This window comes from Chiloscyllium punctatum, chromosome 44 (assembly GCF_047496795.1).
Source record: "Chiloscyllium punctatum isolate Juve2018m chromosome 44, sChiPun1.3, whole genome shotgun sequence".
NCBI lineage: Eukaryota > Metazoa > Chordata > Chondrichthyes > Orectolobiformes > Hemiscylliidae > Chiloscyllium > Chiloscyllium punctatum.
Window position 1 is genome coordinate 43591811 of NC_092782.1, and position 68385 is coordinate 43660195.

Here is a 68385-nt window from a genome sequence, read left to right on the forward strand (position 1 = left end):
TAGCGATGGTGGGGGAGCAGTGAGAGTGTGTTCCTGATAGCGATGATGGGGAGCAGTGAGAGTGTGTTCCTGATAGCCATGATGGGGAGCAGTGAGAGTGTGTTCCTGATAGCGATGATGGGGAGCAGTGAGAGTGTGTTCCTGATAGCGATGATGGGGAGCAGTGAGAGTGTGTTCCTGGCGATGGTGGGGAGCAGTGAGAGTGTGTTCCTGGCGATGGTGGGGAGCAGAGAGAGTGTGTTCCTGGCGATGGTGGGGAGCAGTGAGAGTGTGTTCCTGATAGCGATGGTGGGGGAGCGGTGAGAGTGTGTTCCTGGCGATGATGGGGAGCAGTGAGAGTGTGTTCCTGATAGCGATGGTGGGGGAGCAGTGAGAGTGTGTTCCTGGCGATGATGGGGAGCAGTGAGAGTGTGTTCCTGATAGCGATGATGGGGGAGCAGTGAGAGTGTGTTCCTGATAGCGATGATGGGGAGCAGTGAGAGTGTGTTCCTGATAGCGATGGTGGGGGAGCAGTGAGAGTGTGTTCCTGATAGCGATGGTGGGGAGCAGTGAGAGTGTGTTCCTGATAGCGATGATGGGGAGCAGTGAGAGTGTGTTCCTGATAGCGATGGTGGGGGAGCAGTGAGAGTGTGTTCCTGATAGCGATGGTGGGGAGCAGTGAGAGTGTGTTCCTGATAGCGATGGTGGGGGAGCAGTGAGAGTGTGTTCCTGATAGCGATGATGGGGAGCAGTGAGAGTGTGTTCCTGATAGCGATGATGGGGAGCAGTGAGAGTGTGTTCCTGATAGCGATGATGGGGAGCAGTGAGAGTGTGTTCCTGATAGCGATGATGGGGAGCAGTGAGAGTGTGTTCCTCGTAGCGATGATGGGGAGCAGTGAGAGTGTGTTCCTGATAGCGATGATGGGGAGCAGTGAGAGTGTGTTCCTCGTAGCGATGATGGGGAGCAGTGAGAGTGTGTTCCTGATAGCGATGATGGGGAGCAGTGAGAGTGTGTTCCTGATAGCGATGATGGGGAGCAGTGAGAGTGTGTTCCTGATAGCGATGGTGGGGGAGCAGTGAGTGTGTGTTCCTGATAGCGATGGTGGGGAGCAGTGAGTGTGTGTTCCTGATAGCGATGATGGGGAGCAGTGAGAGTGTGTTCCTGGCGGTGGTGGGGGAGCAGTGAGTGTGTGTTCCTGGCGATGATGGGGAGCAGTGAGAGTGTGTTCCTGGCGATGGTGGGGAGCAGTGAGAGTGTGTTCCTGGCGATGGTGGGGAGCAGTGAGACTGTGTTCCTGATAGCGATGATGGGGAGCAGTGAGAGTGTGTTCCTGGCGATGGTGGGGAGCAGTGAGAGTGTGTTCCTGGTAGCGATGGTGGGGAGCAGTGAGAGTGTGTTCCTGATAGCGATGATGGGGAGCAGTGAGAGTGTGTTCCTGGCGATGGTGGGGGAGCGGTGAGTGTGTGTTCCTGGCGATGATGGGGAGCAGTGAGAGTGTGTTCCTGGCGATGGTGGGGGAGCGGTGAGTGTGTGTTCCTGGCGATGGTGGGGGAGCGGTGAGAGTGTGTTCCTGGCGATGGTGGGGGTGCAGTGAGAGTGTGTTCCTGGCGATGGTGGGGAGCAGTGAGAGTGTGTTCCTGATAGCGATGATGGGGAGCATTGAGAGTGTGTTCCTGGCGATGGTGGGGAGCGGTGAGAGTGTGTTCCTGGTAGCGATGGTGGGGGAGTGGTGAGAGTGTGTTCCTGATAGCGATGATGGGGAGCAGTGAGAGTGTGTTCCTGATAGCGATGATGGGGAGCAGTGAGAGTGTGTTCCTGATAGCGATGATGGGGAGCAGTGAGAGTGTGTTCCTGGCGATGGTGGGGAGCAGTGAGAGTGTGTTCCTGGTAGCGATGGTGGGGGAGCAGTGAGAGTGTGTTCCTGGTAGCGATGATGGGGAGCAGTGAGAGTGTGTTCCTGATAGCGATGATGGGGAGCAGTGAGAGTGTGTTCCTGGCGATGGTGGGGAGCAGTGAGAGTGTGTTCCTGGTAGCGATGGTGGGGGAGCAGTGAGAGTGTGTTCCTGGTAGCGATGGTGGGGAGCAGTGAGAGTGTGTTCCTGATAGCGATGATGGGGAGCAGTGAGAGTGTGTTCCTGATAGCGATGATGGGGAGCAGTGAGAGTGTGTTCCTGGCGATGGTGGGGAGCAGTGAGAGTGTGTTCCTGGTAGCGATGGTGGGGGAGTGGTGAGAGTGTGTTCCTGATAGCGATGATGGGGAGCAGTGAGAGTGTGTTCCTGGCGATGGTGGGGGAGCAGTGAGAGTGTGTTCCTGATAGCGATGATGGGGAGCAGTGAGAGTGTGTTCCTGATAGCGATGATGGGGAGCAGTGAGAGTGTGTTCCTGATAGCGATGATGGGGAGCAGTGAGAGTGTGTTCCTGGCGATGGTGGGGAGCAGTGAGAGTGTGTTCCTGATAGCGATGGTGGGGAGCAGTGAGAGTGTGTTCCTGGTAGCGATGATGGGGAGTGGTGAGAGTGTGTTCCTGGCGATGGTGGGGGAGCGGTGAGTGTGTGTTCCTGGCGGTGGTGGGGGAGCAGTGAGAGTGTGTTCCTGGCGGTGGTGGGGGAGCAGTGAGAGTGTGTTCCTGGCGATGATGGGGAGCAGTGAGAGTGTGTTCCTGGCGATGATGGGGAGCAGTGAGAGTGTGTTCCTGGCGATCGTGGGGAGCAGTGAGAGTGTGTTCCTGATAGCGATGATGGGGAGCGGTGAGAGTGTGTTCCTGGCGATGATGGGGAGCAGTGAGAGTGTGTTCCTGATAGCGATGATGGGGAGCAGTGAGAGTGTGTTCCTGGCGGTGGTGGGGGAGCAGTGAGAGTGTGTTCCTGGCGATGATGGGGAGCAGTGAGAGTGTGTTCCTGGCGATCGTGGGGAGCAGTGAGAGTGTGTTCCTGATAGCGATGATGGGGAGCGGTGAGAGTGTGTTCCTGGCGATGATGGGGAGCAGTGAGAGTGTGTTCCTGATAGCGATGATGGGGAGCGGAGAGAGTGTGTTCCTGGTAGCGATGATGGGGAGCAGTGAGAGTGTGTTCCTGGCGATGGCGGGGGAGCAGTGAGAGTGTGTTCCTGATAGCGATGATGGGGAGCGGTGAGAGTGTGTTCCTGGCGATGGCGGGGGAGCAGTGAGAGTGTGTTCCTGATAGCGATGATGGGGAGCAGTGAGAGTGTGTTCCTGATAGCGATGATGGGGAGCAGTGAGAGTGTGTTCCTGATAGCGATGATGGGGAGCAGTGAGAGTGTGTTCCTGATAGCGATGATGGGGAGCGGAGAGAGTGTGTTCCTGGTAGCGATGATGGGGAGCAGTGAGAGTGTGTTCCTGGCGATGGTGGGGGAGCGGTGAGTGTGTGTTCCTGGTGGTGGTGGGGGAGCAGTGAGAGTGTGTTCGTGGCGATGATGGGGAGCAGTGAGAGTGTGTTCCTGATAGCGATGGTGGGGGAGCAGTGAGAGTGTGTTCCTGATAGCGATGGTGGGGAGCAGTGAGAGTGTGTTCCTGATAGCGATGGTGGGGGAGCAGTGAGAGTGTGTTCCTGGCGATAGTGGGGGAGCAGTGAGAGTGTGTTCCTGATAGCGATGATGGGGAGCAGTGAGAGTGTGTTCCTGGCGATGGTGGGGAGCAGTGAGAGTGTGTTCCTGATAGCGATGGTGGGGGAGCAGTGAGAGTGTGTTCCTGGCGATGGTGGGGGAGCGGTGAGAGTGTGTTCCTGGCGATGGCGGGGGAGCGGTGAGAGTGTGTTCCTGATAGCGATGGTGGGGGAGCAGTGAGTGTGTGTTCCTGATAGCGATGGTGGGGGAGCAGTGAGAGTGTGTTCCTGATAGCGATGGTGGGGAGCAGTGAGAGTGTGTTCCTGGCGATGGTGGGGGAGCGGTGAGAGTGTGTTCCTGATAGCGATGGTGGGGGAGCAGTGAGAGTGTGTTCCTGATAGCGATGGTGGGGGAGCAGTGAGAGTGTGTTCCTGATAGCGATGGTGGGGGAGCAGTGAGAGTGTGTTCCTGATAGCGATGATGGGGAGCAGTGAGAGTGTGTTCCTGATAGCGATGATGGGGAGCAGTGAGAGTGTGTTCCTGGTAGCGATGATGGGGAGCAGTGAGAGTGTGTTCCTGATAGCGATGATGGGGAGCAGTGAGAGTGTGTTCCTGATAGCGATGGTGGGGGAGCAGTGAGAGTGTGTTCCTGATAGCGATGGTGGGGGAGCAGTGAGAGTGTGTTCCTGATAGCGATGATGGGGAGCAGTGAGAGTGTGTTCCTGATAGCGATGGTGGGGGAGTGGTGAGACTGTGTTCCTGATAGCGATGGTGGGGGAGCAGTGAGAGTGTGTTCCTGATAGCGATGATGGGGAGCAGTGAGAGTGTGTTCCTGGCGATGATGGGGAGCAGTGAGAGTGTGTTGCTGATAGCGATGATGGGGAGCAGTGAGAGTGTGTTCCTGATAGCGATGATGGGGAGCAGTGAGAGTGTGTTCCTGATAGCGATGGTGGGGAGCAGTGAGAGTGTGTTCCTGATAGCGATGGTGGGGAGCAGTGAGAGTGTGTTCCTGATAGCCATGATGGGGAGCAGTGAGAGTGTGTTCCTGATAGCGATGATGGGGAGCAGTGAGAGTGTGTTCCTGATAGCGATGATGGGGAGCAGTGAGAGTGTGTTCCTGATAGCGATGGTGGGGGAGCAGTGAGAGTGTGTTCCTGATAGCGATGGTGGGGGAGCGGTGAGTGTGTGTTCCTGGTAGCGATGGTGGGGAGCAGTGAGAGTGTGTTCCTGATAGCGATGATGGGGAGCAGTGAGAGTGTGTTCCTGATAGCGATGGTGGGGGAGTGGTGAGAGTGTGTTCCTGGCGGTGGTGGGGGAGCAGTGAGAGTGTGTTCCTGGCGATGGTGGGGGAGCAGTGAGAGTGTGTTCCTGATAGCGATGGTGGGGGAGCGGTGAGAGTGTGTTCCTGGCTATGATGGGGAGCAGTGAGAGTGTGTTCCTGGCGATGATGGGGAGCAGTGAGAGTGTGTTCCTGATAGCGATGATGGGGAGCAGTGAGAGTGTGTTCCTGATAGCGATGAAGGGGAGCAGTGAGAGTGTGTTCCTGATAGCGATGGTGGGGGAGCAGTGAGAGTGTGTTCCTGATAGCGATGGTGGGGGAGCAGTGAGAGTGTGTTCCTGATAGCGATGATGGGGAGCAGTGAGAGTGTGTTCCTGATAGCGATGATGGGGAGCAGTGAGAGTGTGTTCCTGATAGCGATGGTGGGGGAGCAGTGAGAGTGTGTTCCTGGCGATGGTGGGGAGCAGTGAGAGTGTGTTCCTGATAGCGATGATGGGGAGCAGTGAGAGTGTGTTCCTGGCGATGTTGGGGGAGCAGTGAGAGTGTGTTCCTGATAGCGATGATGGGGAGCAGTGAGAGTGTGTTCCTGATAGCGATGATGGGGAGCAGTGAGAGTGTTTTCCTGATAGCGATGGTGGGGGAGCAGTGAGAGTGTGTTCCTGATAGCGATGGTGGGGGAGCAGTGAGAGTGTGTTCCTGATAGCGATGGTGGGGGAGCAGTGAGAGTGTGTTCCTGATAGCGATGGTGGGGGAGCAGTGAGAGTGTGTTCCTGATAGCGATGATGGGGAGCAGTGAGAGTGTGTTCCTGATAGCGATGATGGGGAGCAGTGAGAATGTGTTCCTGGCGATAGTGGGGGAGCAGTGAGAGTGTGTTCCTGATAGCGATGATGGGGAGCAGTGAGAGTGTGTTCCTGGCGATGGTGGGGAGCAGTGAGAGTGTGTTCCTGATAGCGATGGTGGGGGAGCAGTGAGAGTGTGTTCCTGGCGATGGTGGGGGAGCGGTGAGAGTGTGTTCCTGGCGATGGCGGGGGAGCGGTGAGAGTGTGTTCCTGATAGCGATGGTGGGGGAGCAGTGAGTGTGTGTTCCTGATAGCGATGGTGGGGGAGCAGTGAGAGTGTGTTCCTGATAGCGATGGTGGGGAGCAGTGAGAGTGTGTTCCTGGCGATGGTGGGGGAGCGGTGAGAGTGTGTTCCTGATAGCGATGGTGGGGGAGCAGTGAGAGTGTGTTCCTGATAGCGATGGTGGGGGAGCAGTGAGAGTGTGTTCCTGATAGCGATGATGGGGAGCAGTGAGAGTGTGTTCCTGATAGCGATGATGGGGAGCAGTGAGAGTGTGTTCCTGGTAGCGATGATGGGGAGCAGTGAGAGTGTGTTCCTGATAGCGATGATGGGGAGCAGTGAGAGTGTGTTCCTGATAGCGATGGTGGGGGAGCAGTGAGAGTGTGTTCCTGATTGCGATGGTGGGGGAGCAGTGAGAGTGTCTTCCTGATAGCGATGATGGGGAGCAGTGAGAGTGTGTTCCTGATAGCGATGATGGGGAGCAGTGAGAGTGTGTTCCTGATAGCGATGATGGGGAGCAGTGAGAGTGTGTTCCTGATAGCGATGGTGGGGAGCAGTGAGAGTGTGTTCCTGATAGCGATGGTGGGGAGCAGTGAGAGTGTGTTCCTGATAGCGATGATGGGGAGCAGTGAGAGTGTGTTCCTGATAGCGATGATGGGGAGCAGTGAGAGTGTGTTCCTGATAGCGATGGTGGGGGAGTGGTGAGACTGTGTTCCTGATAGCGATGGTGGGGGAGCAGTGAGAGTGTGTTCCTGATAGCGATGATGGGGAGCAGTGAGAGTGTGTTCCTGGCGATGATGGGGAGCAGTGAGAGTGTGTTCCTGATAGCGATGATGGGGAGCAGTGAGAGTGTGTTCCTGATAGCGATGATGGGGAGCAGTGAGAGTGTGTTCCTGATAGCGATGGTGGGGAGCAGTGAGAGTGTGTTCCTGATAGCGATGGTGGGGAGCAGTGAGAGTGTGTTCCTGATAGCGATGATGGGGAGCAGTGAGAGTGTGTTCCTGATAGCGATGATGGGGAGCAGTGAGAGTGTGTTCCTGATAGCGATGATGGGGAGCAGTGAGAGTGTGTTCCTGATAGCGATGGTGGGGGAGCAGTGAGAGTGTGTTCCTGATAGCGATGGTGGGGGAGCGGTGAGTGTGTGTTCCTGGTAGCGATGGTGGGGAGCAGTGAGAGTGTGTTCCTGATAGCGATGATGGGGAGCAGTGAGAGTGTGTTCCTGATAGCGATGGTGGGGGAGTGGTGAGAGTGTGTTCCTGGCGGTGGTGGGGGAGCAGTGAGAGTGTGTTCCTGGCGATGGTGGGGGAGCAGTGAGAGTGTGTTCCTGATAGCGATGGTGGGGGAGCGGTGAGAGTGTGTTCCTGGCGATGATGGGGAGCAGTGAGAGTGTGTTCCTGATAGCGATGAAGGGGAGCAGTGAGAGTGTGTTCCTGATAGCGATGGTGGGGGAGCAGTGAGAGTGTGTTCCTGATAGCGATGGTGGGGGAGCAGTGAGAGTGTGTTCCTGATAGCGATGATGGGGAGCAGTGAGAGTGTGTTCCTGATAGCGATGATGGGGAGCAGTGAGAGTGTGTTCCTGATAGCGATGATGGGGAGCAGTGAGAGTGTGTTCCTGGCGATGGTGGGGAGCAGTGAGAGTGTGTTCCTGATAGCGATGGTGGGGAGCAGTGAGAGTGTGTTCCTGGTAGCGATGATGGGGAGTGGTGAGAGTGTGTTCCTGGCGATGGTGGGGGAGCGGTGAGTGTGTGTTCCTGGCGGTGGTGGGGGAGCAGTGAGAGTGTGTTCCTGGCGATGATGGGGAGCAGTGAGAGTGTGTTCCTGGCGATCGTGGGGAGCAGTGAGAGTGTGTTCCTGATAGCGATGATGGGGAGCGGTGAGAGTGTGTTCCTGGCGATGGTGGGGGAGCAGTGAGAGTGTGTTCCTGATAGCGATGATGGGGAGCGGTGAGAGTGTGTTCCTGGCGATGGCGGGGGAGCAGTGAGAGTGTGTTCCTGATAGCGATGATGGGGAGCAGTGAGAGTGTGTTCCTGATAGCGATGATGGGGAGCAGTGAGAGTGTGTTCCTGATAGCGATGATGGGGAGCAGTGAGAGTGTGTTCCTGATAGCGATGATGGGGAGCGGAGAGAGTGTGTTCCTGGTAGCGATGATGGGGAGCAGTGAGAGTGTGTTCCTGGCGATGGTGGGGGAGCGGTGAGTGTGTGTTCCTGGTGGTGGTGGGGGAGCAGTGAGAGTGTGTTCGTGGCGATGATGGGGAGCAGTGAGAGTGTGTTCCTGATAGCGATGGTGGGGGAGCAGTGAGAGTGTGTTCCTGATAGCGATGGTGGGGAGCAGTGAGAGTGTGTTCCTGATAGCGATGGTGGGGGAGCAGTGAGAGTGTGTTCCTGGCGATAGTGGGGGAGCAGTGAGAGTGTGTTCCTGATAGCGATGATGGGGAGCAGTGAGAGTGTGTTCCTGGCGATGGTGGGGAGCAGTGAGAGTGTGTTCCTGATAGCGATGGTGGGGGAGCAGTGAGAGTGTGTTCCTGGCGATGGTGGGGGAGCGGTGAGAGTGTGTTCCTGGCGATGGCGGGGGAGCGGTGAGAGTGTGTTCCTGATAGCGATGGTGGGGGAGCAGTGAGTGTGTGTTCCTGATAGCGATGGTGGGGGAGCAGTGAGAGTGTGTTCCTGATAGCGATGGTGGGGAGCAGTGAGAGTGTGTTCCTGGCGATGGTGGGGGAGCGGTGAGAGTGTGTTCCTGATAGCGATGGTGGGGGAGCAGTGAGAGTGTGTTCCTGATAGCGATGGTGGGGGAGCAGTGAGAGTGTGTTCCTGATAGCGATGGTGGGGGAGCAGTGAGAGTGTGTTCCTGATAGCGATGATGGGGAGCAGTGAGAGTGTGTTCCTGATAGCGATGATGGGGAGCAGTGAGAGTGTGTTCCTGGTAGCGATGATGGGGAGCAGTGAGAGTGTGTTCCTGATAGCGATGATGGGGAGCAGTGAGAGTGTGTTCCTGATAGCGATGGTGGGGGAGCAGTGAGAGTGTGTTCCTGATAGCGATGGTGGGGGAGCAGTGAGAGTGTGTTCCTGATAGCGATGATGGGGAGCAGTGAGAGTGTGTTCCTGATAGCGATGGTGGGGGAGTGGTGAGACTGTGTTCCTGATAGCGATGGTGGGGGAGCAGTGAGAGTGTGTTCCTGATAGCGATGATGGGGAGCAGTGAGAGTGTGTTCCTGGCGATGATGGGGAGCAGTGAGAGTGTGTTGCTGATAGCGATGATGGGGAGCAGTGAGAGTGTGTTCCTGATAGCGATGATGGGGAGCAGTGAGAGTGTGTTCCTGATAGCGATGGTGGGGAGCAGTGAGAGTGTGTTCCTGATAGCGATGGTGGGGAGCAGTGAGAGTGTGTTCCTGATAGCCATGATGGGGAGCAGTGAGAGTGTGTTCCTGATAGCGATGATGGGGAGCAGTGAGAGTGTGTTCCTGATAGCGATGATGGGGAGCAGTGAGAGTGTGTTCCTGATAGCGATGGTGGGGGAGCAGTGAGAGTGTGTTCCTGATAGCGATGGTGGGGGAGCGGTGAGTGTGTGTTCCTGGTAGCGATGGTGGGGAGCAGTGAGAGTGTGTTCCTGATAGCGATGATGGGGAGCAGTGAGAGTGTGTTCCTGATAGCGATGGTGGGGGAGTGGTGAGAGTGTGTTCCTGGCGGTGGTGGGGGAGCAGTGAGAGTGTGTTCCTGGCGATGGTGGGGGAGCAGTGAGAGTGTGTTCCTGATAGCGATGGTGGGGGAGCGGTGAGAGTGTGTTCCTGGCTATGATGGGGAGCAGTGAGAGTGTGTTCCTGATAGCGATGGTGGGGGAGCAGTGAGAGTGTGTTCCTGGCGATGGTGGGGAGCAGTGAGAGTGTGTTCCTGGCGATGATGGGGAGCAGTGAGAGTGTGTTCCTGATAGCGATGATGGGGAGCAGTGAGAGTGTGTTCCTGATAGCGATGAAGGGGAGCAGTGAGAGTGTGTTCCTGATAGCGATGGTGGGGGAGCAGTGAGAGTGTGTTCCTGATAGCGATGGTGGGGGAGCAGTGAGAGTGTGTTCCTGATAGCGATGATGGGGAGCAGTGAGAGTGTGTTCCTGATAGCGATGATGGGGAGCAGTGAGAGTGTGTTCCTGATAGCGATGGTGGGGGAGCAGTGAGAGTGTGTTCCTGGCGATGGTGGGGAGCAGTGAGAGTGTGTTCCTGATAGCGATGATGGGGAGCAGTGAGAGTGTGTTCCTGGCGATGTTGGGGGAGCAGTGAGAGTGTGTTCCTGATAGCGATGATGGGGAGCAGTGAGAGTGTGTTCCTGATAGCGATGATGGGGAGCAGTGAGAGTGTTTTCCTGATAGCGATGGTGGGGGAGCAGTGAGAGTGTGTTCCTGATAGCGATGGTGGGGGAGCAGTGAGAGTGTGTTCCTGATAGCGATGGTGGGGGAGCAGTGAGAGTGTGTTCCTGATAGCGATGGTGGGGGAGCAGTGAGAGTGTGTTCCTGATAGCGATGATGGGGAGCAGTGAGAGTGTGTTCCTGATAGCGATGATGGGGAGCAGTGAGAATGTGTTCCTGGCGATAGTGGGGGAGCAGTGAGAGTGTGTTCCTGATAGCGATGATGGGGAGCAGTGAGAGTGTGTTCCTGGCGATGGTGGGGAGCAGTGAGAGTGTGTTCCTGATAGCGATGGTGGGGGAGCAGTGAGAGTGTGTTCCTGGCGATGGTGGGGGAGCGGTGAGAGTGTGTTCCTGGCGATGGCGGGGGAGCGGTGAGAGTGTGTTCCTGATAGCGATGGTGGGGGAGCAGTGAGTGTGTGTTCCTGATAGCGATGGTGGGGGAGCAGTGAGAGTGTGTTCCTGATAGCGATGGTGGGGAGCAGTGAGAGTGTGTTCCTGGCGATGGTGGGGGAGCGGTGAGAGTGTGTTCCTGATAGCGATGGTGGGGGAGCAGTGAGAGTGTGTTCCTGATAGCGATGGTGGGGGAGCAGTGAGAGTGTGTTCCTGATAGCGATGATGGGGAGCAGTGAGAGTGTGTTCCTGATAGCGATGATGGGGAGCAGTGAGAGTGTGTTCCTGGTAGCGATGATGGGGAGCAGTGAGAGTGTGTTCCTGATAGCGATGATGGGGAGCAGTGAGAGTGTGTTCCTGATAGCGATGGTGGGGGAGCAGTGAGAGTGTGTTCCTGATTGCGATGGTGGGGGAGCAGTGAGAGTGTCTTCCTGATAGCGATGATGGGGAGCAGTGAGAGTGTGTTCCTGATAGCGATGATGGGGAGCAGTGAGAGTGTGTTCCTGATAGCGATGATGGGGAGCAGTGAGAGTGTGTTCCTGATAGCGATGGTGGGGAGCAGTGAGAGTGTGTTCCTGATAGCGATGGTGGGGAGCAGTGAGAGTGTGTTCCTGATAGCGATGATGGGGAGCAGTGAGAGTGTGTTCCTGATAGCGATGATGGGGAGCAGTGAGAGTGTGTTCCTGATAGCGATGGTGGGGGAGTGGTGAGACTGTGTTCCTGATAGCGATGGTGGGGGAGCAGTGAGAGTGTGTTCCTGATAGCGATGATGGGGAGCAGTGAGAGTGTGTTCCTGGCGATGATGGGGAGCAGTGAGAGTGTGTTCCTGATAGCGATGATGGGGAGCAGTGAGAGTGTGTTCCTGATAGCGATGATGGGGAGCAGTGAGAGTGTGTTCCTGATAGCGATGGTGGGGAGCAGTGAGAGTGTGTTCCTGATAGCGATGGTGGGGAGCAGTGAGAGTGTGTTCCTGATAGCGATGATGGGGAGCAGTGAGAGTGTGTTCCTGATAGCGATGATGGGGAGCAGTGAGAGTGTGTTCCTGATAGCGATGATGGGGAGCAGTGAGAGTGTGTTCCTGATAGCGATGGTGGGGGAGCAGTGAGAGTGTGTTCCTGATAGCGATGGTGGGGGAGCGGTGAGTGTGTGTTCCTGGTAGCGATGGTGGGGAGCAGTGAGAGTGTGTTCCTGATAGCGATGATGGGGAGCAGTGAGAGTGTGTTCCTGATAGCGATGGTGGGGGAGTGGTGAGAGTGTGTTCCTGGCGGTGGTGGGGGAGCAGTGAGAGTGTGTTCCTGGCGATGGTGGGGGAGCAGTGAGAGTGTGTTCCTGATAGCGATGGTGGGGGAGCGGTGAGAGTGTGTTCCTGGCGATGATGGGGAGCAGTGAGAGTGTGTTCCTGATAGCGATGAAGGGGAGCAGTGAGAGTGTGTTCCTGATAGCGATGGTGGGGGAGCAGTGAGAGTGTGTTCCTGATAGCGATGGTGGGGGAGCAGTGAGAGTGTGTTCCTGATAGCGATGATGGGGAGCAGTGAGAGTGTGTTCCTGATAGCGATGATGGGGAGCAGTGAGAGTGTGTTCCTGATAGCGATGGTGGGGGAGCAGTGAGTGTGTGTTCCTGATAGCGATGATGGGGAGCAGTGAGAGTGTGTTCCTGGCGATGGTGGGGAGCAGTGAGAGTGTGTTCCTGATAGCGATGATGGGGAGCAGTGAGAGTGTGTTCCTGGCGATGTTGGGGGAGCAGTGAGAGTGTGTTCCTGATAGCGATGATGGGGAGCAGTGAGAGTGTGTTCCTGATAGCGATGATGGGGAGCAGTGAGAGTGTTTTCCTGATAGCGATGGTGGGGGAGCAGTGAGAGTGTGTTCCTGATAGCGATGGTGGGGGAGCAGTGAGAGTGTGTTCCTGATAGCGATGGTGGGGGAGCAGTGAGAGTGTGTTCCTGATAGCGATGATGGGGAGCAGTGAGAGTGTGTTCCTGATAGCGATGATGGGGAGCAGTGAGAATGTGTTCCTGGCGATGATGGGGAGCAGTGAGAGTGTGTTCCTGATAGCGATGATGGGGAGCAGTGAGAGTGTGTTCCTGATAGCGATGGTGGGGGAGCAGTGAGAGTGTGTTCCTGATAGCGATGATGGGGAGCAGTGAGAGTGTGTTCCTGATAGCCATGATGGGGAGCAGTGAGAGTGTGTTCCTGATAGCGATGATGGGGAGCAGTGAGAGTGTGTTCCTGATAGCGATGATGGGGAGCAGTGAGAGTGTGTTCCTGGCGATGGTGGGGAGCAGTGAGAGTGTGTTCCTGGCGATGGTGGGGAGCAGTGAGAGTGTGTTCCTGGCGATGGTGGGGAGCAGTGAGAGTGTGTTCCTGATAGCGATGGTGGGGGAGCGGTGAGAGTGTGTTCCTGGCGATGATGGGGAGCAGTGAGAGTGTGTTCCTGATAGCGATGGTGGGGAGCAGTGAGAGTGTGTTCCTGATAGCGATGGTGGGGGAGCAGTGAGAGTGTGTTCCTGATAGCGATGGTGGGGAGCAGTGAGACTGTGTTCCTGATAGCGATGGTGGGGGAGCAGTGAGTGTGTGTTCCTGATAGCGATGATGGGGAGCAGTGAGAGTGTGTTCCTGATAGCGATGATGGGGAGCAGTGAGAGTGTGTTCCTGATAGCGATGATGGGGAGCAGTGAGAGTGTGTTCCTGATAGCGATGATGGGGAGCAGTGAGAGTGTGTTCCTCGTAGCGATGATGGGGAGCAGTGAGAGTGTGTTCCTGATAGCGATGATGGGGAGCAGTGAGAGTGTGTTCCTCGTAGCGATGATGGGGAGCAGTGAGAGTGTGTTCCTGATAGCGATGATGGGGAGCAGTGAGAGTGTGTTCCTGATAGCGATGATGGGGAGCAGTGAGAGTGTGTTCCTGATAGCGATGGTGGGGGAGCAGTGAGTGTGTGTTCCTGATAGCGATGGTGGGGAGCAGTGAGTGTGTGTTCCTGATAGCGATGATGGGGAGCAGTGAGAGTGTGTTCCTGGCGGTGGTGGGGGAGCAGTGAGTGTGTGTTCCTGGCGATGATGGGGAGCAGTGAGAGTGTGTTCCTGGCGATGGTGGGGAGCAGTGAGAGTGTGTTCCTGGCGATGGTGGGGAGCAGTGAGAGTGTGTTCCTGATAGCGATGATGGGGAGCAGTGAGAGTATGTTCCTGGCGATGGTGGGGAGCAGTGAGAGTGTGTTCCTGGTAGCGATGGTGGGGAGCAGTGAGAGTGTGTTCCTGATAGCGATGATGGGGAGCAGTGAGAGTGTGTTCCTGGCGATGGTGGGGGAGCGGTGAGTGTGTGTTCCTGGCGATGATGGGGAGCAGTGAGAGTGTGTTCCTGGCGATGGTGGGGGAGCGGTGAGTGTGTGTTCCTGGCGATGGTGGGGGAGCGGTGAGAGTGTGTTCCTGGCGATGGTGGGGGTGCAGTGAGAGTGTGTTCCTGGCGATGGTGGGGAGCAGTGAGAGTGTGTTCCTGATAGCGATGATGGGGAGCAGTGAGAGTGTGTTCCTGATAGCGATGGTGGGGAGCAGTGAGAGTGTGTTCCTGATAGCGATGATGGGGAGCAGTGAGAGTGTGTTCCTGGCGATGGTGGGGGAGTGGTGAGAGTGTGTTCCTGATAGCGATGATGGGGAGCAGTGAGAGTGTGTTCCTGATAGCGATGATGGGGAGCAGTGAGAGTGTGTTCCTGATAGCGATGATGGGGAGCAGTGAGAGTGTGTTCCTGGCGATGGTGGGGAGCAGTGAGAGTGTGTTCCTGGTAGCGATGGTGGGGGAGCAGTGAGAGTGTGTTCCTGGTAGCGATGATGGGGAGCAGTGAGAGTGTGTTCCTGATAGCGATGATGGGGAGCAGTGAGAGTGTGTTCCTGGCGATGGTGGGGAGCAGTGAGAGTGTGTTCCTGGTAGCGATGGTGGGGGAGCAGTGAGAGTGTGTTCCTGGTAGCGATGGTGGGGAGCAGTGAGAGTGTGTTCCTGATAGCGATGATGGGGAGCAGTGAGAGTGTGTTCCTGATAGCGATGATGGGGAGCAGTGAGAGTGTGTTCCTGATAGCGATGGTGGGGGAGTGGTGAGAGTGTGTTCCTGATAGCGATGATGGGGAGCAGTGAGAGTGTGTTCCTGGCGATGGTGGGGGAGCAGTGAGAGTGTGTTCCTGATAGCGATGATGGGGAGCAGTGAGAGTGTGTTCCTGATAGCGATGATGGGGAGCAGTGAGAGTGTGTTCCTGATAGCGATGATGGGGAGCAGTGAGAGTGTGTTCCTGGCGATGGTGGGGAGCAGTGAGAGTGTGTTCCTGATAGCGATGGTGGGGAGCAGTGAGAGTGTGTTCCTGGTAGCGATGATGGGGAGTGGTGAGAGTGTGTTCCTGGCGATGGTGGGGGAGCGGTGAGTGTGTGTTCCTGGCGGTGGTGGGGGAGCAGTGAGAGTGTGTTCCTGGCGATGATGGGGAGCAGTGAGAGTGTGTTCCTGGCGATCGTGGGGAGCAGTGAGAGTGTGTTCCTGATAGCGATGATGGGGAGCGGTGAGAGTGTGTTCCTGGCGATGGTGGGGGAGCAGTGAGAGTGTGTTCCTGATAGCGATGATGGGGAGCGGTGAGAGTGTGTTCCTGGCGATGGCGGGGGAGCAGTGAGAGTGTGTTCCTGATAGCGATGATGGGGAGCAGTGAGAGTGTGTTCCTGATAGCGATGATGGGGAGCAGTGAGAGTGTGTTCCTGATAGCGATGATGGGGAGCAGTGAGAGTGTGTTCCTGATAGCGATGATGGGGAGCGGAGAGAGTGTGTTCCTGGTAGCGATGATGGGGAGCAGTGAGAGTGTGTTCCTGGCGATGGTGGGGGAGCGGTGAGTGTGTGTTCCTGGTGGTGGTGGGGGAGCAGTGAGAGTGTGTTCGTGGCGATGATGGGGAGCAGTGAGAGTGTGTTCCTGGCGATGGTGGGGAGCAGTGAGAGTGTGTTCCTGGTAGCGATGGTGGGGGAGTGGTGAGAGTGTGTTCCTGATAGCGATGATGGGGAGCAGTGAGAGTGTGTTCCTGGTAGCGATGATGGGGAGCAGTGAGAGTGTGTTCCTGATAGCGATGATGGGGAGCAGTGAGAGTGTGTTCCTGATAGCGATGGTGGGGGAGCAGTGAGAGTGTGTTCCTGATAGCGATGGTGGGGAGCAGTGAGAGTGTGTTCCTGGCGATGGTGGGGGAGCAGTGAGAGTGTGTTCCTGATAGCGATGATGGGGAGCAGTGAGAGTGTGTTCCTGATAGCGATGGTGGGGGAGTGGTGAGACTGTGTTCCTGATAGCGATGGTGGGGGAGCAGTGAGAGTGTGTTCCTGGTAGCGATGATGGGGAGCAGTGAGAGTGTGTTCCTGGCGATGATGGGGAGCAGTGAGAGTGTGTTGCTGATAGCGATGATGGGGAGCAGTGAGAGTGTGTTCCTGATAGCGATGATGGGGAGCAGTGAGAGTGTGTTCCTGATAGCGATGGTGGGGAGCAGTGAGAGTGTGTTCCTGATAGCGATGGTGGGGAGCAGTGAGAGTGTGTTCCTGATAGCGATGGTGGGGAGCAGTGAGAGTGTGTTCCTGATAGCCATGATGGGGAGCAGTGAGAGTGTGTTCCTGATAGCGATGATGGGGAGCAGTGAGAGTGTGTTCCTGATAGCGATGATGGGGAGCAGTGAGAGTGTGTTCCTGATAGCGATGGTGGGGGAGCAGTGAGAGTGTGTTCCTGATAGCGATGGTGGGGGAGCGGTGAGTGTGTGTTCCTGGTAGCGATGGTGGGGAGCAGTGAGAGTGTGTTCCTGATAGCGATGATGGGGAGCAGTGAGAGTGTGTTCCTGATAGCGATGGTGGGGGAGTGGTGAGAGTGTGTTCCTGGCTATGATGGGGAGCAGTGAGAGTGTGTTCCTGATAGCGATGAAGGGGAGCAGTGAGAGTGTGTTCCTGATAGCGATGGTGGGGGAGCAGTGAGAGTGTGTTCCTGATAGCGATGGTGGGGGAGCAGTGAGAGTGTGTTCCTGATAGCGATGATGGGGAGCAGTGAGAGTGTGTTCCTGATAGCGATGATGGGGAGCAGTGAGAGTGTGTTCCTGATAGCGATGGTGGGGGAGCAGTGAGAGTGTGTTCCTGGCGATGGTGGGGAGCAGTGAGAGTGTGTTCCTGATAGCGATGATGGGGAGCAGTGAGAGTGTGTTCCTGGCGATGTTGGGGGAGCAGTGAGAGTGTGTTCCTGATAGCGATGATGGGGAGCAGTGAGAGTGTGTTCCTGATAGCGATGATGGGGAGCAGTGAGAGTGTTTTCCTGATAGCGATGGTGGGGGAGCAGTGAGAGTGTGTTCCTGATAGCGATGGTGGGGGAGCAGTGAGAGTGTGTTCCTGATAGCGATGGTGGGGGAGCAGTGAGAGTGTGTTCCTGATAGCGATGGTGGGGGAGCAGTGAGAGTGTGTTCCTGATAGCGATGATGGGGAGCAGTGAGAGTGTGTTCCTGATAGCGATGATGGGGAGCAGTGAGAATGTGTTCCTGGCGATAGTGGGGGAGCAGTGAGAGTGTGTTCCTGATAGCGATGATGGGGAGCAGTGAGAGTGTGTTCCTGGCGATGGTGGGGAGCAGTGAGAGTGTGTTCCTGATAGCGATGGTGGGGGAGCAGTGAGAGTGTGTTCCTGGCGATGGTGGGGGAGCGGTGAGAGTGTGTTCCTGGCGATGGCGGGGGAGCGGTGAGAGTGTGTTCCTGATAGCGATGGTGGGGGAGCAGTGAGTGTGTGTTCCTGATAGCGATGGTGGGGGAGCAGTGAGAGTGTGTTCCTGATAGCGATGGTGGGGAGCAGTGAGAGTGTGTTCCTGGCGATGGTGGGGGAGCGGTGAGAGTGTGTTCCTGATAGCGATGGTGGGGGAGCAGTGAGAGTGTGTTCCTGATAGCGATGGTGGGGGAGCAGTGAGAGTGTGTTCCTGATAGCGATGGTGGGGGAGCAGTGAGAGTGTGTTCCTGATAGCGATGATGGGGAGCAGTGAGAGTGTGTTCCTGATAGCGATGATGGGGAGCAGTGAGAGTGTGTTCCTGGTAGCGATGATGGGGAGCAGTGAGAGTGTGTTCCTGATAGCGATGATGGGGAGCAGTGAGAGTGTGTTCCTGATAGCGATGGTGGGGGAGCAGTGAGAGTGTGTTCCTGATAGCGATGGTGGGGGAGCAGTGAGAGTGTCTTCCTGATAGCGATGATGGGGAGCAGTGAGAGTGTGTTCCTGATTGCGATGGTGGGGGAGTGGTGAGACTGTGTTCCTGATAGCGATGGTGGGGGAGCAGTGAGAGTGTGTTCCTGATAGCGATGATGGGGAGCAGTGAGAGTGTGTTCCTGGCGATGATGGGGAGCAGTGAGAGTGTGTTCCTGATAGCGATGATGGGGAGCAGTGAGAGTGTGTTCCTGATAGCGATGATGGGGAGCAGTGAGAGTGTGTTCCTGATAGCGATGGTGGGGAGCAGTGAGAGTGTGTTCCTGATAGCGATGGTGGGGAGCAGTGAGAGTGTGTTCCTGATAGCGATGATGGGGAGCAGTGAGAGTGTGTTCCTGATAGCGATGATGGGGAGCAGTGAGAGTGTGTTCCTGATAGCGATGGTGGGGGAGTGGTGAGACTGTGTTCCTGATAGCGATGGTGGGGGAGCAGTGAGAGTGTGTTCCTGATAGCGATGATGGGGAGCAGTGAGAGTGTGTTCCTGGCGATGATGGGGAGCAGTGAGAGTGTGTTCCTGATAGCGATGATGGGGAGCAGTGAGAGTGTGTTCCTGATAGCGATGATGGGGAGCAGTGAGAGTGTGTTCCTGATAGCGATGGTGGGGAGCAGTGAGAGTGTGTTCCTGATAGCGATGGTGGGGAGCAGTGAGAGTGTGTTCCTGATAGCGATGATGGGGAGCAGTGAGAGTGTGTTCCTGATAGCGATGATGTGGAGCAGTGAGAGTGTGTTCCTGATAGCGATGATGGGGAGCAGTGAGAGTGTGTTCCTGATAGCGATGGTGGGGGAGCAGTGAGAGTGTGTTCCTGATAGCGATGGTGGGGGAGCGGTGAGTGTGTGTTCCTGGTAGCGATGGTGGGGAGCAGTGAGAGTGTGTTCCTGATAGCGATGATGGGGAGCAGTGAGAGTGTGTTCCTGATAGCGATGGTGGGGGAGTGGTGAGAGTGTGTTCCTGGCGGTGGTGGGGGAGCAGTGAGAGTGTGTTCCTGGCGATGGTGGGGGAGCAGTGAGAGTGTGTTCCTGATAGCGATGGTGGGGGAGCGGTGAGAGTGTGTTCCTGGCGATGATGGGGAGCAGTGAGAGTGTGTTCCTGATAGCGATGAAGGGGAGCAGTGAGAGTGTGTTCCTGATAGCGATGGTGGGGGAGCAGTGAGAGTGTGTTCCTGATAGCGATGGTGGGGGAGCAGTGAGAGTGTGTTCCTGATAGCGATGATGGGGAGCAGTGAGAGTGTGTTCCTGATAGCGATGATGGGGAGCAGTGAGAGTGTGTTCCTGATAGCGATGGTGGGGGAGCAGTGAGTGTGTGTTCCTGATAGCGATGATGGGGAGCAGTGAGAGTGTGTTCCTGGCGATGGTGGGGAGCAGTGAGAGTGTGTTCCTGATAGCGATGATGGGGAGCAGTGAGAGTGTGTTCCTGGCGATGTTGGGGGAGCAGTGAGAGTGTGTTCCTGATAGCGATGATGGGGAGCAGTGAGAGTGTGTTCCTGATAGCGATGAGGGGGAGCAGTGAGAGTGTTTTCCTGATAGCGATGGTGGGGGAGCAGTGAGAGTGTGTTCCTGATAGCGATGGTGGGGGAGCAGTGAGAGTGTGTTCCTGATAGCGATGGTGGGGGAGCAGTGAGAGTGTGTTCCTGATAGCGATGATGGGGAGCAGTGAGAGTGTGTTCCTGATAGCGATGATGGGGAGCAGTGAGAATGTGTTCCTGGCGATGATGGGGAGCAGTGAGAGTGTGTTCCTGATAGCGATGATGGGGAGCAGTGAGAGTGTGTTCCTGATAGCGATGGTGGGGGAGCAGTGAGAGTGTGTTCCTGATAGCGATGATGGGGAGCAGTGAGAGTGTGTTCCTGATAGCCATGATGGGGAGCAGTGAGAGTGTGTTCCTGATAGCGATGATGGGGAGCAGTGAGAGTGTGTTCCTGATAGCGATGATGGGGAGCAGTGAGAGTGTGTTCCTGGCGATGGTGGGGAGCAGTGAGAGTGTGTTCCTGGCGATGGTGGGGAGCAGTGAGAGTGTGTTCCTGGCGATGGTGGGGAGCAGTGAGAGTGTGTTCCTGATAGCGATGATGGGGAGCAGTGAGAGTGTGTTCCTGATAGCGATGATGGGGAGCAGTGAGAGTGTGTTCCTGATAGCGATGGTGGGGGAGCGGTGAGAGTGTGTTCCTGGCGATGATGGGGAGCAGTGAGAGTGTGTTCCTGATAGCGATGGTGGGGGAGCAGTGAGAGTGTGTTCCTGGCGATGATGGGGAGCAGTGAGAGTGTGTTCCTGATAGCGATGGTGGGGAGCAGTGAGAGTGTGTTCCTGATAGCGATGGTGGGGGAGCAGTGAGAGTGTGTTCCTGATAGCGATGGTGGGGAGCAGTGAGACTGTGTTCCTGATAGCGATGGTGGGGGAGCAGTGAGAGTGTGTTCCTGATAGCGATGATGGGGAGCAGTGAGAGTGTGTTCCTGATAGCGATGATGGGGAGCAGTGAGAGTGTGTTCCTGATAGCGATGATGGGGAGCAGTGAGAGTGTGTTCCTGATAGCGATGATGGGGAGCAGTGAGAGTGTGTTCCTCGTAGCGATGATGGGGAGCAGTGAGAGTGTGTTCCTGATAGCGATGATGGGGAGCAGTGAGAGTGTGTTCCTCGTAGCGATAATGGGGAGCAGTGAGAGTGTGTTCCTGATAGCGATGATGGGGAGCAGTGAGAGTGTGTTCCTGATAGCGATGATGGGGAGCAGTGAGAGTGTGTTCCTGATAGCGATGGTGGGGGAGCAGTGAGTGTGTGTTCCTGATAGCGATGGTGGGGAGCAGTGAGTGTGTGTTCCTGATAGCGATGATGGGGAGCAGTGAGAGTGTGTTCCTGGCGGTGGTGGGGGAGCAGTGAGTGTGTGTTCCTGGCGATGATGGGGAGCAGTGAGAGTGTGTTCCTGGCGATGGTGGGGAGCAGTGAGAGTGTGTTCCTGGCGATGGTGGGGAGCAGTGAGAGTGTGTTCCTGATAGCGATGATGGGGAGCAGTGAGAGTGTGTTCCTGGCGATGGTGGGGAGCAGTGAGAGTGTGTTCCTGGTAGCGATGGTGGGGAGCAGTGAGAGTGTGTTCCTGATAGCGATGATGGGGAGCAGTGAGAGTGTGTTCCTGGCGATGGTGGGGGAGCGGTGAGTGTGTGTTCCTGGCGATGATGGGGAGCAGTGAGAGTGTGTTCCTGGCGATGGTGGGGGAGCGGTGAGTGTGTGTTCCTGGCGATGGTGGGGGAGCGGTGAGTGTGTGTTCCTGGCGATGGTGGGGGAGCGGTGAGAGTGTGTTCCTGGCGATGGTGGGGGTGCAGTGAGAGTGTGTTCCTGATAGCGATGATGGGGAGCAGTGAGAGTGTGTTCCTGATAGCGATGGTGGGGAGCAGTGAGAGTGTGTTCCTGATAGCGATGATGGGGAGCAGTGAGAGTGTGTTCCTGGCGATGGTGGGGGAGTGGTGAGAGTGTGTTCCTGATAGCGATGATGGGGAGCAGTGAGAGTGTGTTCCTGATAGCGATGATGGGGAGCGGAGAGAGTGTGTTCCTGGTAGCGATGATGGGGAGCAGTGAGAGTGTGTTCCTGGCGATGGTGGGGGAGCGGTGAGTGTGTGTTCCTGGTGGTGGTGGGGGAGCAGTGAGAGTGTGTTCGTGGCGATGATGGGGAGCAGTGAGAGTGTGTTCCTGGCGATGGTGGGGAGCAGTGAGAGTGTGTTCCTGGTAGCGATGGTGGGGGAGTGGTGAGAGTGTGTTCCTGATAGCGATGGTGGGGGAGCAGTGAGAGTGTGTTCCTGATAGCGATGGTGGGGAGCAGTGAGAGTGTGTTCCTGGCGATGGTGGGGGAGCAGTGAGAGTGTGTTCCTGGCGATGGTGGGGAGCAGTGAGAGTGTGTTCCTGATAGCGATGGTGGGGAGCAGTGAGAGTGTGTTCCTGATAGCGATGGTGGGGGAGCAGTGAGAGTGTGTTCCTGGCGATAGTGGGGGAGCAGTGAGAGTGTGTTCCTGATAGCGATGATGGGGAGCAGTGAGAGTGTGTTCCTGGCGATGGTGGGGAGCAGTGAGAGTGTGTTCCTGATAGCGATGGTGGGGGAGCAGTGAGAGTGTGTTCCTGGCGATGGTGGGGGAGCGGTGAGAGTGTGTTCCTGGCGATGGCGGGGGAGCGGTGAGAGTGTGTTCCTGATAGCGATGGTGGGGGAGCAGTGAGTGTGTGTTCCTGATAGCGATGGTGGGGGAGCAGTGAGAGTGTGTTCCTGATAGCGATGGTGGGGAGCAGTGAGAGTGTGTTCCTGGCGATGGTGGGGGAGCGGTGAGAGTGTGTTCCTGATAGCGATGGTGGGGGAGCAGTGAGAGTGTGTTCCTGATAGCGATGGTGGGGGAGCAGTGAGTGTGTTCCTGATAGCGATGGTGGGGGAGCAGTGAGAGTGTGTTCCTGATAGCGATGATGGGGAGCAGTGAGAGTGTGTTCCTGATAGCGATGATGGGGAGCAGTGAGAGTGTGTTCCTGGTAGCGATGATGGGGAGCAGTGAGAGTGTGTTCCTGATAGCGATGATGGGGAGCAGTGAGAGTGTATTCCTGATAGCGATGGTGGGGGAGCAGTGAGAGTGTGTTCCTGATAGCGATGGTGGGGGAGCAGTGAGAGTGTGTTCCTGATAGCGATGATGGGGAGCAGTGAGAGTGTGTTCCTGATAGCGATGGTGGGGGAGCGGTGAGACTGTGTTCCTGATAGCGATGGTGGGGGAGCAGTGAGAGTGTGTTCCTGATAGCGATGATGGGGAGCAGTGAGAGTGTGTTCCTGGCGATGATGGGGAGCAGTGAGAGTGTGTTGCTGATAGCGATGATGGGGAGCAGTGAGAGTGTGTTCCTGATAGCGATGATGGGGAGCAGTGAGAGTGTGTTCCTGATAGCGATGGTGGGGAGCAGTGAGAGTGTGTTCCTGATAGCGATGGTGGGGAGCAGTGAGAGTGTGTTCCTGATAGCCATGATGGGGAGCAGTGAGAGTGTGTTCCTGATAGCGATGATGGGGAGCAGTGAGAGTGTGTTCCTGATAGCGATGATGGGGAGCAGTGAGAGTGTGTTCCTGATAGCGATGGTGGGGGAGCAGTGAGAGTGTGTTCCTGATAGCGATGGTGGGGGAGCGGTGAGTGTGTGTTCCTGGTAGCGATGGTGGGGAGCAGTGAGAGTGTGTTCCTGATAGCGATGATGGGGAGCAGTGAGAGTGTGTTCCTGATAGCGATGGTGGGGGAGTGGTGAGAGTGTGTTCCTGGCGGTGGTGGGGGAGCAGTGAGAGTGTGTTCCTGGCGATGGTGGGGGAGCAGTGAGAGTGTGTTCCTGATAGCGATGGTGGGGGAGCGGTGAGAGTGTGTTCCTGGCGATGATGGGGAGCAGTGAGAGTGTGTTCCTGATAGCGATGAAGGGGAGCAGTGAGAGTGTGTTCCTGATAGCGATGGTGGGGGAGCAGTGAGAGTGTGTTCCTGATAGCGATGGTGGGGGAGCAGTGAGAGTGTGTTCCTGATAGCGATGATGGGGAGCAGTGAGAGTGTGTTCCTGATAGCGATGATGGGGAGCAGTGAGAGTGTGTTCCTGATAGGGATGGTGGGGGAGCAGTGAGAGTGTGTTCCTGGCGATGGTGGGGAGCAGTGAGAGTGTGTTCCTGATAGCGATGATGGGGAGCAGTGAGAGTGTGTTCCTGGCGATGTTGGGGGAGCAGTGAGAGTGTGTTCCTGATAGCGATGATGGGGAGCAGTGAGAGTGTGTTCCTGATAGCGATGATGGGGAGCAGTGAGAGTGTTTTCCTGATAGCGATGGTGGGGGAGCAGTGAGAGTGTGTTCCTGATAGCGATGGTGGGGGAGCAGTGAGAGTGTGTTCCTGATAGCGATGGTGGGGGAGCAGTGAGAGTGTGTTCCTGATAGCGATGATGGGGAGCAGTGAGAGTGTGTTCCTGATAGCGATGATGGGGAGCAGTGAGAATGTGTTCCTGGCGATGATGGGGAGCAGTGAGAGTGTGTTCCTGATAGCGATGATGGGGAGCAGTGAGAGTGTGTTCCTGATAGCGATGGTGGGGGAGCAGTGAGAGTGTGTTCCTGATAGCGATGATGGGGAGCAGTGAGAGTGTGTTCCTGATAGCCATGATGGGGAGCAGTGAGAGTGTGTTCCTGATAGCGATGATGGGGAGCAGTGAGAGTGTGTTCCTGATAGCGATGATGGGGAGCAGTGAGAGTGTGTTCCTGGCGATGGTGGGGAGCAGTGAGAGTGTGTTCCTGGCGATGGTGGGGAGCAGTGAGAGTGTGTTCCTGGCGATGGTGGGGAGCAGTGAGAGTGTGTTCCTGATAGCGATGGTGGGGGAGCGGTGAGAGTGTGTTCCTGGCGATGATGGGGAGCAGTGAGAGTGTGTTCCTGATAGCGATGATGGGGAGCAGTGAGAGTGTGTTCCTGATAGCGATGATGGGGAGCAGTGAGAGTGTGTTCCTGATAGCGATGATGGGGAGCAGTGAGAGTGTGTTCCTCGTAGCGATGATGGGGAGCAGTGAGAGTGTGTTCCTGATAGCGATGATGGGGAGCAGTGAGAGTGTGTTCCTGATAGCGATGATGGGGAGCAGTGAGAGTGTGTTCCTGGCGGTGGTGGGGGAGCAGTGAGTGTGTGTTCCTGATAGCGATGGTGGGGAGCAGTGAGTGTGTGTTCCTGATAGCGATGATGGGGAGCAGTGAGAGTGTGTTCCTGGCGGTGGTGGGGGAGCAGTGAGTGTGTGTTCCTGGCGATGATGGGGAGCAGTGAGAGTGTGTTCCTGGCGATGGTGGGGAGCAGTGAGAGTGTGTTCCTGGCGATGGTGGGGAGCAGTGAGAGTGTGTTCCTGATAGCGATGATGGGGAGCAGTGAGAGTGTGTTCCTGGCGATGGTGGGGAGCAGTGAGAGTGTGTTCCTGGCGATGGTGGGGAGCAGTGAGAGTGTGTTCCTGATAGCGATGATGGGGAGCAGTGAGAGTGTGTTCCTGGCGATGGTGGGGAGCAGTGAGAGTGTGTTCCTGGTAGCGATGGTGGGGAGCAGTGAGAGTGTGTTCCTGATAGCGATGATGGGGAGCAGTGAGAGTGTGTTCCTGGCGATGGTGGGGGAGCGGTGAGTGTGTGTTCCTGGCGATGATGGGGAGCAGTGAGAGTGTGTTCCTGGCGATGGTGGGGGAGCGGTGAGTGTGTGTTCCTGGCGATGGTGGGGGAGCGGTGAGAGTGTGTTCCTGGCGATGGTGGGGGTGCAGTGAGAGTGTGTTCCTGGCGATGGTGGGGAGCAGTGAGAGTGTGTTCCTGATAGCGATGATGGGGAGCAGTGAGAGTGTGTTCCTGGCGATGGTGGGGAGCGGTGAGAGTGTGTTCCTGGTAGCGATGGTGGGGGAGTGGTGAGAGTGTGTTCCTGATAGCGATGATGGGGAGCAGTGAGAGTGTGTTCCTGATAGCGATGATGGGGAGCAGTGAGAGTGTGTTCCTGATAGCGATGATGGGGAGCAGTGAGAGTGTGTTCCTGGCGATGGTGGGGAGCAGTGAGAGTGTGTTCCTGGTAGCGATGGTGGGGGAGCAGTGAGAGTGTGTTCCTGATAGCGATGATGGGGAGCAGTGAGAGTGTGTTCCTGATAGCGATGATGGGGAGCAGTGAGAGTGTGTGCCTGGCGATGGTGGGGAGCAGTGAGAGTGTGTTCCTGGTAGCGATGGTGGGGGAGCAGTGAGAGTGTGTTCCTGGTAGCGATGGTGGGGAGCAGTGAGAGTGTGTTCCTGATAGCGATGATGGGGAGCAGTGAGAGTGTGTTCCTGATAGCGATGATTGGGAGCAGTGAGAGTGTGTTCCTGGCGATGGTGGGGAGCAGTGAGAGTGTGTTCCTGGTAGCGATGGTGGGGGAGTGGTGAGAGTGTGTTCCTGATAGCGATAATGGGGAGCAGTGAGAGTGTGTTCCTGGCGATGGTGGGGGAGCAGTGAGAGTGTGTTCCTGATAGCGATGATGGGGAGCAGTGAGAGTGTGTTCCTGATAGCGATGATGGGGAGCAGTGAGAGTGTGTTCCTGATAGCGATGATGGGGAGCAGTGAGAGTGTGTTCCTGGCGATGGTGGGGAGCAGTGAGAGTGTGTTCCTGATAGCGATGGTGGGGAGCAGTGAGAGTGTGTTCCTGGTAGCGATGATGGGGAGTGGTGAGTGTGTGTTCCTGGCGGTGGTGGGGGAGCAGTGAGAGTGTGTTCCTGGCGATGATGGGGAGCAGTGAGAGTGTGTTCCTGGCGATGGTGGGGAGCAGTGAGAGTGTGTTCCTGATAGCGATGATGGGGAGCGGTGAGAGTGTGTTCCTGGCGATGGTGGGGGAGCAGTGAGAGTGTGTTCCTGATAGCGATGATGGGGAGCGGTGAGAGTGTGTTCCTGGCGATGGTGGGGGAGCAGTGAGAGTGTGTTCCTGATAGCGATGATGGGGAGCGGAGAGAGTGTGTTCCTGGTAGCGATGATGGGGAGCAGTGAGAGTGTGTTCCTGGCGATGGTGGGGGAGCGGTGAGTGTGTGTTCCTGGTGGTGGTGGGGGAGCAGTGAGAGTGTGTTCGTGGCGATGATGGGGAGCAGTGAGAGTGTGTTCCTGGTAGCGATGGTGGGGAGCAGTGAGAGTGTGTTCCTGATAGCGATGATGGGGAGCAGTGAGAGTGTGTTCCTGGTAGCGATGGTGGGGAGCAGTGAGAGTGTGTTCCTGATAGCGATGGTGGGGGAGTGGTGAGAGTGTGTTCCTGGCGATGGTGGGGAGCAGTGAGAGTGTGTTCCTGATAGCAATGGTGGGGAGCAGTGAGAGTGTGTTCCTGGCGATGGTGGGGAGCAGTGAGAGTGTGTTCCTGATAGCGATGATGGGGAGCAGTGAGAGTGTGTTCCTGGCAATGGTGGGGGAGCAGTGAGTGTGTGTTCCTGGCGATGATGGGGAGCAGTGAGACTGTGTTCCTGGCGATGGTGGGGGAGCGGTGAGTGTGTGTTCCTGGCGATGGTGGGGGAGTGGTGAGAGTGTGTTCCTGAGAGCGATGGTGGGGGTGCAGTGAGAGTGTGCTCCTGGCGATGGTGGGGAGCAGTGAGAGTGTGTTCCTGATAGCGATGATGGGGAGCAGTGAGAGTGTGTTCCTGGCGATGGTGGGGAGCGGTGAGAGTGTGTTCCTGATAGCGATGGTGGGGGAGCAGTGAGAGTGTGTTCCTGGCGATGGTGGGGGAGCAGTGAGAGTGTGTTCCTGGCGATGGTGGGGGAGTGGTGAGAGTGTGTTCCTGATAGCGATGATGGGGAGCAGTGAGAGTGTGTTCCTGATAGCGATGATGGGGAGCAGTGAGAGTGTGTTCCTGATAGCGATGATGGGGAGCAGTGAGAGTGTGTTCCTGGCGATGGTGGGGAGCAGTGAGAGTGTGTTCCTGGTAGCGATGGTGGGGGAGCAGTGAGAGTGTGTTCCTGATAGCGATGATGGGGAGCAGTGAGAGTGTGTTCCTGGCGATGGTGGGGAGCAGTGAGAGTGTGTTCCTGGTAGCGATGATGGGGAGCAGTGAGAGTGTGTTCCTGGCGATGGTGGGGAGCAGTGAGAGTGTGTTCCTGGTAGCGATGGTGGGGGAGCAGTGAGAGTGTGTTCCTGGTAGCGATGGTGGGGAGCAGTGAGAGTGTGTTCCTGATAGCGATGATGGGGAGCAGTGAGAGTGTGTTCCTGGCGATGGTGGGGAGCAGTGAGAGTGTGTTCCTGGTAGCGATGGTGGGGGAGTGGTGAGAGTGTGTTCCTGATAGCGATGATGGGGAGCAGTGAGAGTGTGTTCCTGATAGCGATGGTGGGGAGCAGTGAGAGTGTGTTCCTGATAGCGATGATGGGGAGCAGTGAGAGTGTGTTCCTGATAGCGATGATGGGGAGCAGTGAGAGTGTGTTCCTGGCGATGGTGGGGAGCAGTGAGAGTGTGTTCCTGATAGCGATGGTGGGGAGCAGTGAGAGTGTGTTCCTGATAGCGATGATGGGGAGCAGTGAGAGTGTGTTCCTGATAGTGATGATGGGGAGCAGTGAGAGTGTGTTCCTGATAGCGATGATGGGGAGCAGTGAGAGTGTGTTCCTGGCGATGGTGGGGAGCAGTGAGAGTGTGTTCCTGATAGCGATGGTGGGGAGCAGTGAGAGTGTGTTCCTGGTCGCGATGATGGGGAGTGGTGAGAGTGTGTTCCTGGCGATGGTGGGGGAGCGGTGAGTGTGTGTTCCTGGCGGTGGTGGGGAGCAGTGAGAGTGTGTTCCTGGCGATGGTGGGGAGCAGTGAGAGTGTGTTCCTGATAGCGATGATGGGGAGCGGTGAGAGTGTGTTCCTGGCGATGGTGGGGGAGCAGTGAGAGTGTGTTCCTGATAGCGATGATGGGGAGCGGTGAGAGTGTGTTCCTGGCGATGGTGGGGGAGCAGTGAGAGTGTGTTCCTCATAGCGATGATGGGGAGCGGAGAGAGTGTGTTCCTGGTAGCGATGATGGGGAGCAGTGAGAGTGTGTTCCTGGCGATGGTGGGGGAGCGGTGAGTGTGTGTTCCTGGTGGTGGTGGGGGAGCAGTGAGAGTGTGTTCGTGGCGATGATGGGGAGCAGTGAGAGTGTGTTCCTGGCGATGGTGGGGAGCAGTGAGAGTGTGTTCCTGGTAGCGATGGTGGGGGAGTGGTGAGAGTGTGTTCCTGATAGCGATGATGGGGAGCAGTGAGAGTGTGTTCCTGATAGCGATGATGGGGAGCAGTGAGAGTGTGTTCCTGGCGATGGTGGGGAGCAGTGAGAGTGTGTTCCAGGCGATGGTGGGGAGCAGTGAGAGTGTGTTCCTGGTAGCGATGGTGGGGGAGTGGTGAGAGTGTGTTCCTGGCGATGGTGTGGGAGCGGTGAGAGTGTGTTCCTGGCGATGGTGGGGGAGCGGTGAGTGTGTGTTCCTGGCGGTGGTGGGGGAGCAGTGAGAGTGTGTTCCTGGCGATGGTGGGGAGCAGTGAGAGTGTGTTCCTGATAGCGATGATGGGGAGCAGTGAGAGTGTGTTCCTGGTAGCGATGGTGGGGGAGTGGTGAGAGTGTGTTCCTGATAGCGATGATGGGGAGCAGTGAGAGTGTGTTCCTGGCGATGGTGGGGAGCATTGAGAGTGTGTTCCTGGCGATGGTGGGGAGCAGTGAGAGTGTGTTCCTGGCGATGGTGGGGCTCAGTGAGAGTGTGTTCCTGGCGATGGTGGGGAGCAGTGAGAGTGTGTTCCTGGCGATGGTGGGGAGCAGTGAGAGTGTGTTCCGGATAGCGATGGTGGGGAGCAGTGAGAGTGTGTTCCTGGCGATGGTGGGGAGCAGTGAGAGTGTGTTCCTGATAGCGATGATGGGGAGCAGTGAGAGTGTGTTCCTGGCGATGGTGGGGAGCGGTGAGAGTGTGTTCCTGGTAGCGATGGTGGGGGAGCGGAGAGAGTGTGTTCCTGATAGCGATGATGGGGAGCAGTGAGAGTGTGTTCCTGATAGCGATGATGGGGAGCAGTGAGAGTGTGTTCCTGATAGCGATGATGGGGAGCAGTGAGAGTGTGTTCCTGATAGCGATGATGGGGAGCAGTGAGAGTGTGTTCCTGATAGCGATGATGGGGAGCAGTGAGAGTGTGTTCCTGGCGATGGTGGGGAGCAGTGAGAGTGTGTTCCTGGTAGCGATGGTGGGGGAGCAGTGAGAGTGTGTTCCTGGTAGCGATGATGGGGAGCAGTGAGAGTGTGTTCCTGATAGCGATGATGGGGAGCAGTGAGAGTGTGTTCCTGGCGATGGTGGGGAGCAGTGAGAGTGTGTTCCTGGTAGCGATGGTGGGGGAGCAGTGAGAGTGTGTTCCTGGTAGCGATGGTGGGGAGCAGTGAGAGTGTGTTCCTGATAGCGATGATGGGGAGCAGTGAGAGTGTGTTCCTGATAGCGATGATGGGGAGCAGTGAGAGTGTGTTCCTGGCGATGGTGGGGAGCAGTGAGAGTGTGTTCCTGGTAGCGATGGTGGGGGAGTGGTGAGAGTGTGTTCCTGATAGCGATAATGGGGAGCAGTGAGAGTGTGTTCCTGGCGGTGGTGGGGGAGCAGTGAGTGTGTGTTCCTGGCGATGATGGGGAGCAGTGAGAGTGTGTTCCTGGCGATGGTGGGGAGCAGTGAGAGTGTGTTCCTGGCGATGGTGGGGAGCAGTGAGAGTGTGTTCCTGATAGCGATGATGGGGAGCAGTGAGAGTGTGTTCCTGGCGATGGTGGGGAGCAGTGAGAGTGTGTTCCTGGCGATGGTGGGGAGCAGTGAGAGTGTGTTCCTGATAGCGATGATGGGGAGCAGTGAGAGTGTGTTCCTGGCGATGGTGGGGAGCAGTGAGAGTGTGTTCCTGGTAGCGATGGTGGGGAGCAGTGAGAGTGTGTTCCTGATAGCGATGATGGGGAGCAGTGAGAGTGTGTTCCTGGCGATGGTGGGGGAGCGGTGAGTGTGTGTTCCTGGCGATGATGGGGAGCAGTGAGAGTGTGTTCCTGGCGATGGTGGGGGAGCGGTGAGTGTGTGTTCCTGGCGATGGTGGGGGAGCGGTGAGAGTGTGTTCCTGGCGATGGTGGGGGTGCAGTGAGAGTGTGTTCCTGGCGATGGTGGGGAGCAGTGAGAGTGTGTTCCTGATAGCGATGATGGGGAGCAGTGAGAGTGTGTTCCTGGCGATGGTGGGGAGCGGTGAGAGTGTGTTCCTGGTAGCGATGGTGGGGGAGTGGTGAGAGTGTGTTCCTGATAGCGATGATGGGGAGCAGTGAGAGTGTGTTCCTGATAGCGATGATGGGGAGCAGTGAGAGTGTGTTCCTGATAGCGATGATGGGGAGCAGTGAGAGTGTGTTCCTGGCGATGGTGGGGAGCAGTGAGAGTGTGTTCCTGGTAGCGATGGTGGGGGAGCAGTGAGAGTGTGTTCCTGATAGCGATGATGGGGAGCAGTGAGAGTGTGTTCCTGATAGCGATGATGGGGAGCAGTGAGAGTGTGTTCCTGGCGATGGTGGGGAGCAGTGAGAGTGTGTTCCTGGTAGCGATGGTGGGGGAGCAGTGAGAGTGTGTTCCTGGTAGCGATGGTGGGGAGCAGTGAGAGTGTGTTCCTGATAGCGATGATGGGGAGCAGTGAGAGTGTGTTCCTGATAGCGATGATTGGGAGCAGTGAGAGTGTGTTCCTGGCGATGGTGGGGAGCAGTGAGAGTGTGTTCCTGGTAGCGATGGTGGGGGAGTGGTGAGAGTGTGTTCCTGATAGCGATAATGGGGAGCAGTGAGAGTGTGTTCCTGGCGATGGTGGGGGAGCAGTGAGAGTGTGTTCCTGATAGCGATGATGGGGAGCAGTGAGAGTGTGTTCCTGATAGCGATGATGGGGAGCAGTGAGAGTGTGTTCCTGATAGCGATGATGGGGAGCAGTGAGAGTGTGTTCCTGGCGATGGTGGGGAGCAGTGAGAGTGTGTTCCTGATAGCGATGGTGGGGAGCAGTGAGAGTGTGTTCCTGGTAGCGATGATGGGGAGTGGTGAGTGTGTGTTCCTGGCGGTGGTGGGGGAGCAGTGAGAGTGTGTTCCTGGCGATGATGGGGAGCAGTGAGAGTGTGTTCCTGGCGATGGTGGGGAGCAGTGAGAGTGTGTTCCTGATAGCGATGATGGGGAGCGGTGAGAGTGTGTTCCTGGCGATGGTGGGGGAGCAGTGAGAGTGTGTTCCTGATAGCGATGATGGGGAGCGGTGAGAGTGTGTTCCTGGCGATGGTGGGGGAGCAGTGAGAGTGTGTTCCTGATAGCGATGATGGGGAGCGGAGAGAGTGTGTTCCTGGTAGCGATGATGGGGAGCAGTGAGAGTGTGTTCCTGGCGATGGTGGGGGAGCGGTGAGTGTGTGTTCCTGGTGGTGGTGGGGGAGCAGTGAGAGTGTGTTCGTGGCGATGATGGGGAGCAGTGAGAGTGTGTTCCTGGTAGCGATGGTGGGGGAGTGGTGAGAGTGTGTTCCTGGCGATGGTGGGGAGCAGTGAGAGTGTGTTCCTGATAGCAATGGTGGGGAGCAGTGAGAGTGTGTTCCTGGCGATGGTGGGGAGCAGTGAGAGTGTGTTCCTGATAGCGATGATGGGGAGCAGTGAGAGTGTGTTCCTGGCAATGGTGGGGGAGCAGTGAGTGTGTGTTCCTGGCGATGATGGGGAGCAGTGAGACTGTGTTCCTGGCGATGGTGGGGGAGCGGTGAGTGTGTGTTCCTGGCGATGGTGGGGGAGTGGTGAGAGTGTGTTCCTGAGAGCGATGGTGGGGGTGCAGTGAGAGTGTGCTCCTGGCGATGGTGGGGAGCAGTGAGAGTGTGTTCCTGATAGCGATGATGGGGAGCAGTGAGAGTGTGTTCCTGGCGATGGTGGGGAGCGGTGAGAGTGTGTTCCTGATAGCGATGGTGGGGGAGCAGTGAGAGTGTGTTCCTGGCGATGGTGGGGGAGCAGTGAGAGTGTGTTCCTGGCGATGGTGGGGGAGTGGTGAGAGTGTGTTCCTGATAGCGATGATGGGGAGCAGTGAGAGTGTGTTCCTGATAGCGATGATGGGGAGCAGTGAGAGTGTGTTCCTGATAGCGATGATGGGGAGCAGTGAGAGTGTGTTCCTGGCGATGGTGGGGAGCAGTGAGAGTGTGTTCCTGGTAGCGATGGTGGGGGAGCAGTGAGAGTGTGTTCCTGATAGCGATGATGGGGAGCAGTGAGAGTGTGTTCCTGGCGATGGTGGGGAGCAGTGAGAGTGTGTTCCTGGTAGCGATGATGGGGAGCAGTGAGAGTGTGTTCCTGGCGATGGTGGGGAGCAGTGAGAGTGTGTTCCTGGTAGCGATGGTGGGGGAGCAGTGAGAGTGTGTTCCTGGTAGCGATGGTGGGGAGCAGTGAGAGTGTGTTCCTGATAGCGATGATGGGGAGCAGTGAGAGTGTGTTCCTGGCGATGGTGGGGAGCAGTGAGAGTGTGTTCCTGGTAGCGATGGTGGGGGAGTGGTGAGAGTGTGTTCCTGATAGCGATGATGGGGAGCAGTGAGAGTGTGTTCCTGATAGCGATGGTGGGGAGCAGTGAGAGTGTGTTCCTGATAGCGATGATGGGGAGCAGTGAGAGTGTGTTCCTGATAGCGATGATGGGGAGCAGTGAGAGTGTGTTCCTGGCGATGGTGGGGAGCAGTGAGAGTGTGTTCCTGATAGCGATGGTGGGGAGCAGTGAGAGTGTGTTCCTGATAGCGATGATGGGGAGCAGTGAGAGTGTGTTCCTGATAGCGATGATGGGGAGCAGTGAGAGTGTGTTCCTGATAGCGATGATGGGGAGCAGTGAGAGTGTGTTCCTGGCGATGGTGGGGAGCAGTGAGAGTGTGTTCCTGATAGCGATGGTGGGGAGCAGTGAGAGTGTGTTCCTGGTCGCGATGATGGGGAGTGGTGAGAGTGTGTTCCTGGCGATGGTGGGGGAGCGGTGAGTGTGTGTTCCTGGCGGTGGTGGGGAGCAGTGAGAGTGTGTTCCTGGCGATGGTGGGGAGCAGTGAGAGTGTGTTCCTGATAGCGATGATGGGGAGCGGTGAGAGTGTGTTCCTGGCGATGGTGGGGGAGCAGTGAGAGTGTGTTCCTGATAGCGATGATGGGGAGCGGTGAGAGTGTGTTCCTGGCGATGGTGGGGGAGCAGTGAGAGTGTGTTCCTCATAGCGATGATGGGGAGCGGAGAGAGTGTGTTCCTGGTAGCGATGATGGGGAGCAGTGAGAGTGTGTTCCTGGCGATGGTGGGGGAGCGGTGAGTGTGTGTTCCTGGTGGTGGTGGGGGAGCAGTGAGAGTGTGTTCGTGGCGATGATGGGGAGCAGTGAGAGTGTGTTCCTGGCGATGGTGGGGAGCAGTGAGAGTGTGTTCCTGGTAGCGATGGTGGGGGAGTGGTGAGAGTGTGTTCCTGATAGCGATGATGGGGAGCAGTGAGAGTGTGTTCCTGATAGCGATGATGGGGAGCAGTGAGAGTGTGTTCCTGGCGATGGTGGGGAGCAGTGAGAGTGTGTTCCAGGCGATGGTGGGGAGCAGTGAGAGTGTGTTCCTGGTAGCGATGGTGGGGGAGTGGTGAGAGTGTGTTCCTGGCGATGGTGTGGGAGCGGTGAGAGTGTGTTCCTGGCGATGGTGGGGGAGCGGTGAGTGTGTGTTCCTGGCGGTGGTGGGGGAGCAGTGAGAGTGTGTTCCTGGCGATGGTGGGGAGCAGTGAGAGTGTGTTCCTGATAGCGATGATGGGGAGCAGTGAGAGTGTGTTCCTGGTAGCGATGGTGGGGGAGTGGTGAGAGTGTGTTCCTGATAGCGATGATGGGGAGCAGTGAGAGTGTGTTCCTGGCGATGGTGGGGAGCAGTGAGAGTGTGTTCCTGGCGATGGTGGGGAGCAGTGAGAGTGTGTTCCTGGCGATGGTGGGGCTCAGTGAGAGTGTGTTCCTGGCGATGGTGGGGAGCAGTGAGAGTGTGTTCCTGGCGATGGTGGGGAGCAGTGAGAGTGTGTTCCGGATAGCGATGGTGGGGAGCAGTGAGAGTGTGTTCCTGGCGATGGTGGGGAGCAGTGAGAGTGTGTTCCTGATAGCGATGATGGGGAGCAGTGAGAGTGTGTTCCTGGCGATGGTGGGGAGCGGTGAGAGTGTGTTCCTGGTAGCGATGGTGGGGGAGCGGAGAGAGTGTGTTCCTGATAGCGATGATGGGGAGCAGTGAGAGTGTGTTCCTGATAGCGATGATGGGGAGCAGTGAGAGTGTGTTCCTGATAGCGATGATGGGGAGCAGTGAGAGTGTGTTCCTGATAGCGATGATGGGGAGCAGTGAGAGTGTGTTCCTGATAGCGATGATGGGGAGCAGTGAGAGTGTGTTCCTGGCGATGGTGGGGAGCAGTGAGAGTGTGTTCCTGGTAGCGATGGTGGGGGAGCAGTGAGAGTGTGTTCCTGGTAGCGATGATGGGGAGCAGTGAGAGTGTGTTCCTGATAGCGATGATGGGGAGCAGTGAGAGTGTGTTCCTGGCGATGGTGGGGAGCAGTGAGAGTGTGTTCCTGGTAGCGATGGTGGGGGAGCAGTGAGAGTGTGTTCCTGGTAGCGATGGTGGGGAGCAGTGAGAGTGTGTTCCTGATAGCGATGATGGGGAGCAGTGAGAGTGTGTTCCTGATAGCGATGATGGGGAGCAGTGAGAGTGTGTTCCTGGCGATGGTGGGGAGCAGTGAGAGTGTGTTCCTGGTAGCGATGGTGGGGGAGTGGTGAGAGTGTGTTCCTGATAGCGATAATGGGGAGCAGTGAGAGTGTGTTCCTGGCGATTGTGGGGGAGCAGTGAGAGTGTGTTCCTGATAGCGATGATGGGGAGCAGTGAGAGTGTGTTCCTGATAGCGATGATGGGGAGCAGTGAGAGTGTGTTCCTGATAGCGATGATGGGGAGCAGTGAGAGTGTGTTCCTGGCGATGGTGGGGAGCAGTGAGAGTGTGTTCCTGATAGCGATGGTGGGGAGCAGTGAGAGTGTGTTCCTGGTAGCGATGATGGGGAGTGGTGAGTGTGTGTTCCTGGCGGTGGTGGGGGAGCAGTGAGAGTGTGTTCCTGATAGCGATGATGGGGAGCGGTGAGAGTGTGTTCCTGGCGATGGTGGGGGAGCAGTGAGAGTGTGTTCCTGATAGCGATGATGGGGAGCGGAGAGAGTGTGTTCCTGGCGATGGTGGGGGAGCAGTGAGAGTGTGTTCCTGATAGCGATGATGGGGAGCGGAGAGAGTGTGTTCCTGGTAGCGATGATGGGGAGCAGTGAGAGTGTGTTCCTGGCGATGGTGGGGGAGCGGTGAGTGTGTGTTCCTGGTGGTGGTGGGGGAGCAGTGAGAGTGTGTTCGTGGCGATGATGGGGAGCAGTGAGAGTGTGTTCCTGGCGATGGTGGGGAGCAGTGAGAGTGTGTTCCTGGTAGCGATGGTGGGGGAGTGGTGAGAGTGTGTTCCTGATAGCGATGATGGGGAGCAGTGAGAGTGTGTTCCTGATAGCGATGATGGGGAGCAGTGAGAGTGTGTTCCTGGCGATGGTGGGGAGCAGTGAGAGTGTGTTCCTGGCGATGGTGGGGAGCAGTGAGAGTGTGTTCCTGGCGATGATGGGGAGCAGTGAGAGTGTGTTCCTGGTAGCGATGGTGGGGGAGCAGTGAGAGTGTGTTCCTGGCGATGGTGGGGAGCAGTGAGAGTGTGTTCCTGATAGCGATGATGGGGAGCAGTGAGAGTGTGTTCCTGGCAATGGTGGGGGAGCAGTGAGTGTGTGTTCCTGGCGATGATGGGGAGCAGTGAGTGTGTGTTCCTGGCGATGATGGGGAGCAGTGAGAGTGTGTTCCTGGCGATGGTGGGGGAGCGGTGAGTGTGTGTTCCTGGCGATGGTGGGGGAGTGGTGAGAGTGTGTTCCTGATAGCGATGGTGGGGGTGCAGTGAGAGTGTGCTCCTGGCGATGGTGGGGAGCAGTGAGAGTGTGTTCCTGATAGCGATGATGGGGAGCAGTGAGAGTGTGTTCCTGGCGATGGTGGGGAGCGGTGAGAGTGTGTTCCTGGTAGCGATGGTGGGGGAGTGGTGAGAGTGTGTTCCTGATAGCGATGATGGGGAGCAGTGAGAGTGTGTTCCTGATAGCGATGATGGGGAGCAGTGAGAGTGTGTTCCTGATAGCGATGATGGGGAGCAGTGAGAGTGTGTTCCTGGCGATGGTGGGGAGCAGTGAGAGTGTGTTCCTGGTAGCGATGGTGGGGGAGCAGTGAGAGTGTGTTCCTGATAGCGATGATGGGGAGCAGTGAGAGTGTGTTCCTGATAGCGATGATGGGGAGCAGTGAGAGTGTGTTCCTGGCGATGGTGGGGAGCAGTGAGAGTGTGTTCCTGGTAGCGATGGTGGGGGAGCAGTGAGAGTGTGTTCCTGGTAGCGATGGTGGGGAGCAGTGAGAGTGTGTTCCTGATAGCGATGGTGGGGAGCAGTGAGAGTGTGTTCCTGATAGCGATGATGGGGAGCAGTGAGAGTGTGTTCCTGATAGCGATGATGGGGAGCAGTGAGAGTGTGTTCCTGGCGATGGTGGGGAGCAGTGAGAGTGTGTTCCTGATAGCGATGGTGGGGAGCAGTGAGAGTGTGTTCCTGATAGCGATGATGGGGAGCAGTGAGAGTGTGTTCCTGATAGCGATGATGGGGAGCAGTGAGAGTGTGTTCCTGATAGCGATGATGGGGAGCAGTGAGAGTGTGTTCCTGGCGATGGTGGGGAGCAGTGAGAGTGTGTTCCTGATAGCGATGGTGGGGAGCAGTGAGAGTGTGTTCCTGGTCGCGATGATGGGGAGTGGTGAGAGTGTGTTCCTGGCGATGGTGGGGGAGCGGTGAGTGTGTGTTCCTGGCGGTGGTGGGGAGCAGTGAGAGTGTGTTCCTGATAGCGATGATGGGGAGCGGTGAGAGTGTGTTCCTGGCGATGGTGGGGAGCAGTGAGAGTGTGTTCCTGATAGCGATGATGGGGAGCGGTGAGAGTGTGTTCCTGGCGATGGTGGGGGAGCAGTGAGAGTGTGTTCCTGATAGCGATGATGGGGAGCGGTGAGAGTGTGTTCCTGGCGATGGTGGGGGAGCAGTGAGAGTGTGTTCCTCATAGCGATGATGGGGAGCGGAGAGAGTGTGTTCCTGGTAGCGATGATGGGGAGCAGTGAGAGTGTGTTCCTGGCGATGGTGGGGGAGCGGTGAGTGTGTGTTCCTGGTGGTGGTGGGGGAGCAGTGAGAGTGTGTTCGTGGCGATGATGGGGAGCAGTGAGAGTGTGTTCCTGGCGATGGTGGGGAGCAGTGAGAGTGTGTTCCTGGTAGCGATGGTGGGGGAGTGGTGAGAGTGTGTTCCTGATAGCGATGATGGGGAGCAGTGAGAGTGTGTTCCTGATAGCGATGATGGGGAGCAGTGAGAGTGTGGTCCTGATAGCGATGGTGGGGAGCAGTGAGAGTGTGTTCCAGGCGATGGTGGGGAGCAGTGAGAGTGTGTTCCTGGTAGCGATGGTGGGGGAGTGGTGAGAGTGTGTTCCTGGCGATGGTGTGGGAGCGGTGAGAGTGTGTTCCTGGCGATGGTGGGGGAGCGGTGAGTGTGTGTTCCTGGCGGTGGTGGGGGAGCAGTGAGAGTGTGTTCCTGGCGATGATGGGGAGCAGTGAGAGTGTGTTCCTGGCGATGGTGGGGAGCAGTGAGAGTGTGTTCCTGATAGCGATGATGGGGAGCAGTGAGAGTGTGTTCCTGGTAGCGATGGTGGGGGAGTGGTGAGAGTGTGTTCCTGATAGCGATGATGGGGAGCAGTGAGAGTGTGTTCCTGGCGATGGTGGGGAGCAGTGAGAGTGTGTTCCTGGCGATGGTGGGGAGCAGTGAGAGTGTGTTCCTGGCGATGGTGGGGCTCAGTGAGAGTGTGTTCCTGGCGATGGTGGGGAGCAGTGAGAGTGTGTTCCTGGCGATGGTGGGGAGCAGTGAGAGTGTGTTCCGGATAGCGATGGTGGGGAGCAGTGAGAGTGTGTTCCTGGCGATGGTGGGGAGCAGTGAGAGTGTGTTCCTGATAGCGATGATGGGGAGCAGTGAGAGTGTGTTCCTGATAGCGATGGTGGGGGAGCAGTGAGAGTGTGTTTCTGATAGCGATGGTGGGGAGCAGTGAGAGTGTGTTCCTGATAGCGATGGTGGGGGAGCAGTCAGAGTGTGTTCCTGATAGCGATGATGGGGAGCAGTGAGAGTGTGTTTCTGATAGCGATGATGGGGAGCAGTGAGAGTGTGTTCCTGATAGCGATGATGGGGAGCAGTGAGAGTGTGTTCCTGATAGCGATGATGGGGAGCAGTGAGAGTGTGTTCCTGATAGCGATGGTGGGGAGCAGTGAGAGTGTGTTCCTGATAGCGATGGTGGGGAGCAGTGAGAGTGTGTTCCTGGCGATGGTGGGGAGCAGTGAGAGTGTGTTCCTGGCGATGATGGGGGAGCAGTGAGAGTGTGTTCCTGATAGCGATGGCGGGGGAGCGGTGAGAGTGTGTTCCTGATAGCGATGATGGGGAGCAGTGAGAGTGTGTTCCTGATAGCGATGGTGGGGGAGCAGTGAGAGTGTGTTCCTGATAGCGATGGTGGGGAGCAGTGAGAGTGTGTTCCTGGCGATGGTGGGGAGCAGTGAGAGTGTGTTCCTGGCGATGGTGGGGAGCAGTGAGAGTGTGTTCCTGATAGCGATGATGGGGAGCAGTGAGAGTGTGGTCCTGATAGCGATGGTGGGGAGCAGTGAGAGTGTGTTCCTGATAGCGATGATGGGGAGCAGTGAGAGTGTGTTCCTGATAGCGATGGTGGGGAGCAGTGAGAGTGTGTTCCTGATAGCGATGGTGGGGAGCAGTGAGAGTGTGTTCCTGGTAGCGATGGTGGGGGAGCAGTGAGAGTGTGTTCCTGGCGATGGTGGGGAGCAGTGCGAGTGTGTTCCTGATAGCGATGGTGGGGGAGCAGTGAGAGTGTGTTCCTGATAGCGATGATGGGGAGCAGTGAGAGTGTGTTCCTGGTAGCGATGATGGGGAGCAGTGAGAGTGTGTTCCTGATAGCGATGGTGGGGGAGCAGTGAGAGTGTGTTCCTGATAGCGATGGTGGGGGAGCGGTGAGTGTGTGTTCCTGGTAGCGATGGTGGGGAGCAGTGAGAGTGTGTTCCTGGCGATGATGGGGAGCAGTGAGAGTGTGTTCCTGGTAGCGATGGTGGGGGAGCAGTGAGAGTGTGTTCCTGGCGATGGTGGGGAGCAGTGAGAGTGTGTTCCTGATAGCGATGGTGGGGGAGCAGTGAGAGTGTGTTCCTGATTGCGATGGTGGGGAGCAGTGAGAGTGTGTTCCTGATAGCGATGATGGGGAGCAGTGAGAGTGTGTTCCTGGCGATGGTGGGGAGCAGTGAGAGTGTGTTCCTGATAGCGATGGTGGGGAGCAGTGAGAGTGTGTTCCTGGTAGCGATGATGGGGAGTGGTGAGAGTGTGTTCCTGGCGATGGTGGGGGAGCAGTGAGTGTGTGTTCCTGGCGGTGGTGGGGGAGCAGTGAGAGTGTGTTCCTGGCGATGATGGGGAGCAGTGAGAGTGTGTTCCTGGCGATGGTGGGGAGCAGTGAGAGTGTGTTCCTGATAGCGATGATGGGGAGCGGTGAGAGTGTGTTCCTGGCGATGGTGGGGGAGCAGTGAGAGTGTGTTCCTGATAGCGATGATGGGGAGCGGTGAGAGTGTGTTCCTGGCGATGGTGGGGGAGCAGTGAGAGTGTGTTCCTGATAGCGATGATGGGGAGCGGAGAGAGTGTGTTCCTGGGAGCGATGATGGGGAGCAGTGAGAGTGTGTTCCTGGCGATGGTGGGGAGCAGTGAGAGTGTGTTCCTGATAGCGATGATGGGGAGCAGTGAGAGTGTGTTCCTGATAGCGATGGTGGGGAGCAGTGAGAGTGTGTTCCTGATAGCGATGGTGGGGAGCAGTGAGAGTGTGTTCCTGGTAGCGATGGTGGGGGAGCAGTGAGAGTGTGTTCCTGGCGATGGTGGGGAGCAGTGAGAGTGTGTTCCTGATAGCGATGGTGGGGGAGCAGTGAGAGTGTGTTCCTGGCGATGATGGGGAGCAGTGAGAGTGTGTTCCTGGTAGCGATGATGGGGAGCAGTGAGAGTGTGTTCCTGATAGCGATGGTGGGGGAGCGGTGAGTGTGTGTTCCTGGTAGCGATGGTGGGGAGCAGTGAGAGTGTGTTCCTGGCGATGATGGGGAGCAGTGAGAGTGTGTTCCTGGTAGCGATGGTGGGGGAGCAGTGAGAGTGTGTTCCTGGCGATGGTGGGGAGCAGTGAGAGTGTGTTCCTGATAGCGATGGTGGTGGAGCAGTGAGAGTGTGTTCCTGGCGATGATGGGGAGCAGTGAGAGTGTGTTCCTGATAGCGATGATGGGGCGCAGTGAGAGTGTGTTCCTGGTAGCGATGGTGGGGAGCAGTGAGAGTGTGTTCCTGATAGCGATGGTGGGGAGCAGTGAGAGTGTGTTCCTGGCGATGGTGGGGGAGCGGTGAGAGTGTGTTCCTGATTGCGATGATGGGGAGCAGTGAGAGTGTGTTCCTGGCGATGGTGGGGAGCAGCGAGAGTGTGTTCCTGATAGCGATGGTGGGGAGCAGTGAGAGTGTGTTCCTGGTAGCGATGATGGGGAGTGGTGAGAGTGTGTTCCTGGCGATGGTGGGGGAGCAGTGAGTGTGTGTTCCTGGCGATGATGGGGGAGCAGTGAGAGTGTGTTCCTGGCGATGATGGGGAGCAGTGAGAGTGTGTTCCTGATAGCGATGATGGGGAGCGGTGAGAGTGTGTTCCTGGCGATGGTGGGGGAGCAGTGAGAGTGTGTTCCTGATAGCGATGATGGGGAGCGGTGAGAGTGTGTTCCTGGCGATGGTGGGGGAGCAGTGAGAGTGTGTTCCTGATAGCGATGATGGGGAGCGGAGAGAGTGTGTTCCTGGGAGCGATGATGGGGAGCAGTGAGAGTGTGTCCCTGGCGATGGTGGGGGAGCGGTGAGTGTGTGTTCCTGGTGGTGGTGGGGGAGCAGTGAGAGTGTGTTCCTGGCGATGATGGGGAGCAGTGAGAGTGTGTTCCTGGCGATGGTGGGGAGCAGTGAGAGTGTGTTCCTGGCGATGGTGGGGAGCAGTGAGAGTGTGTTCCTGGTAGCGATGGTGGGGGAGTGGTGAGAGTGTGTTCCTGATAGCGATGATGGGGAGCAGTGAGAGTGTGTTCCTGATAGCGATGATGGGGAGCAGTGAGAGTGTGTTCCTGGTAGCGATGGTGGGGGAGCAGTGAGAGTGTGTTCCTGATAGCGATGGTGGGGAGCAGTGAGAGTGTGTTCCTGATAGCGATGATGGGGAGCAGTGAGAGTGTGTTCCTGGCGATGGTGGGGAGCAGTGAGAGTGTGTTCCTGGCGATGATGGGGAGCAGTGAGAGTGTGTTCCTGGTAGCGATGGTGGGGGAGTGGTGAGAGTGTGTTCCTGGCGATGGTGGGGGAGCGGTGAGAGTGTGTTCCTGGCGATGGTGGGGGAGCGGTGAGTGTGTGTTCCTGGCGGTGGTGGGGGAGCAGTGAGAGTGTGTTCCTGGCGATGATGGGGAGCAGTGAGAGTGTGTTCCTGGCGATGGTGGGGAGCAGTGAGAGTGTGTTCCTGATAGCGATGATGGGGAGCAGTGAGAGTGTGTTCCTGGTAGCGATGGTGGGGGAGTGGTGAGAGTGTGTTCCTGATAGCGATGATGGGTAGCAGTGAGAGTGTGTTCCTGGCGATGGTGGGGAGCAGTGAGAGTGTGTTCCTGGCGATGGTGGGGAGCAGTGAGAGTGTGTTCCTGGCGATGGTGGGGAGCAGTGAGAGTGTGTTCCTGGCGATGGTGGGGAGCAGTGAGAGTGTGTTCCTGATAGCGATGGTGGGGAGCAGTGAGAGTGTGTTCCTGGCGAGGGTGGGGAGCAGTGAGAGTGTGTTCCTGATAGCGATGATGGGGAGCAGTGAGAGTGTGTTCCTGATAGCGATGGTGGGGGAGCAGTGAGAGTGTGTTTCTGATAGCGATGGTGGGGAGCAGTGAGAGTGTGTTCCTGATAGCGATGGTGGGGGAGCAGTGAGAGTGTGTTCCTGAAAGCGATGATGGGGAGCAGTGAGAGTGTGTTCCTGATAGCGATGGTGGGGAGCAGTGAGAGTGTGTTCCTGATAGCGATGGTGGGGAGCAGTGAGAGTGTGTTCCTGGCGATGGTGGGGAGCAGTGAGAGTGTGTTCCTGGCGATGATGGGGGAGCAGTGAGAGTGTGTTCCTGGTAGCGATGGTGGGGGAGTGGTGAGAGTGTGTTCCTGGCGATGGTGGGGGAGCGGTGAGAGTGTGTTCCTGGCGATGGTGGGGGAGCGGTGAGTGTGTGTTCCTGGCGGTGGTGGGGGAGCAGTGAGAGTGTGTTCCTGGCGATGATGGGGAGCAGTGAGAGTGTGTTCCTGGCGATGGTGGGGAGCAGTGAGAGTGTGTTCCTGATAGCGATGATGGGGAGCAGTGAGAGTGTGTTCCTGGTAGCGATGGTGGGGGAGTGGTGAGAGTGTGTTCCTGATAGCGATGATGGGTAGCAGTGAGAGTGTGTTCCTGGCGATGGTGGGGAGCAGTGAGAGTGTGTTCCTGGCGATGGTGGGGAGCAGTGAGAGTGTGTTCCTGGCGATGGTGGGGAGCAGTGAGAGTGTGTTCCTGGCGAGGGTGGGGAGCAGTGAGAGTGTGTTCCTGATAGCGATGATGGGGAGCGGTGAGAGTGTGTTCCTGATAGCGATGGTGGGGGAGCAGTGAGAGTGTGTTTCTGATAGCGATGGTGGGGAGCAGTGAGAGTGTGTTCCTGATAGCGATGGTGGGGAGCAGTGAGAGTGTGTTCCTGGCGATGGTGGGGAGCAGTGAGAGTGTGTTCCTGGTAGCGATGATGGGGAGCGGTGAGAGTGTGTTCCTGGCGATGGTGGGGGAGCAGTGAGAGTGTGTTCCTGATAGCGATGATGGGGAGCGGTGAGAGTGTGTTCCTGGCGATGGTGGGGGAGCAGTGAGAGTGTGTTCCTGATAGCGATGATGGGGAGCGGAGAGAGTGTGTTCCTGGGAGCGATGATGGGGAGCAGTGAGAGTGTGTTCCTGGCGATGGTGGGGGAGCGGTGAGTGTGTGTTCCTGGTGGTGGTGGGGGAGCAGTGAGAGTGTGTTCCTGGCGATGATGGGGAGCAGTGAGAGTGTGTTCCTGGCGATGGTGGGGAGCAGTGAGAGTGTGTTCCTGGTAGCGATGGTGGGGGAGTGGTGAGAGTGTGTTCCTGATAGCGATGATGGGGAGCAGTGAGAGTGTGTTCCTGATAGCGATGATGGGGAGCAGTGAGAGTGTGTTCCTGGCGATGGTGGGGAGCAGTGAGAGTGTGTTCCTGGCGATGATGGGGAGCAGTGAGAGTGTGTTCCTGGTAGCGATGGTGGGGGAGTGGTGAGAGTGTGTTCCTGGCGATGGTGGGGGAGCGGTGAGAGTGTGTTCCTGGCGATGGTGGGGGAGCGGTGAGTGTGTGTTCCTGGCGGTGGTGGGGGAGCAGTGAGAGTGTGTTCCTGGCGATGATGGGGAGCAGTGAGAGTGTGTTCCTGGCGATGGTGGGGAGCAGTGAGAGTGTGTTCCTGATAGCGATGATGGGGAGCAGTGAGAGTGTGTTCCTGGTAGCGATGGTGGGGGAGTGGTGAGAGTGTGTTCCTGATAGCGATGATGGGTAGCAGTGAGAGTGTGTTCCTGGCGATGGTGGGGAGCAGTGAGAGTGTGTTCCTGGCGATGGTGGGGAGCAGTGAGAGTGTGTTCCTGGCGATGGTGGGGAGCAGTGAGAGTGTGTTCCTGGCGATGGTGGGGAGCAGTGAGAGTGTGTTCCTGATAGCGATGGTGGGGAGCAGTGAGAGTGTGTTCCTGGCGAGGGTGGGGAGCAGTGAGAGTGTGTTCCTGATAGCGATGATGGGGAGCAGTGAGAGTGTGTTCCTGATAGCGATGGTGGGGGAGCAGTGAGAGTGTGTTTCTGATAGCGATGGTGGGGAGCAGTGAGAGTGTGTTCCTGATAGCGATGGTGGGGGAGCAGTGAGAGTGTGTTCCTGAAAGCGATGATGGGGAGCAGTGAGAGTGTGTTCCTGATAGCGATGGTGGGGAGCAGTGAGAGTGTGTTCCTGATAGCGATGGTGGGGAGCAGTGAGAGTGTGTTCCTGGCGATGGTGGGGAGCAGTGAGAGTGTGTTCCTGGCGATGATGGGGGAGCAGTGAGAGTGTGTTCCTGGTAGCGATGGTGGGGGAGTGGTGAGAGTGTGTTCCTGGCGATGGTGGGGGAGCGGTGAGAGTGTGTTCCTGGCGATGGTGGGGAGCAGTGAGAGTGTGTTCCTGGCGATGGTGGGGAGCAGTGAGAGTGTGTTCCTGGCGATGGTGGGGAGCAGTGAGAGTGTGTTCCTGGCGAGGGTGGGGAGCAGTGAGAGTGTGTTCCTGATAGCGATGGTGGGGAGCAGTGAGAGTGTGTTCCTGATAGCGATGGTGGGGGAGCAGTGAGAGTGTGTTTCTGATAGCGATGGTGGGGAGCAGTGAGAGTGTGTTCCTGATAGCGATGGTGGGGAGCAGTGAGAGTGTGTTCCTGGCGATGGTGGGGAGCAGTGAGAGTGTGTTCCTGATAGCGATGATGGGGAGCAGTGAGAGTGTGTTCCTGATAGCGATGGTGGGGGAGCAGTGAGAGTGTGTTTCTGATAGCGATGGTGGGGAGCAGTGAGAGTGTGTTCCTGATAGCGATGGTGGGGGAGCAGTGAGAGTGTGTTCCTGATAGCGATGATGGGGAGCAGTGAGAGTGTGTTCCTGATAGCGATGGTGGGGAGCAGTGAGAGTGTGTTCCTGATAGCGATGGTGGGGAGCAGTGAGAGTGTGTTCCTGGCGATGGTGGGGAGCAGTGAGAGTGTGTTCCTGGCGATGATGGGGGAGCAGTGAGAGTGTGTTCCTGATAGCGATGGCGGGGGAGCGGTGAGAGTGTGTTCCTGGCGATGGTGGGGAGCAGTGAGAGTGTGTTCCTGATAGCGATGATGGGGAGCAGTGAGAGTGTGTTCCTGATAGCGATGGTGGGGACCAGTGAGAGTGTGTTCATGGCGATGGTGGGGAGCAGTGAGAGTGTGTTTCTGGCGATGGTGGGGAGCAGTGAGAGTGTGTTCCTGGCGATGGTGGGGAGCAGTGAGAGTCTGTTCCTGGTAGCGATGATGGGGAGCAGTGAGAGTGTGTTCCTGGCGATGGTGGGGAGCAGTGAGAGTGTGTTCCTGATAGCGATGATGGGGAGCAGTGAGAGTGTGTTCCTGATAGCGATGGTGGGGAGCAGTGAGAGTGTGTTCCTGATAGCGATGATGGGGAGCAGTGAGAGTGTGTTCCTGATAGCGATGGCGGGGGAGCGGTGAGAGTGTGTTCCTGGCGATGGTGGGGAGCAGTGAGAGTGTGTTCCTGATAGCGATGATGGGGAGCAGTGAGAGTGTGTTCCTGATAGCGATGGTGGGGACCAGTGAGAGTGTGTTCATGGCGATGGTGGGGAGCAGTGAGAGTGTGTTTCTGGCGATGGTGGGGAGCAGTGAGAGTGTGTTCCTGGCGATGGTGGGGAGCAGTGAGAGTCTGTTCCTGGTAGCGATGATGGGGAGCAGTGAGAGTGTGTTCCTGGCGATGGTGGGGAGCAGTGAGAGTGTGTTCCTGATAGCGATGATGGGGAGCAGTGAGAGTGTGTTCCTGATAGCGATGATGGGGAGCAGTGAGAGTGTGTTCCTGGCGATGGTGGGGAGCAGTGAGAGTGTGTTCCTGATAGCGATGGTGGGGGAGCAGTGAGAGTGTGTTCCTGATAGCGATGATGGGGAGCAGTGAGAGTGTGTTCCTGGCGATGGTGGGGAGCAGTGAGAGTGTGTTCCTGATAGCGATGATGGGGAGCAGTGAGAGTGTGTTCCTGATAGCGATGGTGGGGAGCAGTGAGAGTGTGTTCCTGATAGCGATGGTGGGGAGCAGTGAGAGTGTGTTCCTGGTAGCGATGGTGGGGGAGCAGTGAGAGTGTGTTCCTGGCGATGATGGGGAGCAGTGAGAGTCTGTTCCTGGTAGCGATGATGGGGAGCAGTGAGAGTGTGTTCCTGATAGCGATGGTGGGGGAGCAGTGAGAGTGTGTTCCTGATAGCGATGGTGGGGGAGCGGTGAGTGTGTGTTCCTGGTAGCGATGGTGGGGAGCAGTGAGAGTGTGTTCCTGGCGATGATGGGGAGCAGTGAGAGTGTGTTCCTGATAGCGATGATGGGGAGCAGTGAGAGTGTGTTCCTGGTAGCGATGGTGGGGAGCACTGAGAGTGTGTTCCTGATAGCGATGGTGGGGAGCAGTGAGAGTGTGTTCCTGATAGCGATGGTGGGGGAGTGGTGAGAGTGTGTTCCTGGCGGTGGTGGGGGAGCGGTGTGAGTGTGTTCCTGATAGCGATGATGGGGAGCAGTGAGAGTGTGTTCCTGATAGCGATGGTGGGGAGCAGTGAGAGTGTGTTCCTGATAGCGATGATGGGGAGCAGTGAGAGTGTGTTCCTGATAGCGATGGTGGGGGAGTGGTGAGAGTGTGTTCCTGGCGGTGGTGGGGGAGCAGTGAGCGTGTGTTCCTGGCGATGGTGGGGGAGCAGTGAGAGTGTGTTCCTGATAGCGATGATGGGGAGCAGTGAGAGTGTGTTCCTGATAGCGATGGTGGGGGAGCAGTGAGAGTGTGTTCCTGGTAGCGATGGTGGGGGAGTGGTGAGAGTGTGTTCCTGATAGCGATGGTGGGGAGCAGTGAGAGTGTGTTCCTGGTAGCGATGGTGGGGAGCATTGAGAGTGTGTTCCTGATAGCGATGATGGGGAGCAGTGAGAGTGTGTTCCTGGCGATGGTGGGGAGCAGTGAGAGTGTGTTCCTGGCGATGGTGGGGAGCAGTGAGAGTGTGTTCCTGATAGCGATGATGGGAAGCAGTGAGAGTGTGTTCCTGGCGATGGTGGGGGAGCAGTGAGAGTGTGTTCCTGATAGCGATGGTGGGGGAGTGGTGAGAGTGTGTTCCTGATAGCGATGATGGGGAGCAGTGAGAGTGTGTTCCTGATAGCGATGATGGGGAGCAGTGAGAGTGTGTTCCTGGCGATGGTGGGGGAGCAGTGAGAGTGTGTTCCTGGCGATGGTGGGGAGCAGTGAGAGTGTGTTCCTGATAGCGATGGTGGGGGAGCGGTGAGTGTGTGTTCCTGGCGATGGTGGGGGAGTGGTGAGAGTGTGTTCCTGGCGATGGTGGGGGAGCAGTGAGAGTGTGTTCCTGGCGATGGTGGGGAGCAGTGAGAGTGTGTTCCTGATAGCGATGATGGGGAGCAGTGAGAGTGTGTTCCTGGCGATGGTGGGGAGAAGTGAGAGTGTGTTCCTGATATCGATGATGGGGAGCAGTGAGAGTGTGTTCCTGGCGATGGTGGGGGAGCAGTGAGAGTGTGTTCCTGTCGATGGTGCGGAGCAGTGAGAGTGTGTTCCTGGTAGCGATGGTGGGAGAGCAGTGAGAGTGTGTTCCTGGTAGCGATGATGGGGAGCAGTGAGAGTGTGTTCCTGATAGCGATGATGGGGAGCAGTGAGAGTGTGTTCCTGGCGATGGTGGGGAGCAGTGAGAGTGTGTTCCTGGTCGCGATGGTGGGGGAGCAGTGAGAGTGTGTTCCTGTTAGCGATGGTGGGGAGCAGTGAGAGTGTATTCCTGATAGCGATGATGGGGAGCAGTGAGAGTGTGTTCCTGATAGCGATGATGGGGAGCAGTGAGAGTGTGTTCCTGGCGATGGTGGGGAGCAGTGAGAGTGTGTTCCTGATAGCGATGATGGGGAGCAGTGAGAGTGTGTTCCTGATAGCGATGATGGGGAGCAGTGAGAGTGTGTTCCTGGCGATGGTGGGGAGCAGTGAGAGTGTGTTCCTGATAGCGATGGTGGGGAGCAGTGAGAGTGTGTTCCTGGTAGCGATGATGGGGAGCAGTGAGAGTGTGTTCCTGGCGATGGTGGGGGAGCGGTGAGTGTGTGTTCCTGGCGGTGGTGGGGGAGCAGTGAGAGTGTGTTCCTGGCGATGATGGGGAGCAGTGAGAGTGTGTTCCTGGCGATGGTGGGGAGCAGTGAGAGTGTGTTCCTGATAGCGATGATGGGGAGCGGTGAGAGTGTGTTCCTGGCGATGGTGGGGGAGCAGTGAGAGTGTGTTCCTGATAGCGATGATGGGGAGCGGTGAGAGTGTGTTCCTGGCGATGGTGGGGGAGCAGTGAGTGTGTGTTCCTGGTGGTGGTGGGGGAGCAGTGAGAGTGTGTTCCTGATAGCGATGATGGGGAGCAGTGAGAGTGTGTTCCTGATAGCGATGATGGGGAGCGGTGAGAGTGTGTTCCTGGTAGCGATGATGGGGAGCAGTGAGAGTGTGTTCCTGCCGATGATGGGGAGCAGTGAGAGTGTGTTCCTGGCGATGGTGGGGAGCAGTGAGAGTGTGTTCCTGGTAGCGATGGTGGGGGAGTGGTGAGAGTGTGTTCCTGATAGCGATGATGGGGAGCAGTGAGAGTGTGTTCCTGATAGCGATGGTGGGGAGCAGTGAGAGTGTGTTCCTGGTAGCGATGGTGGGGGAGTGGTGAGAGTGTGTTCCTGATAGCGATGATGGGGAGCAGTGAGAGTGTGTTCCTGGCGATGGTGGGGAGCAGTGAGAGTGTGTTCCTGGCGATGGTGGGGAGCAGTGAGAGTGTGTTCCTGATAGCGATGGTGGGGAGCAGTGAGAGTGTGTTCCTGGCGATGGTGGGGAGCAGTGAGAGTGTGTTCCTGGCGATGGTGGGGAGCAGTGAGAGTGTGTTCCTGATCGCGATGGTGGGGAGCAGTGAGAGTGTGTTCCTGGCGATGGTGGGGAGCAGTTAGAGTGTGTTCCTGATAGCGATGATGGGGAGCAGTGAGAGTGTGTTCCTGATAGCGATGGTGGGGGAGCAGTGAGAGTGTGTTTCTGATAGCGATGGTGGGGACCAGTGAGAGTGTGTTCCTGATAGCGATGGTGGGGGAGCAGTGAGAGTGTGTTCCTGATAGCGATGATGGGGAGCAGTGAGAGTGTGTTCCTGATAGCGATGATGGGGAGCAGTGAGAGTGTGTTCCTGATAGCGATGATGGGGAGCAGTGAGAGTGTGTTCCTGGCGATGGTGGGGGAGCAGTGAGAGTGTGTTCCTGGTAGCGATGGTGGGGAGCAGTGAGAGTGTGTTCCTGATAGCGATGATGGGGAGCAGTGAGAGTGTGTTCCTGATAGCGATGATGGGGAGCAGTGAGAGTGTGTTCCTGATAGCGATGATGGGGCGCAGTGAGAGTGTGTTCCCGATAGCGATGGTGGGGAGCAGTGACAGTGTGTTCCTGATAGCGATGGTGTGCAGCAGTGAGAGTGTGTTCCTGGTAGCGATGGTGGGGGAGCAGTGAGAGTGTGTTCCTGGCGATGGTGGGGAGCAGTGAGAGTGTGTTCCTGATAGCGATGGTGGGGGAGCAGTGAGAATGTGTTCCTGGTAGCGATGATGGGGAGCAGTGAGAGTGTGTTCCTGGTAGCGATGATGGGGAGCAGTGAGAGTGTGTTCCTGGTAGCGATGATGGGGAGCAGTGAGAGTGTGTTCCTGGTAGCGATGGTGGGGAGCAGTGAGAGTGTGTTCCTGATAGCGATGATGGGGAGCAGTGAGAGTGTGTTCCTGATAGCGATGATGGGGAGCATTGAGAGTGTGTTCCTGATAGCGATGATAGGGAGCAGTGAGAGAGTGTTCCTGGTAGCGATGGTGGGGGAGCAGTGAGAGTGTGTTCCTGGTAGCGATGGTGGGGGAGCAGTGAGAGTGTGTTCCTGATAGCGATGGTGGGGGAGCGGTGAGAGTGTGTTCCTGATAGCGATGGTGGGGGAGCAGTGAGAGTGTGTTCCTGATAGCGATGGTGGGGGAGCAGTGAGAGTGTGTTCCTGATAGCGATGGTGGGGGAGCAGTGAGAGTGTGTTCCTGGCGATGGTGGGGAGCAGTGAGAGTGTGTTCCTGATAGCGATGGTGGGGAGCAGTGAGAGTGTGTTCCTGATAGCGATCGTGGGGAGCAGTGAGAGTGTGTTCCTGATAGCGATGGTGGGGAACAGTGAGAGTGTGTTCCTGGTAGCGATGATGGGGAGCAGTGAGAGTGTGTTCCTGATAGCGATGATGGGGAGCAGTGAGAGTGTGTTCCTGGCGATGATGGGGAGCAGTGAGAGTGTGTTCCTGATAGCGATGGTGGGGGAGCAGTGAGAGTGTGTTCCTGGTAGCGATGGTGGGGGAGCAGTGAGAGTGTGTTCCTGATAGCGATGATGGGGAGCAGTGAGAGTGTGTTCCTGATAGCGATGATGGGGAGCAGTGAGAGTGTGTTCCTGATAGCGATGATGGGGAGCAGTGAGAGTGTGTTCCTGGTAGCGATGGTGGGGGAGCAGTGAGAGTGTGTTCCTGATAGCGATGGTGGGGAGCAGTGAGAGTGTGTTCCTGGCGATGGTGGGGAGCAGTGAGAGTGTGTTCCTGGCGATGGTGGGGAGCATTGAGAGTTTGTTCCTGATAGCGATGATGGGGAGCAGTGAGAGTGTGTTCCTGGCGATGGTGGGGAGCAGTGAGAGTGTGTTCCTGGCGATGGTGGGGGAGCAGTGAGAGTGTGTTCCTGATAGCGATGATGGGGACCAGTGAGAGTGTGTTCCTGATAGCGATGATGGGGAGCAGTGAGAGTGTGTTCCTGATAGCGATGATGGGGAGCAGTGAGAGTGTGTTCCTGGTAGCGATGCTGGTGGAGCAGTGAGAGTGTGTTCCTGATAGCGATGGTGGGGAGCAGTGAGAGTGTGTTCCTGGCGATGGTGGGGGAGCGGTGAGAGTGTGTTCCTGGTAGCGATGATGGGGAGCAGTGAGAGTGTGTTCCTGGTAGCGATGATGGGGAGCAGTGAGAGTGTGTTCCTGGTAGCGATGGTGGGGGAGCAGTGAGAGTGTGTTCCTGATAGCGATGGTGGGGGAGCAGTGAGAGTGTGTTCCTGATAGCGATGGTGGGGGAGCAGTGAGAGTGTGTTCCTGGCGATGGTGGGGGAGCAGTGAGAGTGTGTTCCTGATAGCGATGGTGGGGAGTGGTGAGAGTGTGTTCCTGGTAGCGATGGTGGGGGAGCAGTGAGAGTGTGTTCCTGATAGCGATGATGGGGAGCAGTGAGAGTGTGTTCCTGATAGCGATGATGGGGAGCAGTGAGAGTGTGTTCCTGATAGCGATGGTGGGGAGCAGTGAGAGTGTGTTCCTGATAGCGATGATGGGGAGCAGTGAGAGTGTGTTCCTGGTAGCGATGGTGGTGGAGCAGTGAGAGTGTGTTCCTGGCGATGGTGGGGGAGTGGTGAGAGTGTGTTCCTGGTAGCGATGGTGGGGGAGCAGTGAGAGTGTGTTCCTGATAGCGATGATGGGGAGCAGTGAGAGTGTGTTCCTGGTAGCGATGATGGGGAGCAGTGAGAGTGTGTTCCTGGTAGCGATGGTGGGGGAGCAGTGAGAGTGTGTTCCTGATAGCGATGGTGGGGAGCGGTGAGAGTGTGTTCCTGGTAGCGATGGTGGGGAGCAGTGAGAGTGTGTTCCTGGCGATGGTGGGGGAGCGGTGAGAGTGTGTTCCTGATAGCGATGGTGCGGAGCTGTGAGAGTGTGTTCCTGGCGATGGTGGGGGAGCAGTGAGAGTGTGTTCCTGGCGATGGTGGGGGAGCAGTGAGAGTGTGTTCCTGGCGATGGTGGGGGAGCAGTGAGAGTGTGTTCCTGGCGATGGTGGGGAGCAGTGAGAGTGTGTTCCTGGCGATGGTGGGGGAGCGGTGAGAGTGTGTTCCTGGCGATGGTGGGGAGCAGTGAGAGTGTGTTCCTGGTAGCGATGGTGGGGAGCAGTGAGAGTGTGTTCCTGGCGATGGTGGGGGAGCAGTGAGAGTGTGTTCCTGGTAGCGATGGTGGGGAGCAGTGAGAGTGTGTTCCTGGTAGCGATGATGGGGAGCAGTGAGAGTGTGTTCCTGATAGCGATGATGGGGAGCAGTGAGAGTGTGTTCCTGATAGCGATGGTGGGGGAGCAGTGAGAGTGTGTTCCTGGCGATGGTGGGGGAGCAGTGAGAGTGTGTTCCTGGCGATGATGGGGAGCAGTGAGAGTGTGTTCCTGGCGATGATGGGGAGCAGTGAGAGTGTGTTCCTGATAGCGATGGTGGGGGAGCAGTGAGAGTGTGTTCCTGGTAGCGATGGTGGGGAGCAGTGAGAGTGTGTTCCTGGCGATGGTGGGGGAGCAGTGAGAGTGTGTTCCTGGCGATGATGGGGAGCAGTGAGAGTGTGTTCCTGATAGCGATGATGGGGAGCAGTGAGAGTGTGTTCCTGATAGCGATGGTGAGGGAGCAGTGAGTGTGTGTTCCTGATAGCGATGGTGGGGAGCAGTGAGAGTGTGTTCCTGGCGATGATGGGGAGCAGTGAGAGTGTGTTCCTGATAGCGATGATGGGGAGCAGTGAGAGTGTGTTCCTGGCGATGATGGGGAGCAGTGAGAGTGTGTTCCTGGCGGTGGTGGGGGAGCGGTGAGAGTGTGTTCCTGATAGCGATGATGGGGAGCAGTGAGAGTGTGTTCCTGGCGGTGGTGGGGGAGCGGTGAGAGTGTGTTCCTGGCGATGGTGGGGGAGCAGTGAGAGTGTGTTCCTGGCGGTGGTGGCGGAGTGGTGAGTGTGTGTTCCTGGCGATGATGGGGAATGGTGAGAGTGTGTTCCTGGCGATGGTGGGGGAGCGGTGAGAGTGTGTTCCTGGCGATGGTGGGGGAGCAGTGAGTGTGTGTTCCTGGCGATGATGGGGAGCAGTGAGAGTGTGTTCCTGGCGATGATGGGGAGCAGTGAGAGTGTGTTCCTGGCGATGATGGGGAGCAGTGAGAGTGTGTTCCTGGCGATGATGGGGAGCAGTGAGAGTGTGTTCCTGATAGCGATGATGGGGAGCAGTGAGAGTGTGTTCCTGGCGATGGTGGGGGAGCAGTGAGTGTGTGTTCCTGGCGATGATGGGGAGCAGTGAGTGTGTGTTCCTGGCGATGATGGGGAGCAGTGAGAGTGTGTTCCTGGCGATGATGGGGAGCAGTGAGAGTGTGTTCCTGGCGATGGTGGGGGTGCAGTGAGAGTGTGTTCCTGGCGATGGTGGGGGAGCAGTGAGAGTGTGTTCCTGATAGCGATGATGGGGAGCAGTGAGAGTGTGTTCCTGATAGCGATGATGGGGAGCAGTGAGAGTGTGTTCCTGATAGCGATGATGGGGAGCAGTGAGAGTGTGTTCCTGATAGCGCTGATGGGGAGCAGTGAGAGTGTGTTCCTGATAGCGATGATGGGGAGCAGTGAGTGTGTGTTCCTGATAGCGATGATGGGGAGCCGTGAGAGTGTGTTCCTGATAGCGATGATGGGGAGCAGTGAGAGTGTGTTCCTGATAGCGATGATGGGGAGCAGTGAGAGTGTGTTCCTGGCGATGATGGGGAACAGTGAGAGTGTGTTCCTGATAGCGATGATGGGGAGCAGTGAGAGTGTGTTCCTGATAGCGATGATGGGGAGCCGTGAGAGTGTGTTCCTGATAGCGATGGTGGGGGAGTGGTGAGAGTGTGTTCCTGGTAGCGATGGTGGGGGAGCAGTGAGAGTGTGTTCCTGATAGCGATGATGGGGAGCAGTGAGAGTGTGTTCCTGGCGATGATGGGGAGCAGTGAGAGTGTGTTCCTGGCAATGGTGGGGGAGCGGTGAGAGTGTGTTCCTGGCGATGATGGGGAGCAGTGAGAGTGTGTTCCTGGCGATGATGGGGAGCAGTGAGAGTGTGTTCCTGATAGCGATGATGGGGAGCAGTGAGAGTGTGTTCCTGGCGATGATGGGGAGCAGTGAGAGTGTGTTCCTGATAGCGATGATGGGGAGCAGTGAGAGTGTGTTCCTGGCGATGATGGGGAGCAGTGAGAGTGTGTTCCTGGTAGCGATGGTGGGGGAGCAGTGAGAGTGTGTTCCTGGCGATGATGGGGAGCAGTGAGAGTGTGTTCCTGGCGATGGTGGGGGAGCAGTGAGAGTGTGTTCCTGGCGATGGTGGGGGAGCAGTGAGAGTGTGTTCCTAGCGATGGTGGGGAGCAGTGAGAGTGTGTTCCTGATAGGGATGATGGGGAGCGGTGAGAGTGTGTTCCTGATAGCGATGATGGGGAGCGGTGAGAGTGTGTTCCTGATAGCGATGATGGGGAGCAGTGAGAGTGTGTTCCTGGCGATGGTGGGGGAGCAGTGAGACTGTGTTCCTGATAGCGATGGTGGGGAGCAGTGAGAGTGTGTTCCTGGCGATGGTGGGGAGCGGTGAGAGTGTGTTCCTGGCGGTGGTGGGGGAGCAGTGAGAGTGTGTTCCTGGCGATGATGGGGAGCAGTGAGAGTGTGTTCCTGATAGCGATGATGGGGAGCAGTGAGAGTGTGTTCCTGGCGATGGTGGGGAGCAGTGAGAGTGTGTTCCTGATAGCGATGATGGGGAGCAGTGAGAGTGTGTTCCTGGCGATGGTGGGGAGCAGTGAGAGTGTGTTCCTGATAGCGATGACGGGGAGCAGTGAGAGTGTGTTCCTGGCAATGGTGGGGGAGCAGTGAGAGTGTATTCCTGATAGCGATGATGGGGAGCAGTGAGAGTGTGTTCCTGATAGCGATGATGGGGAGCAGTGAGAGTGTGTTCCTGATAGCGATGATGGGGAGCAGTGAGAGTGTGTTCCTGATAGCGATGGTGGGGAGCAGTGAGAGTGTGTTCCTGGTAGCGATGATGGGGAGCAGTGAGAGTGTGTTCCTGGTAGCGATGGTGGGGGAGCAGTGAGAGTGTGTTCCTGATAGCGATGGTGGGGGAGCAGTGAGAGTGTGTTCCTGATAGCGATGATGGGGAGCAGTGAGAGTGTGTTCCTGATAGCGATGGTGGGGGAGCAGTGAGAGTGTGTTCCTGGCGATGGTGGGGAGCAGTGAGAGTGTGTTCCTGGCGATGATGGGGAGCAGTGAGAGTGTGTTCCTGATAGCGATGATGGGGAGCAGTGAGAGTGTGTTCCTGATAGCGATGATGGGGAGCAGTGAGAGTGTGTTCCTGGTAGCGATGATGGGGAGCAGTGAGAGTGTGTTCCTGGTAGCGATGGTGGGGGAGCAGTGAGAGTGTGTTCCTGATAGCGATGGTGGGGGAGCAGTGAGAGTGTGTTCCTGATAGCGATGATGGGGAGCAGTGAGAGTGTGTTCCTGATAGCGATGGTGGGGGAGCAGTGAGAGTGTGTTCCTGGCGATGGTGGGGAGCAGTGAGAGTGTGTTCCTGATAGCGATGATGGGGAGCAGTGAGAGTGTGTTCCTGGTAGCGATGGTGGGGAGCAGTGAGAGTGTGTTCCTGGCGATGATGGGGAGCAGTGAGAGTGTGTTCCTGATAGCGATGATGGGGAGCAGTGAGAGTGTGTTCCTGGTAGCGATGGTGGGGGAGCAGTGAGAGTGTGTTCCTGGCGATGGTGGGGTAGTGGTGAGAGTGTGTTCCTGATAGCGATGGTGGGGGAGCAGTGAGAGCGTGTTCCTGGCGATGGTGGGGGAGCAGTGAGAGTGTGTTCCTGGCGATGATGGGGAGCAGTGAGAGTGTGTTCCTGGCGATGATGGGGAGCAGTGAGTGTGTGTTCCTGGCGATGATGGGGAGCAGTGAGAGTGTGTTCCTGGCGATGGTGGGGGAGCAGTGAGTGTGTGTTCCTGGCGATGATGGGGAGCAGTGAGAGTGTGTTCCTGGCGATGATGGGGAGCAGTGAGAGTGTGTTCCTGGCGATGATGGGGAGCAGTGAGAGTGTGTTCCTGATAGCGATGATGGGGAGCAGTGAGAGTGTGTTCCTGATAGTGATGATGGGGAGCAGTGAGAGTGTGTTCCTGATAGCGATGATGGGGAGCAGTGAGAGTGTGTTCCTGGCGATGGTGGGGGAGCAGTGAGTGTGTGTTCCTGGCGATGATGGGGAGCAGTGAGTGTGTGTTCCTGGCGATGATGGGGAGCAGTGAGAGTGTGTTCCTGGCGATGATGGGGAGCAGTGAGAGTGTGTTCCTGGCGATGATGGGGAGCAGTGAGAGTGTGTTCCTGATAGCGATGATGGGGAGCAGTGAGAGTGTGTTCCTGATAGTGATGATGGGGAGCAGTGAGAGTGTGTTCCTGATAGCGATGATGGGGAGCAGTGAGAGTGTGTTCCTGGCGATGATGGGGAGCAGTGAGAGTGTGTTCCTGATAGCGATGATGGGGAGCAGTGAGAGTGTGTTCCTGATAGCGATGGTGGGGGAGCAGTGAGAGTGTGTTCCTGATAGCGATGGTGGGGGAGCAGTGAGATTGTGTTCCTGATAGCGATGATGGGGAGCAGTGAGAGTGTGTTCCTGACAGCGATGATGGGGAGCAGTGAGAGTGTGTTCCTGATAGCGATGATGGGGAGCAGTGAGAGTGTGTTCCTGGCGATGGTGGGGGAGCGGTGAGAGTGTGTTCCTGGCGATGATGGGGAGCAGTGAGAGTGTGTTCCTGGCGATGATGGGGAGCAGTGAGAGTGTGTTCCTGATAGCGATGATGGGGAGCAGTGAGAGTGTGTTCCTGGCGATGATGGGGAGCAGTGAGAGTGTGTTCCTGGCGATGATGGGGAGCAGTGAGAGTGTGTTCCTGATAGCGATGGTGGGGGAGCAGTGAGAGTGTGTTCCTGGCGATGATGGGGGAGCAGTGAGAGTGTGTTCCTGGCGATGATGGGGAGCAGTGAGAGTGTGTTCCTGGCGATGGTGGGGGAGCAGTGAGACTGTGTTCCTGATAGCGATGGTGGGTAGCAGTGAGAGTGTGTTCCTGATAGCGATGGTGGGGGAGCAGTGAGAGTGTGTTCCTGATAGCGATGATGGGGAGCAGTGAGAGTGTGTTCCTGGCGATGATGGGGAGCAGTGAGAGTGTGTTCCTGGCGATGATGGGGAGCAGTGAGAGTGTGTTCCTGATAGCGATGATGGGGAGCAGTGAGAGTGTGTTCCTGGCGATGATGGGGAGCAGTGAGAGTGTGTTCCTGGCGATGATGGGGAGCAGTGAGAGTGTGTTCCTGATAGCGATGGTGGGGGAGCAGTGAGAGTGTGTTCCTGGCGATGATGGGGAGCAGTGAGAGTGTGTTCCTGATAGCGATGGTGGGGGAGCAGTGAGAGTGTGTTCCTGGCGATGATGGGGAGCAGTGAGAGTGTGTTCCTGGCAATGGTGGGGGAGCGGTGAGAGTGTGTTCCTGGCGATGATGGGGAGCAGTGAGAGTGTGTTCCTGGCGATGATGGGGAGCAGTGAGAGTGTGTTCCTGATAGCGATGGTGGGGGAGCAGTGAGAGTGTGTTCCTGATAGCGATGATGGGGAGCAGTGAGAGTGTGTTCCTGATAGCGATGGTGGGGAGCAGTGAGAGTGTGTTCCTGATAGCGATGGTGGGGGAGCAGTGAGAGTGTATTCCTGATAGCGATGATGGGGAGCAGTGAGAGTGTGTTCCTGATAGCGATGATGGGGAGCAGTGAGAGTGTGTTCCTGGCAATGGTGGGGGAGCAGTGAGAGTGTGTTCCTGATAGCGATGATGGGGAGCAGTGAGAGTGTGTTCCTGATAGCGATGATGGGGAGCAGTGAGAGTGTGTTCCTGATAGCGATGATGGGGAGCAGTGAGAGTGTGTTCCTGGTAGCGATGATGGGGAGCAGTGAGAGTGTGTTCCTGGTAGCGATGGTGGGGGAGCAGTGAGAGTGTGTTCCTGGTAGCGATGGTGGGGGAGCAGTGAGAGTGTGTTCCTGATAGCGATGATGGGGAGCAGTGAGAGTGTGTTCCTGATAGCGATGGTGGGGGAGCAGTGAGAGTGTGTTCCTGGCGATGGTGGGGAGCAGTGAGAGTGTGTTCCTGATAGCGATGATGGGGAGCAGTGAGAGTGTGTTCCTGATAGCGATGGTGGGGGAGCAGTGAGAGTGTGTTCCTGATAGCGATGATGGGGAGCAGTGAGAGTGTGTTCCTGATAGCGATGGTGGGGGAGCAGTGAGAGTGTGTTCCTGATAGCGATGGTGGGGAGCAGTGAGAGTGTGTTCCTGGTAGCGATGGTGGGGAGCAGTGAGAGTGTGTTCCTGGTAGCGATGGTGGGGGAGCAGTGAGAGTGTGTTCCTGGCGATGGTGGGGGAGTGGTGAGAGTGTGTTCCTGATAGCGATGGTGGGGGAGCAGTGAGAGCGTGTTCCTGGCGATGGTGGGGGAGTGGTGAGAGTGTGTTCCTGATAGCGATGGTGGGGGAGCAGTGAGAGTGTGTTCCTGATAGCGATGGTGGGGGAGCAGTGAGAGTGTGTTCCTGGCGATGATGGGGAGCAGTGAGAGTGTGTTCCTGATAGCGATGATGGGGAGCAGTGAGAGTGTGTTCCTGGCGATGGTGGGGGAGCAGTGAGAGTGTGTTCCTGATAGCGATGGTGGGGGAGTGGTGAGAGTGTGTTCCTGGCGATGGTGGGGGAGCAGTGAGTGTGTGTTCCTGGCGATGATGGGGAGCAGTGAGTGTGTGTTCCTGGCGATGATGGGGAGCAGTGAGAGTGTGTTCCTGGCGATGATGGGGGAGCAGTGAGAGTGTGTTCCTGGCGATGATGGGGAGCAGTGAGAGTGTGTTCCTGATAGCGATGATGGGGAGCAGTGAGAGTGTGTTCCTGATAGCGATGATGGGGAGCAGTGAGAGTGTGTTCCTGATAGCGATGATGGGGAGCAGTGAGAGTGTGTTCCTGGCGATGGTGGGGGAGCAGTGAGAGTGTGTTCCTGGCGATGATGGGGAGCAGTGAGAGTGTGTTCCTGATAGCGATGATGGGGAGCAGTGAGAGTGTGTTCCTGATAGCGATGATGGGGAGCAGTGAGAGTGTGTTCCTGGTAGCGATGGTGGGGGAGCAGTGAGAGTGTGTTCCTGATAGCGATGATGGGGAGCAGTGAGAGTGTGTTCTTGATAGCGATGATGGGGAGCAGTGAGAGTGTGTTCCTGATAGCGATGATGGGGAGCGGTGAGAGTGTGTTCCTGATAGCGATGATGGGGAGCAGTGAGAGTGTGTTCCTGATAGCGATGGTGGCGGAGTGGTGAGAGTGTGTTCCTGGTAGCGATGGTGGGGGAGCAGTGAGAGTGTGTTCCTGATAGCGATGATGGGGAGCAGTGAGAGTGTGTTCCTGATAGCGATGATGGGGAGCAGTGAGAGTGTGTTCCTGGCGATGGTGGGGGAGCGGTGAGAGTGTGTTCCTGGCGATGATGGGGAGCAGTGAGAGTGTGTTCCTGGCGATGATGGGGAGCAGTGAGAGTGTGTTCCTGATAGCGATGATGGGGAGCAGTGAGAGTGTGTTCCTGATAGCGATGGTGGGGGAGCAGTGAGAGTGTGTTCCTGGCGATGGTGGGGGAGCAGTGAGAGTGTGTTCCTGGTAGCGATGGTGGGGGAGCAGTGAGAGTGTGTTCCTGGCGATGATGGGGAGCAGTGAGAGTGTGTTCCTGATAGCGATGATGGGGAGCGGTGAGAGTGTGTTCCTGATAGCGATGATGGGGAGCAGTGAGAGTGTGTTCCTGGCGATGGTGGGGAGCAGTGAGAGTGTGTTCCTGATAGCGATGGTGGGGGAGCAGTGAGAGTGTGTTCCTGGCGATGATGGGGAGCAGTGAGAGTGTGTTCCTGGCGATGGTGGGGAGCAGTGAGAGTGTGTTCCTGATAGCGATGATGGGGAGCAGTGAGAGTGTGTTCCTGGCGATGATGGGGAGCAGTGAGAGTGTGTTCCTGATAGCGATGGTGGGGGAGCAGTGAGAGTGTGTTCCTGATAGCGATGATGGGGAGCAGTGAGAGTGTGTTCCTGATAGCGATGATGGGGAGCAGTGAGAGTGTGTTCCTGATAGCGATGGTGGGGGAGCAGTGAGAGTGTGTTCCTGATAGCGATGATGGGGAGCAGTGAGAGTGTGTTCCTGATAGCGATGATGGGGAGCAGTGAGAGTGTGTTCCTGATAGCGATGGTGGGGGAGCAGTGAGAGTGTGTTCCTGGTAGCGATGGTGGGGGAGCAGTGAGAGTGTGTTCCTGGTAGCGATGATGGGGAGCAGTGAGAGTGTGTTCCTGATAGCGATGATGGGGAGCAGTGAGAGTGTGTTCCTGATAGCGATGATGGGGAGCAGTGAGAGTGTGTTCCTGGTAGCGATGGTGGGGGAGCAGTGAGAGTGTGTTCCTGGTAGCGATGATGGGGAGCAGTGAGAGTGTGTTCCTGATAGCGATGATGGGGAGCAGTGAGAGTGTGTTCCTGGTAGCGATGATGGGGAGCAGTGAGAGTGTGTTCCTGATAGCGATGATGGGGAGCAGTGAGAGTGTGTTCCTGGTAGCGATGGTGGGGAGCAGTGAGAGTGTGTTCCTGGCGATAATGGGGAGCAGTGAGAGTGTGTTCCTGATAGCGATGATGGGGAGCAGTGAGAGTGTGTTCCTGATAGCGATGGTGGGGGAGCAGTGAGAGTGTGTTCCTGGTAGCGATGGTGGGGGAGCAGTGAGAGTGTGTTCCTGGCGATGGTGGGGGAGTGGTGAGAGTGTGTTCCTGATAGCGATGGTGGGGGAGCAGTGAGAGTGTGTTCCTGGCGATGGTGGGGGAGTGGTGAGAGTGTGTTCCTGATAGCGATGGTGGGGGAGCAGTGAGAGTGTGTTCCTGATAGCAATGGTGGGGGAGCAGTGAGAGTGTGTTCCTGGCGATGATGGGGAGCAGTGAGAGTGTGTTCCTGGCGATGGTGGGGGAGCAGTGAGAGTGTGTTCCTGATAGCGATGGTGGGGAGCAGTGAGAGTGTGTTCCTGGCGATGGTGGGGAGCAGTGAGAGTGTGTTCCTGGCGATGGTGGGGGAGCAGTGAGAGTGTGTTCCTGATAGCGATGATGGGGAGCAGTGAGAGTGTGTTCCTGATAGCGATGGTGGGGGAGCAGTGAGAGTGTGTTCCTGGTAGCGATGATGGGGAGCAGTGAGAGTGTGTTCCTGATAGCGATGATGGGGAGCAGTGAGAGTGTGTTCCTGATAGCGATGATGGGGAGCAGTGAGAGTGTGTTCCTGGTAGCGATGGTGGGGGAGTGGTGAGAGTGTGTTCCTGGCGATGGTGGGGTAGTGGTGAGAGTGTGTTCCTGGTAGCGATGATGGGGAGCAGTGAGAGTGTGTTCCTGATAGCGATGATGGGGAGCAGTGAGAGTGTGTTCCTGATAGCGATGATGGGGAGCAGTGAGAGTGTGTTCCTGGTAGCGATGGTGGGGAGCAGTGAGAGTGTGTTCCTGGCGATGATGGGGAGCAGTGAGAGTGTGTTCCTGATAGCAATGGTGGGGGAGCAGAGAGAGTGTGTTCATGGTAGCGATGATGGGGAGCAGTGAGAGTGTGTTCCTGATAGCGATGATGGGGAGCAGTGAGAGTGTGTTCCTGGCGATGGTGGGGAGCAGTGAGAGTGTGTTCCTGTCGATGGTGGGGAGCAGTGAGAATGTGTTCCTGATAGCGATGGTGGGGAGCAGTGAGAGTGTGTTCCTGATAGCGATGGTGGGGAGCAGTGAGAGTGTGTTCCTGATAGCGATGGTGGGGAGCAGTGAGAGTGTGTTCCTGGCGATGGTGGGGAGCAGTGAGAGTGTGTTCCTGGCGATGGTGGGGGAGCAGTGAGAGTGTGTTCCTGGCGATGGTGGGGAGCGGTGAGAGTGTGTTCCTGGCGATGGTGGGGGAGCAGTGAGAGTGTGTTCCTGGCGATGGTGGGGATCAGTGAGAGTGTGTTCCTGATAGCGATGGTGGGGAGCGGTGAGAGTGTGTTCCTGGCGATGGTGGGGGAGCAGTGAGAGTGTGTTCCTGATAGCGATGGTGGGGTGCAGTGAGAGTGTGTTCCTGATAGCGATGGTGGGGAGCAGTGAGAGTGTGTTCCTGATAGCGATGGTGGGGGAGCGGTGAGAGTGTGTTCCTGGCGATGGTGGGGGAGTGGTGAGAGTGTGTTCCTGGCGATGGTGGGGGAGCGGTGAGAGTGTGTTCCTGGCGATGGTGGGGAGCAGTGAGAGTGTGTTCCTGATAGCGATGATGGGGAGCAGTGAGAGTGTGTTCCTGATAGCGATGGTGGGGAGTGGTGAGAGTGTGTTCCTGGCGATGGTGGGGAGCAGTGAGAGTGTGTTCCTGGCGATGGTGGGGGAGCAGTGAGAGTGTGTTCCTGGTAGCGATGATGGGGAGCAGTGAGAGTGTGTTCCTGGCGATGGTGGGGGAGCAGTGAGTGTGTGTTCCTGGCGATGGTGGGGGAGTGGTGAGAGTGTGCTCCTGGCGATGGTGGGGGAGCAGTGAGAGTGTGTTCCTGGCGATGGTGGGGAGCAGTGAGAGTGTGTTCCTGATAGCGATGGTGGGGGAGCAGTGAGAGTGTGTTCCTGATAGCGATGATGGGGAGCAGTGAGAGTGTGTTCCTGGCGATGGTGGGGGAGCAGTGAGTGTGTGTTCCTGGCGATGGTGAGGGAGTGGTGAGAGTGTGCTCCTGGCGATGGTGGGGGAGCAGTGAGAGTGTGTTCTTGGCGATGGTGGGGGAGCAGTGAAAGTGTGTTCCTAGCGGTGGTGGCGGAGTGGTGAGTGTGTGTTCCTGATAGCGATGGTGGGGAGCAGTGAGTGTGTGTTCCTGGCGATGGTGGGGGAGCGGTGAGAGTGTGTTCCTGGTAGCGATGGTGGGGGAGCGGTGAGAGTGTGTTCCTGATAGCGATGGTGGGGAGCAGTGAGTGTGTGTTCCTGGCGATGGTGGGGGAGCGGTGAGAGTGTGCTCCTGGCGATGGTGGGGGAGCAGTGATAGTGTGTTCGTGGCGGTGGTGGGGGAGCGGTGAGTGTGTGTTCCTGGCGATGGTGGGGGAGTAGTGAGAGTGTGTTCCTGGTATCGATGGTGGGGAGCGGTGAGAGTATGTTCCTGGTGGTGTTGGGGAAGCGGTGAGAGTGTGTTCCTGGTATCGATGGTGGGGACCGGCGAGAGTGTGTTCCTGGTGGTGGTGGGAGAGCGGTGAGAGAGTGTTCCTGGTGGTGGTGGGAGAGCGGTGAGAGAGTTTTCCTGGTGGTGGTGGGAGAGCGGTGAGAGAGTGTTCCTGGCCATGGTGGGGAGCGGTGAGAGTGTGTTCTTGGCGATGGTGGGGGAACGGTGAGAGTGTGTTCCTGGTAGCAATGGTGGGGGAGCGGTGAGAGTGTGTTCCTGGTAGCGATGGTGGGGGAGCGGTGAGAGTGTGTTCCTGGCGATGGTGGGGGAGCGGTGAGAGTGTGTTCCTGGTAGCGATGGTGGGGGAGCGGTGAGAGTGTGTTCCTGGTAGCGATGGTGGGGGAGCGGTGAGAGTGTATTCCTGGTAGCGATGGTGGGGGAGTGGTGAGAGTGTGTTCCTGGTAGCGATGGTGGGGGAGCGGTGAGAGTGTGTTCCTGGTAGCGATGGTGGGGGAGCGGTGAGAGTGTGTTCCTGGTAGCGATGGTGGGGGAGTGGTGAGAGTGTGTTCCTGGTAGCGATGGTGGGGGAGCGGTGAGAGTGTGTTCCTGGTAGCGATGGTGGGGGAGCAGTGAGAGTGTGTTCCTGGTAGCGATGGCGGGGGAGTGGTGAGAGTGTGTTCCTGGTAGCGATGGTGGGGGAGCGGTGAGAGTGTGTTCCTGGTAGCGATGGTGGGGGAGCGGTGAGAGTGTGTTCCTGGCGATGGTGGGGGAGCAGTGAGAGTGTGTTCCTGGTAGCGATGGCGGGGGAGCGGTGAGAGTGTGTTCCTGGTAGCGATGGCGGGGAGCGGTGAGAGTGTGTTCCTGGCGGTGGTGGGGGAGCGGTGAGAGTGTGTTCCTGGCGGTGGTGGGGGAGCGGTGAGAGTGTGTTCCTGGTAGCAATGGTGGGGGAGCGGTGAGAGTGTGTTCCTGGTAGCGATGGCGGGGGATCGGTGAGAGTGTGTTCCTGGCGATGGTGGGGGAGCAGTGAGAGTGTGTTCCTGGTAGCGATGGCGGGGGAGCGGTGAGAGTGTGTTCCTGGTAGCGATGGCGGGGAGCGGTGAGAGTGTGTTCCTGGCGGTGGTGGGGGAGCGGTGAGAGTGTGTTCCTGGCGGTGGTGGGGGAGCGGTGAGAGTGTGTTCCTGGTAGCAATGGTGGGGGAGCGGTGAGAGTGTGTTCCTGGTAGCGATGGCGGGGGATCGGTGAGTGTGTGTTCCTGGTAGCGATGGCGGGGAGCGGTGAGAGTGTGTTCCTGGCGATGGTGCGGAGCGGTGAGAGTGTGTTCCTGGCGGTGGTGGGGGAGCGGAGAGAGTGTGTTCCTGGCGTTGGTGGGGGAGCAGTGAGAGTATGTTCCTGGCGGTGGTGGGGGAGCGGTGAGAGTATGTTCCTGGTGGTGGTGGGGGAGCGGTGAGAGTGTGTTCCTGGTAGCGATGGTGGGGGAGCGGTGAGAGTATGTTCCTGGCGGTGGTGGGGGAGCGGTGAGAGTATGTTCCTGGTAGCGATGGTGGGGGAGCGGTGAGAGTGTGTTCCTGGTAGCAATGGCGGGGGAGCGGTGAGAGTGTGTTCCTGGTAGCGATGGTGGGGAGCGGTGAGAGTGTGTTCCTGGCGGTGGCGGGGGATGTGAGATTGGGCCCAGTGCCTGCAGTGGGATCTGGCAGCTTCATTGGTAGTTGCATTTCTGAGTTTGGCCCAGTGTGGGCACTTTTCGCAGTGGCGTCAGTCCAGGTGCAGTCTGTATGCGGCTCTGAAGCTTACCAACTCCTGCATGTCGGATCGAAGAGCCCGAATCCTGGCCCAAGGCATACTTACGAAGGACTGTAATCTTGAACTTTAAATTTTTTTTCTTGACTTTTCTAATTTTATACACTCTGGTTTGTTGCTGTATCTTAAGATGGCGCTGGAGAGTGGTGACTTTTTCTAACACTTTTTTCACTTTATTTGAAACAAATATGTGTAAGAATAGATGAATAACTAAGTCTCCTCTTCTGAAGGTATTGATATCTGTTGGGGTTCACTTTACCAGCTCTTGGTGTGTTCTGTGCAATGGACCACTTAGTGCTTGATATGTCATCTGACCCTGACTTGTCTAAAATTGGTCTCTGAGTCTGAAACAATGCTTAAACTGAGCTTCCCTTCCACTCTGCTTCTCAGTTAAGTCACTGCTGAGATTCACAGGGGAAGAGTGGTCATTTGGACGGTGCAGCAGGATACTTGTGGTGAATATTGAATTGTCTTCCAACCAGATGGAGTAACCTTCACAGATTAAACAGAGCTGTAGGGATATGCTAGACGGTAGGGCTGCTGGGTGTCAGAAATTCTAAAGTCTGCACCGTGCTGTACAATTCAAGATGCTGAAGTCTGAAAAAGACTATAGTCTGTCATGACTCACTGGGTTCGTGCTCTAGAAATCTTCCATTTTTAGTCCACAATCCAAAAATAAAGGAAGTGATGTGATGGGAATCTCAGGTGTTTGAGCAATGTGGCCTATAGCAAGACATGTGACAGAATTGGGAGACAAGGAGGGAGTACCATCTCCCTGTAGTGATTGACCTGTTCGATCTTTTTTATGTTTTTCACAAGCGGTGTGGTGAGATTCTCACGAGACAGCAGCACAGTGAGTCTGAACAAAGGTGGCACTTATTGATTGTTAAGCACCTTTTTAACTCGACACTTTCCTCATTTAATATTCATGCTCCCATCTTACCAAATCCACCAAACAAGCTCGGTGTCAGGGAATCTCCACAGGAGCTCGCCACTCACTCCGAATCATTTCCAAGTTGCATTTGACCAAACTGCAGCTTCGGGCATAAGTCACGGGCACCAGCCACACTCACTCCTCCTCCATAGACATTGACATCTGACATCTGTCAGCCCATCACAATCATTCTGGCGCTTTGTGCACTGGCATGACACTCTGGAAGCACAGACTTTGATTGACGGGTGCACTCACAGCTTGCACTGACAGGCCACAGTGGGGACAGTGAGGTACTCACCAGATTGTGTACCTTCACTGTCTATGACTATGGCTCTCGCTGAGGTATCAGGATCTGGGTTGGTGGGGAGTGCAGGAGACGGCTGTTCCCATTGCTTTCTCTGATGCCTTGGTACTCTCATTCTTAGAGTTCAAGGTTGGGGATTCTGACGGAGCCTAATGCTGAGGGAGAGGTGTCACAATCAGTGGCTTGAAGTGATGTGCAGTGATTGAGAGTGACAACAAGGTTCACATGAGACTTGCACTAGCATGAGCAGTGGTTCTTCCTTGTTTGATGGGACGTAGATGTTGCTGCATCCACACAGGGATGGTCCTAGGGCACTGCAGCCTGATCAGGGCAGTGTAGATCAGAGAACTACAGTCTGAACTGGGCAGTGTAGATCAGGGGACTGCAGTCTGATCAGGGCAATGTAGATCAGAGAACTACAGTCTGAACTGGGCAGTGTAGATCAGGGGACTGCAGTCTGATCAGGGCAATGTAGATCAGAGAACTACAGTCTGAACTGGGCAGTGTAGATCAGGAAACTACAGTCTGAACTGGGCAGTGTAGATCATGGGACTGCAGTCTGATCAGGGCAGTGTAGATCAGGGGACTGCAGTCTGATCAGGGCAGTGTAGATCAGAGAACTACAGTCTGAACTGGGCAGTGTAGATCAGGAAACTACAGTCTGAACTGGGCAGTGTAGATCAGGGGACTACAGTCTGAACAGGGCAGTACAGATCAGGGGTCTACAGTCTGAACAGGGCAGTGTAGATCAGGGAACTACAGTCTGAACTGGGCAGTGTAGATCAGGGGACTACAGTCTGAACAGGGCAGTGTAGATCAGGGAACTACAGTCTGAATTGGGCAGTGTAGATCAGGGGGCTACAGTCTGAACAGGGCAGTGTAGATCAGGGAACTACAGTCTGAACTGAGCAGTGTAGATCAGGGGGCTGCAGTCTGATCAGGGCAATGTAGATCAGGGGACTACAGTCTGATCAGGGCAGTGTAGATCAGGGGACGGCAGTCTGTTAGGGCAGTGTAGATCAGGAAACTACAGTCTGAATAGGGCAGTGTAGATCATGGGACTGCAGTCTGATCAGGGCAGTGTAGATCAGGGGACTGCAGTCTGTTAGGGCAGTGTAGATCAGGGGACTACAGTCTGAACAGGGCAGTACAGATCAGGGGTCTGCAGTCTGAACAGGGCAGTATAGTTCAGGGAACTACAGTCTGAACTGGGCAGTGTAGATCAGGGGACTACAGTCTGAACAGGGCAGTACAGATCAGGGGTCTGCAGTCTGAACAGGGCAGTGTAGATCAGGGGACTGCAGTCTGAACAGGGCAGTGTAGATCAGGGGACTGCAGTCTGATCAGGGCAATGTAGATCAGGGGACTACAGTCTGTACAGGACAGGACAGATCAGGGGACTACAGTCTGATCAGGGCAATGTAGATCAAGGGACTGCAGTCTGAACAGGACAGTTTAGATCATGGGAAATACAGTCTGAACAGGACAGTGTACATCAGGGGTCTGCAGTCTGAACAGGGCAGTGTAGATCAGGGGACTGCAGTCTGAACAGGGCAGTGTAGATCAGGGGACTGCAGTCTGAACAGGGCAGTGTAGACCAGGGGACTGCAGTCTGATCAGGGCAGTGTAGATCAGGGGACTGCAGTCTGATTGGGGCAGTACAGATCAGGGGACTGCAGTCTGATTGGGGCAGTACAGATCAGGGGACTGCAGTCAGATCAGGGCAGTGTTGATCAGGGGAACCACAGTCTGAACAGGACAGTGTACATCAGGGGTCTGCAGTCTGGACAGGGCAGTGTAGATCAGGGGACTGCAGTCTGATCAGGGCAGTGTAGATCAGGGGACTGCAGTCTGAACGGGGCAGTGTCGATCAGGGGACTGCAGTCTGAACAGGGCAGTGTAGATCAGGGGTCTACAGTATGGACAGGGTAGAACAGATCAGGGGTCTGCAGTCAGATCAAGAGACTGCAGTCTGATCAGGGAAATGCAGTCTGATCAGGGAAATGCAGTCTGAACAAGGCTGTGTAGATCAGGGGTCCGCAGTCTGAAAGGGACAGTGTAGATCAGGGGTCTGCAGTCTGATCACTGCAGTGTAGATCAGGGGTCAGCAGTCTGAAAAGGTCAGTGTAGATCAGAGGACTGCAGTCAGAACAGGGCAGTACAGATCAGGGGTCTGCAGTCTGTTAGGGCAGTGTAGGTCAGAGGACTGCGGTCTGAACAGGG